At 39.1% G+C, this 72089-nt stretch overlaps 1 protein-coding gene and 1 long non-coding RNA gene across 2 annotated transcripts; one reads left to right on the top strand and one right to left on the bottom strand.

The window, feature by feature from the left end:
- Nucleotides 1–40346: 40346 nt before the first annotated feature.
- LOC306819762 (homeobox protein OTX1 B-like) lies at nt 40347–47771 on the bottom strand. The gene is made up of 4 exons (XM_079337308.1): nt 47384–47771; nt 44656–44847; nt 43968–44119; nt 40347–41755 (listed from the first exon to the last, which is right to left on the bottom strand). Exons 2-4 carry the CDS (start codon nt 44750–44752, stop codon nt 40970–40972), a joined length of 1035 nt encoding a protein of 344 aa, XP_079193434.1. The 5' UTR covers nt 44753–44847; nt 47384–47771; the 3' UTR covers nt 40347–40969.
- Nucleotides 47772–47884: 113 nt separating this feature from the next.
- LOC306819763 lies at nt 47885–67730 on the top strand. Its single transcript, XR_013778606.1, has 4 exons — nt 47885–47952; nt 48592–48649; nt 48728–49262; nt 67029–67730. It is a non-coding gene; the product is annotated as an uncharacterized lncRNA (long non-coding RNA).
- The last annotated feature ends 4359 nt before the right edge of the window (nt 67731–72089 follow it).

Genomic DNA, 72089 nt, shown 5'->3' with positions numbered 1-72089 from the left:
CTAAACCAGATACTACAAAATAAAACAGGAAACACTAAAGACTAGACTAAGAAACATTAAACACCAAACTAAGAACCTTAAAACACAAGTAACACAGGAAACAAGCTTACAGACAACATAGGTTTCAACAACAACACAAGGATACAGGGAAACACAGGACTAAAGTAAACCACACTAGGAATCATACATACACAGAACACGAGGGAAAGAATGAAAACTAAAACAAGATGAAATACAGAAACAAAAACAAACCATGACAGTATAGTGCTTTTCTCTTCTGAATACTTGCATTATTTTTACACCGCAGGTCTGCATATTCATACAAATGACATACATGCCGCCGCCGAAGCAGCGGCAGCAACTTCGAGCACAGTGTCTTGCCCAAGGATACATCAGACATGTAGCTGGAGGATCAAGGGATCAAGCCCCCCATCTCTGCAGCTGATCCAGAACGCTGCAGCCAGAGTCCTCACCAACACATAGAGGGTGGAGCACATTACACCTGTGCTTCAATCACTGCACTGACTGCCTGTGTGTCAAAGGATCAACTTCAAGATCTTACTTCTGGTCTATAAAGCATTGAATGGTCTTGGCCCTATATACATGTCAGATCTACTTGTAGAATATAAAACATCCAGACCGCTCAGGTCTTCAGGAAGAGGTTTACTCAGCGGTCCCAGAGTCAGAAGCAAACAAGGTGAAGCAGCTTATAGTTACTACGCTCCTCACCTGTGGAACAAATCCCCGCCTACCTGACGACTGCTGGCTCACTCAGCTCCTTTAAATCAGGCCTTAAAACTATATTATATATATTCACTCAGGGTTTCCATTAGAAATATACTTTCTGCCTTACTGCAACAAATTCTTCTTAAAAGTTTTTAGTTACTACTTTATCGAGTACTTTTACATTATTTTCTGTCGTTTAATGATGTACAATCTTTCTTTTGCTCTGTTTTATTAATTTCTGTTGCATTCTTTCCTTAAGCTTTGTTTTAATGTATTTCTGTTTTTATGTCTGTAAAGAACTGTTTGTATGGATGAGTTTGACCAGAAGGGCGTTGAAACTTTTGATAAAGCTTTTCCCAGCCTGCATAATCGAGATATAAGCCAACCTCTATGCTCTCTGTTCCTGGTGTATTGCCCAGATGGATATGATCAAAATTCACTTTGTGCCATGCATTTTAGACAAAATGCTATACACGTCAACATAGGGCTCAAAGTCACAAGGTAATGCATAAGTCACAGAGTAAATTATCACTTCTGCAATTTCAAATATAATTCATGGTGTATATGCCAGCTATGTATGTGCATATTTGCTGTACACATATTGCTGACTGAGACATATTTCTGAGTTTGTTTTGTCATTACCAGCCAGCATGATTTTTAATCGAGTCCTGGAAGATTTAAAAATACAGGCAGGATACTGGTCGATGTGACCCGCTGCTCTGAGGACCAGTCTGTGAAGTCTACATGGATGAGTGAGTCATGGCGCCATGTGTCTGTTGGGACGAGTCCATGCAGGCCCCAAGGTCAGTCCAGTACAAAGCAGAACAGAGTTCAAGTCAGGAAAGTTTTGTGTACTTCTTTGAGTTATTAGTCTGAAATAATTCAAGATTGATAAGAAAGCTTTGTTTACTTCAACGAGCATTTACTCAGCGTTCAAATTTGCTCTTTTCATGTTTTCTAATGTTTGTCATGAGATTTTAACTTCATGTGTGAAGCACTTTGCATGGCGTGTTCTTGTGTTTATCAGTTTAAAATTCCTCCCAGTTTTACATTGTATTTTTCCCTCTTTTTATTTTTTACCCCTGTGTAATCTCTGATATACATTATAGTGTATAGTTTTATTTTATCATTTTTATCCTTGTGTTTCTATTTTCTATCTGTGTATTTTCCTATTTTAGTCTTAAATGTTTCCTGTTTTTTTTTTTTTTTTTTAAATTTCTTACCCATGTGTTCCTTTACGTCCTGTGTGTATTGTTACTGGTAAATTCTTGAGTTCTCTGTCTTTAGTGTTTACTGTTTTATTTTATTGTTCATTTTGATAGCCTGATTGTTTCACCTATCCTGTTTAGTTGAGCTCCCCTGGACACTAACACAGTCCATGGCGACAGACGATGTGACCAAGAGGAATCATGTACATGATGAACAGAAGGGGTCTGAGAACTGATCCTTGGGGAACACCTTGGCAGAGAGGAGTGATTTAAAGTTGTTTATGCTGATGAACTGGTGTCTGTCGGAAAGGTGCGATTCGATCCAGGAGAGAGCAGTGCCGGTGATGTTAAAGGTGGTTTGATGGAGTGGTTGATGGTGTCAAATGTTGCGTTTAGGTGCTGTAGGATGAGGATGTTGGGGTTTCCAGCATCAGAGAAGAGGAGACGGTCATTAGCACCTTCCAGTATTTTTGAGAAAATATTACGTTTTTTCAAAATGGGGGCGACAGCAATAAGTTTGAGGGATAGTGGGATGGTGTCGGTGGAGAGGGAGGAGTAGACTATTGAGGTAATGAGTGGGGATAGTGCAGGAAGGCAGAACCTGAAAGACTAGTGGGGATGGGGTCCATAAGGCAGGTGGAGGTTTTCATTCCCGTCATGAGGACTGAGAGCTCTGCAGACGGAGGAGAACTGAGACAGGGGTTGACAGGTTAAGGGGGGACAGGTGAAAGATGGGGGTCAGACAAAGGAGGGGCCAGATGTTGTAGATGGTGTCTATTTTTGTTTGGAGTAATGACAGGAAGGAGGTGCATTTGTTTGCTGTGAAGGTTTGTGAGCTGTTGTCCAGAGGGTTTAGGAGTTTGTTGATTGTGGAGAATAATGACTTGAGGCTTCTGTTGAGGGTTGGGGGTGGTTTTTGTATGCTTGGGCGTGTACGGTGAGTTCAGTTTTTGAGTCTTTTCAATTGACGTTGCCACATGAAACTCTCAATTGAGTTTTCATGTGGCGGAGGGTGAACCAAGGAGCAGAGTAGATGAAGGAGACTCTTTTGGTTTTCATTGGTGTGAACTGGTCGAGGCAGGAGGTGAGGGGGCGGTTGTAGTATTCAGTAAGGTCAGTGGGAGCAATGAGGTCAGTGGGAGCAATGAGGTCAGGGGAAGCGGAGACAGACATTTTGTTTATGAGGGCAGATGACAGGGCTCAAGGAGAGACAGTGTTGAGCTCGTGGTAATGAATGAAGTGCTTTCGTTCATGTTAAACGTTAAGTGGTCGGAGGTGGTGACATCCAAACCTGAGAGGTGATTTATGGAGAGACCAGTGAAACAGACCGGATCCAGACGTGACCGTAGTTGTGGGTGGGGAAGATGACGTATTGGGTGAAGTTGAAGCAGTTCAGTATTTCAATGAATATTTCAGTATTTCATGGTGGTTATTGTTGGATTGGTGGAATCCAAGTGTGTGTTAAAATCACCAAGGAGGAGAATGGAGGGAGAGAGAGAGAGAGAGAGAGCTGGGTCAGGAAATGAGAAGGAACGTTGGGTTAGGCTTGGGGGGGCCTGTTGACAACAGCTGTGACTAGCTGTGTGGTGGCAGAGTGTTTAAAAGCCAGTGATTCAAATGACGGAGCAGGAGGAAGGGAGATGGGGCTGGTGTTGATGTCGCCACCTCGGCCCTAAGTGCGTGATCTGTCTATGTATGTGTAACCATATGGTGAGGTCAGGTTGAGAGAGAGATAGTCCAAGCTGCTGCCAAGTTTCAGTGAGATATGTCACTTTTGTTATTTAGAAACCGGGTGTTAAACAAAGTGAATTTCTGGTTTTTATTTTGTTTTAATTGTCTTAGAGCTCGAGACAGGGCTCGTAAGCAGGGAGAGCTCCTCTGCTCATTGTTGTGATGATGACATAGTGGAGGTGTGTCAGTCCACTCAGGTGACCAGAGTGATGGGATGGAGAGGCCATGCTGACTCGACCAGGTGTAAACAAAGTTGCGCCGGGAGCTTCTGTAAGTTGTATGATTTTATATCTTGTAGACTGTTTACTTTAAAAAGTATGTCTTACAATATTAGCAAACGGATGCTACTTCCATATGGTTCATGTTACACAATGTCAAACTAGATTCAATCATTTACTTGTTTTCTCCCTCTTTTTGGATTAACCAATCACATACTATGTCCACCATGCCTCCTCACTAAGATCAACGTTTATGTCTCTTCCTTGCTTAGTTGTCCTGAGAATGTTCCTAAATCACTTCTAGGATAAAAAATACTTGTTAGGATTTTTTAAAGCTAAGTTAGGAGGTCTCAAAAAGGATTCTCATAGTGTTTAATACTAGTCCCTTGTGGCAGCTGCCAGCAGAGGGTGTCACATGCATGAAGAATAGATTTTAGAATCAAGGCTGCTCTACTGCTATTTAAAGGTTTGTGTTTACAGCAAAGGTTTTTCAAGGGACATAGTACTTCCTTCTTATGTTGATTCCCATAATTGAATGCCCTTTTTTAATTTTGTATGATATAGTTTTGGGCTTGTATGCCTGAATCTGATCTGTGCAGTGGATAAAATAGGTACAGAGCAAGAGAGAATTGCTAATGGACATGTGGGAATGGAGCCACAGGTCAGATTGGAGCCAGCTGCTCACTTGGGGGACTACAGCCTTTGTACATGGGCTTCGCCCTGCTGAATAACTTTTTTTTCTAATTGAAGAACTGGTTTCAGACACACACGACACACGACCATCCTGTAATTAACATCAGACAAATAGAGCGACACCTCTGCTAAACCAAATTATTTGACTATGTTAATAATTTTAATGTGGTGAATTATAATCCTGAGTAAAATATTAACCACAAAAATGCCAAGGTGCCCTATCAGTGTTTCATCTCAAAGGCTTTTCTTTATATTTGTTATGTGTTTCTGTAACTTTCTCCACCCTTTGTAGATCAAACAGAAACAATTCAAGAACAGTCATGACTTCGAACAAAGTCTTCGCTGGACTCATATGCAGGAAGTCAAGGTGATATGATAGCCATATGATGCAGGAAATACTCCAACATGGGTGGTCCAAAGGAGAGTCAAACCCTGCCATGTAAAAGTGCCTTGCAGCACCACTTTAACTCATTGGTGCATTGATGATTTATTCAAGCATCATGTAAACAGACCTGTGAGGAAGAAATGCAGGTGATGACAGAGACGAGGTAAAGGAAGTGCGACTCATGCAGGCCTGACCCTGACCATGCAGCCTGTCCCTGCTTGAATCCACCAGGCCTTGCGGTGACTCCCCTGACCGTGAGGTGAAGTTTTGCATTCCTTCACGCAGCCATCACTGGCACACACACAATGCATGATTAGGCAGCCTTGAGTGATTTGCACAGCAGGTCCTAACCTGCCAAATAACAACCACTCAGTCAGTCGGTCAATTAGTGTACGCATCCTGAATACACACTCGCCTCACACTCTGAAACTGCAGACTTCATAGCTAAAGCTGGTGCATTTTAAACTGTAGCAACCTGTTTTTCATGTTACTGTTAGGTTTTCATGTGCTGTTACAGCTGTTAGCTGTAATGACTGAAATCACATCAGGGAAAAAAAAACTCCTCCAGCTGCAAAAGAATAAAATCCTTTCTGAGCAAAACTACTAATGACATTTAAGTAAGTACATTTGAATCAATACATTTTGATTAGAAGTACAACATTGCAACTACCATCAAACAGTGTATGTATTTACCCATTTGTTGTCATAGCTACAGTATCTTAGAATACTGTTTTCCCACTTCCTAAAAAAAGACCCCCCTTGCAGGAGAAACATTTTTGTTGAAACCATACCCACATATAATAGATAACAAATAGCATTTTTTGTTCTGGGGAGAAATTACATAAATTATTGATGGAAATCACTTTAGAAATGATCTGGTTTGATAGAAACAAATTATCATTACATATAAACTAAACTAAAATGATGTTATTTGGTAACTGTAAAACTAATGTTGAAATACAAATAGATGGGGTTAACATTGATAGAGTTTATGATAATACATTGCTTGGCGTTTTAATAGATGAAAAAATTGATTGGAAATCACAGATACAACATATACAAGCCAAACTGTCGCATTTCAGTATTATTCAAAGCAAAGCAGGTTCTGGGTCATCACTCACTCTACATCCTGTTCACTGGTTTTCCCATATCTAAGTTACTGTGCAGAAGTTTGGGGGCCTCACATACAAGAGTACACAACATCCACTTTTCACGCTTCAAAAAAGAGCTATAAGGATAATTCACAATGTTGGATATAAGGATCACACACACTTATTATTCATACAGTCAAAGCTATTAAAGTTAGCAGATTTTAAAGAACTCAAAAGAGCACAAATAATGTACCAAGCAAAAAACATTATGCTACCTCGAAACATTCAGAAATTGTTCTATGACCGAGAAGGGGTATACAATTTAAGGGTTAAACTTAACTTCAAAACACTCAGTGTATGGACAACCACAAAAAGCTTTTGTATGTCAATAAGTGGAGTGAAGCTGTTGAACAGTTTGAGGATGAAACTTAAGCAATGTCCAGACATGAAACGGTTTAAAAATAGGGTTATGAAAATATGATTTACACGAAGTATAGGAATGAAGAAGGGCTTTGAAAATCACCAGGCATTTACAAGGAGTTATTGTTTACATATATCTTTATTTGAAAACATGTTTTGTTTTGGGGGTTTTTCTTTCCCTTTTGTCTTCTTTTTTTCTTCTCTAAATAACAATGTGTTCACATTAATATTTTTGTATAGTTTTTTAAGGATAAGTGGGTTTTTTCTCACACGTGTGCATAATATGTATGTTTCTTGTATATACTGTATGTATATAGGAATACGATACAACCCTATTGTAAAATGTATATTTAATATTAAAAGATACATTCGTTAAATACTGAGATTCATTTAAAAAAAATGTATGAATTAATGGAGAAGAAGTGGGATTAAATACATTTATACATCTTCCCACTCCATTTCGGACATGTACATTACATTTATATAGAAAGTGTTCGAGAGCTTGTTTGTATGATCTCTTTCAATGTTTGTCCATATTACTATTTTTTTACATTTTGCTTTCTTCTCTTTTTTCTTTTATTTTTACATCTTTGAAATAAACTAAACTAAATATGTAACGAGAAGAGTTGAATCTGGTGCTGTGGTCATTTTATGCATCTGTTCAAAAAGGCAACTGAGAGACAAACTCAGTGTAATTAGTGGGATAAGTGACATTTGTCTGTGTTAGATAGGATTAATTTACCAACATTCAAACACAGCAGACTATTTCAATCTGTGATTTAAAAAAAACAATCAGCAAAACTAAAAAGAGGTTAGCCAGCACCACCGTGCATTACAGATGCAGATTCGTGGCCCCTCAAGTCTTCAGAGGAATTGACACTGAACCCAGCGACAAGACTGGCCCGAAAAGTGGTCTGACTGCTTCTGGCAATGTGAGAGTGTCTTTTTTTAACATTAGAGTAGAGGCTGACTCAGAAGTGGTCGGGATCAACCAATCACAGCTTCTGAAAAAAATATTGCCATACACAGCAATGGGGTCAACCACGCCTCCTCACTAAAATAAATGTTTCACTCCCTTTACTATCCCAATCCCAGGCCAGAAACAAAGTCCCAATAGTGTCACTTCATGTTGTCCTGTCCACAGCCAGTCTTTGTTCCTTGTGTGCGTGTCCGATGATCGCTCTGACACAGAAAGCAGTGGAGTGATTGCAGTGATAACAACAAACATGCTACAGCAAATGTTTACACAGATAAATTGATGACTTTGGACCTTATAATTGATATGACTTTCATAATTTCTTTGAAAATTTAACATGCTTTTTCATTAATTGTATCATTGTATCTACAACAACATGTTGCAGCATTACATTAACAAACAACTATTTTAAGTTAAATTGAAACTCGCTTACCTTAGCAAGTTTAGACAAGTCCCCACACATGCAACATCAGCTAATTCACTTGACAGTCTGGCTTTCCGAAGAATAATACCCATTCATCTCTCTCCATTAACGTCATTTATGTTAACTCTTGCTGATATTGTCGAGTTTTGCTTTATTTTAGTGCATATTAGTGGTATTAGTACTAGTACTAATGGTTTGTAACTTGCACATTTAAGCTAGCCATCCACTCTATGAAATTCCGTACACAAAGACCCAACATTCAGGTGGAGTGAACATCCTAAAACACTACTTATTGAAATCGAAAATTGGTCAGTCATTGTGAGCAACCATGTGTGCAACTTACCCCAGTCTTTCGATGACAAGAAAGTGGCGACGTGAACCTCCTGGTCGGTTTGAAACACAAGTAGGGAGTGGCGTGTTCTCTCCGAGTACTTCATAGCTTTTAGAGTAACTTTCTTTTGACACCATGGCCGACTGGAGTTCTATTTTGCTCTGACACAATTGTTCACCAACACTGGGATGCATGTTACTCAAGGTATTGTGAGAATAACTCGGACAGAGTATCAGAACTTTATGACTACATATTTGACACTGCTGATTTTCTGTGTGGGAAAAGTCATTGTTTTACAAAATTAAGTGCACAATTTGAATTTGATGCCAACTAGAGGTTGTGAAGGAGTTGGGACAGGATCATGTTTTACCATTATTACTTCATGTAGGATTAGTTCAGGGACTCGTTTGCTGTATTTAACCTTTCCTAACGCTCAAATATTTTAAATGAACAACAAGTCAGAAGTGCTTGAAGGCCACTTAAGCATTGGCAATCTTCTACAAAGGAGCATGGCTGTTGCAATGTGCCTAGAATATTGTTTTGCATTGTCTTGATGAAATAAGCAAGGCCTTCTCTGAAAAAGATGTGTTGTAAATATTACCTTCATAAATAAGCATGTTACCCAAGCAATGTGCACTATTGAACCCCCACCGTGGCTGCAAGCTGAACTGAGTCTGAAAAAGCCGAATGATCCCTCTCTTCTTTAGCCCAGAGAACCAGTCATCCAGGATTTCTAAACAGAGTCAAATTTTACTTTTAAGACTTCAAGACAGTTTTTCCCTTCCCCTCAGTCCCTCTTACATGAGCCCTGACCCAGTGCAGACGGCAGCATGTCCAGATCTTTATGGGTTAAAGGACTTCCTCTTTGCATGGTAAAGTTGTGAATGCAGGGATCAACTTTGGTGAATTCCCTCATCCCGTCTTTATTCTAGAAATGCATTGCCTCTCTGGGATGCTCTTTTTATTCCAGATGAAATTATTAACATTTTGTTAGTTGACCATGTTAACCTGCAGGTGTTTTGTCAGGTTTACAAACACATAGTTTCAAGTTTTGTGTTGACACTGTCCCAACTGTTGTGTCCAAAATGTGTTGCTGGAATCAAATTCAAATAGGGCACGCACATTTCCAAAAACAATAAAGTTTCTCACTGTCAACATTTGATTGGTTGTCTTTTTCCAATTATGGGTTTTGCAAATCAATTCTGTTTTGATCTTAATTTTATAACAATACCCCAACTATTTATCAAAATGGATTGCAATAAGTTGCAGTTTAAATGGTTGCAATTAAGTCAAATAACATGAGTGGGCAGAGTCTAAATTACAGATGTACTGACACTGTTATTTTAGCTTCAGTCTGTGTTTTGGTACACGAAGGCTTGTGACAGTAAATATTAATCATCAGCTGTTATTAATGGGCACCTCTTTCCACTTCAGCCCCCTCTCCAGGTTTGACAAGCGATGCATAAACAAGTTAACATGTCACGTTTGTCACCAAGGCATGGAGAGATATGGCTGAGCCTGTTTACCACATCTCTCATTACGCTGCTTTGTCGTTCCTCCCTGCCCTTCACTTTAGCTGTCACTCACTGACAAACACCTGAGGAAGGGAATGAATGTGCTCACCTGCCCACGCTGCAAAATAACTCTGACACACACACCTGACCTGACACATACAAATACTCGACATTTACTGTTTTTTTTAGTTTCGCCACATCATGAGTGCATTTTCTTTCTTTCTTTTTTTTTAACTAAGAAGACAATTAACCAACAAACCACAAACAATAATAATATGATGATATGATAATACAACTCCTCAGGTAATTTATATATCTTGAACATTTGTCTCCCAACTTGACAAGTACAGCAGCTTGCATTTGCTTTTCATCTTTTTTGAATATGCAACACATCTTTCCTAATGTAAGTTGTTTTGGCCTTTACCAAAGTGTTTGCACTTGTGGGCAACCATAGTAATGATATCTAATGTATGAATGTTACTTAAACAATTTTCATACCTTAAAAAGATGATGACCTCCTAAAACAACCAATATTGTCTTTTAAACATTGAAATTACCCCAGGTCTTGTGGACTAACAGCCTGTTCTAACAGCATGCAAAGCGAGCAAGCTTCAGCAACAAAATCACTCAAATACTGTAACTGCCTGCGAGCGACGCACCGTTTTTACTCAGACGCCCCCATTTTTACTTTCTGTCACTCATGTCAACGGACAGGGAACTGGATGGAGGGGGCTCTACATGGCACTGACACTCGCTTTTCTCACTCAACAAATATTGGTAGCTCCTTTTACAAAGGGGAGATAATGGTGCACTGATATAGTCCACATCTATGATTCAAAAGTTTGTGTCAACACTGAAAAATACACTTTTCTTTCGACTGACGGTGAGCCGTTTACAGACATTGTAAGGGGGATACTGAAAATTACAGAGCATACAATTTAGTATTTAACTCATGCAATGTGGACAGCGAGCGTCTGTTTCTGAGTGACAGAACGTAACAAATAACGCTTGCGTGCTGTTAGAACATGGTGGTTCTTTCTTGTTTGATTAAACCATCTCCTCTGATTGCCATCCCAATCAAACTTTTCAGAAAAACTTCAGGACAAGTCGAGAATGTACACTTAGTGACTAACAGATCATTATTTTGAAGCATTTGACCCTTGAAGCTGTTGTATTTAGCAAATTGTGACCGAGAGCAGTTTGGTATCGCCTCTTTTCTAAGGATTTAGGGCCCTTTTTACATAGCGTAAAGTGTGTTGTCGAAAACGTTAGGCTCAAAGTAATAAAGGGACATAACCAGTTTCACTACAATTTGTTAGTTTAGCAGCACACAACATGGGCACTATATCAATTAGGGGGTCTGATTAAATCACTTGATTAGCATGGCTGTTTTGGGAGTAACGTGAATCAAACCTGGGTGTCAGCTCTTGTTCCCTTTAAGAGCCAGGTGTGCCTGCAAGAATGTGCATTGTTTCTTACACAACATATTTCAATTCATCTTTAAGGGGAACCAACTTTGACTGGCTCATTTATCGCATCTCCTGTCATTGTCCATAATTCATTGTCCATTACAATAATCCAAACTATTTCCATTTTAGTGAACAAAAGCACAATTTTTCAGACAAGCCGTAAGACAAGAAAAAATTGATAATAACTCATGTTCTGCGTGGCGTAATCAAATAAAGGTATTGTCATGGTTTGGTTTTGTTTATGTTTTATGTTAGCGTTTTGAGTTCTGTTTTATTTATTCCTGAGTGTTGCCTGTTTTCTCGTGTGTGTTTCTTAGTTTCAGTCTTTTTTTTTGTAGTTTTGGTCCTTAGTGTTGTCTTGTTTCCTGCCCCTCTGTGTTTTCCTGAGTCTTGATTACCCTGATTAGTCTCACCTGTCTCAATAGTGTCACCTGTGTCTGATTACACCATGACTATTTAGTCTCAGTGTTTCTTACCCTCTGTGTCAGTTGATTCTGTCAGGCGTGGGTGTTGAAAAACACGGAGGAGGACCCAAGTGTAGAAAAGCAGAAAAGCAAAATGGAGAACTATGTTTCATTCTTTTCTGACACCACCAGATGTTGCCCTATGTGCCATTAAAAATGTAAATCAGCAATGGTGGTTAGAACATGAGCCTTGTGTACACAGGCTGTTTTCCTCCAGGCGGGGGGACCTGGGATCGAGCCTGACTCCTGTCCTGTGTGTTATTCCAAAATCTCTCTCTCCCTGATTTCATGCCACTTATGCATCTGACAACACCTCGTTTGCTGACCCTTGGTGCTAATGGGGGTGCAAGTTCACTTGCTACTTTCAGAAGGTGGGTGTTGGCAATAAAAATGCGAACTGCGTCAGGTTGAAAATGGAAAAGACAACTGGGTCCTTGATAACACACATTCCACAACCAGATAGTGATATTGCACTTAAATCAATCATTTAAATCGGAATGGAAATTACTCCTGGTTTGAGGAGTTTGAAAGATTTCTTTGCATGTGAGTAAGATAAAAGAGAGAAGTTTTCCATGCACGATTTGCATTCAGATTAATTCTTAAAGCATTTATATGCAGTATAATTTGGAAAGATTTAAATTGCTTTGAAATAGATCTTCACTGATAAATAATACTCTAATAGCTGAGAGGAAACAGGTTACAGGTTTAGAGTCTTTAAAACCTGTCATCATGCTGCAAAAGAAAGAGTATTGGTAAATAGTAGCTCGAGTTCACTTTTACATGACAGTGGCCAGGTAAATTTCTGATTTAGTTCTTTGTCATTTCCCATGTGAGTGACCAGCGATCAGTGAGACCATCTGTCAGCAACTCAGGTTGTCAGAATGGAGGAGGTATGTGAGGAATGTAACTCAATGACCATTGAGCTGCTGCTCTCATCACTCCTCTGCTAACCTTATAAGGACAAACACGTTCATTCCCTCATCTGAACCAACTGTGACCATCCTGAAGCTTGTCTGGCGGTGGCGCCGCAGCTTGTCGCCTTTATTGTTATGGCTGGTGCAGCAACAATGTGGGGATTATGAATTTTTTCATTACCTTGAAGCGCCAAAACAACAACACAGACAGCAGAGAGGAAAAGCGATTGCATCGAAGTGACGGTTTTCTTGGTCATTGTTTCATTGTCGATGATGGTGGAAACGAGATGCATTTTGGGAGAATCTCCTGACCTCAGGTTGAACCAGACTTTGGTGATCTCACCTGAGATGGCCAGTATCGCCTCCTCTTTCGCGTGACTCAGATATCAGAGGCAAAGAAGGCACAGTGGTCTGGTGTCTCCATGTCATCGTTGTCTTCTTCGCCCCTATCAACCCAACGCCCATCCTCCATTTTTTTCCCTCTCTAGTCACTTACACTTCACCTGTGGTTTCTGGACTCTTAGGCGGTTAGCTTTGTTCTTCTTCTCCTCGAGGTCGCTCTGCAGGCCACATCAGTCGATTCGTATCTCAGTGAAGAAGACATGAGACCGGTCACATTCCAGTGAGGATTTGCAGAGTGGATCGGGTACACTCATCTAAAATAAGGATTAAAACTCTGAGTCTGTTCAGATCCCCTGATAGCAAACGCTGGTTACTCCCCATTACAGTGTCTTTATAGAAATAACTATCAGAACATATGATAGTTCTACGTCTCACCAGTTATTGCAAAATTGTTTTTTAATGGTCTTCCTGCACCCTTAATTGGATGTCATTATTGTTTTTGCCATGATTACAGTGATACAATGATTTGAATGATTTTTATTCACATACATGAACAAATACACATACAATATGACATGCTTTGTAAGCAATGTGAGTGCAGCAGGCTTCAGGGATTAATGTGTCTTTTGGTTGATACTTAAGAGCCTTTACATGTATGTAATGTGTTTGAGTTACTTCTGTGTGAAAATGATATGATTTGTACAAATCTGTAGAAAGGCAAAACTCAAATAAAAAAAAAATGTTGGTGTTAATTTTCTTTAATGTATCTTCTTTTAAGATATTTTCTTTGTTTGTTGTTTCAGTGTTTTTAGTCATTTTTGGATATATTTTTGTTCATTAATTTGTTTATTTATATGCTTATGTACATATATTCTCAGCCATTTATGGCTTGAAAATGTAAAATACTTTACTTTTTAAAATTGTGTTTCTTTTTGTGTATTTAATTTAGTTTTATATTTAATCATTTTTGATATTTGCTTCACACATTTTCCAAAATATTTTTCTTGAAGTCATTTGAAATGTTATTATTATACATATTATATATTTTTTAATTATTTTATTTCAATTAATAAACACATTTTTCATTTCAAAAATTCATTACATTTATCTTTTAGTTTGTCTTCCTGCTTACTTGACCAGGACTTTTTGGCAAAATAGTTATTTCCTTTAATCCTAACTTAATATACACTAATAGTGACCTTTCCCCTCAAAACAAAAAACTCATCTTCAAGCTTCTCGTTATAGCCAAAATCCCATCACTCGGCTCTGACAACTTGTCAGAGTGCCAGCACTTGGCAACCCTTTGAGATAATTAAGACTGGTCACGCCCCAAAACTCCCGGTTCACTGTACCCTGTTACCCCACCCTTCCCTAGTTCCCTGGCAACAGTATCCACTCCGTCGCTGCTTCCTCCTCTTCTCCTGCCAATCACACTCACTGCACCATCTGCCTGGAATGGCACTGATAGAAAACACCCTAAAGTGCTGGTGCAAGGCCAGAGCCGGCTGTCTGTCTGTACGCTGATTAACGGTTAATGATGAAGACAGAGTGAGAAAGTGTTGAGTCCTCTGTCTTTTCTGTCTGTCTGTCTATGTTTGATCCAGATGAATGTGGATCACTGTACGCTTGCATACAGTTCCTGTTGATGATCAAATCGGGGGGCAGCTGTATAGTCACAGCACGTTATCCAATAAATTATTTTATCTTTCAATTCGTAGCACTACTAAAATAATCTCCAGGATCAAAAAAATTGGATACAAAAACTCTGAAATTTCAAAAGATTTATCAAATTTTCTTGAAATTATAATGAATTTTATGATTCATCTTAAATTTTCTGTCCAACAGTACTACACTACTAATAGACCCCAGCATCTAAAACGATTTAAAGCTATTCCTTTAAGTTTCAGTGTGAGATTTCTCCTGGTCTTTGTAACCCAGAATTATGAATTCTAAATAAACTGATTGAACTATTGAAATTCCTGTATTGTCCTTAAGAGTGTAGCAGCTGAAAACGATTATTCAACCCAAAACCTTCTCAGTTTACATTGTAAAACTCACTTTGTACTACCTGTTATTTGTCCTCTGTCACCTTAGCCTGGACTAATCCTGCCCCCACCCCCTGTCCCGTCTTCATGTCAGATTTTTGCATGAATGCCTCGCCCACCTTTCTTTTCCCTCTGGATGAACTTTTCAACTCTTCAACTCGAACGTCGTCCTTGTGGCCAGGAGGCTGAGTCCTCAGGGGCTTCATGTCGTTTCAGTGTGACGTGACCTCATTCAAAGTCTGCTGTCTCACATATGCACTGACACGCCCACGCCTTCATGCCACCTCTTGCCCAGCCGCAAGTCCTGCAGCCATGTTGTATGTTTCCAGTCGTGAAGAGTCGGCATGACGAGGCGACAGACAGATGTAATTTCTTCCTCCGTCACTGACATGTCTGCACAAAGAGAGTAGGCAGAAAGTTCAACCATCTGGTGATTAAAAATACTTATTCTAGACGTATGCAGCAGTAAAACATCTGTACTGTAGTACTATACTGAAATGTCTATTTGAGTAAACATGTTCAGAAGTAACTGTATACTTCAAAACTTCCTCCTCTTCTTATAAACACAAAATAGTTTTGCTCAAACAGAAATATAAATTACATACACTGTCATCAAGTCATTCAAAATACGAGACATTTTAAATTAATTAATTTTAAATTCATGCAAAATAAACAAGTATTAAGCTATAGTTGCAGGGGAAGAAATGTGTAATATATGGAAGTCTTTTCCATCTTTTTATGCTTCTCGACTATAATGCTCAGAGATGGCATGAGAAGAAAAGATCCAGTACTTCATAAAAGTGTTGATTATCTGCATGCTGTTAAGCTTACAATCTATTTAAGATCAAAGTAAGTCTGTAGTAGTAACTATTAATGAACTTTCTCAAAGTTGAAGACTGAACATGAGTGAGAAATCTGTTTCACTCTGTCATGAGAAGTAATGATTGTTTAGAATTTCCAATATCCTGGAATCCATCAGAAATCATCGACCAAACTCCATTCAACCATTAAACATTTCTGCGTTCTCACCTCTGTTCACTTGGACTTGCAGAGAAAACATGAAGGGTCTGGCAGGAGAAACTCCAGCTTAAGTTGGACTGAATAATTCAGCTGTATGCATTCACACATACAGTTCCTTCTGGAAATATCTGTTTTTCAGGAGTTTTCTGCCGATGTGAAGTACTATTAAAGAAAGTTATTTATTCTCCTCTTGAGGACAGACCAGACAAAAGAAGCGTTTTTGCTGAACTGAATTCAAAGACTAGTTAATGCTACTTCATTTCCCAAGAATATGTTTCTTTTCATGGTTCATACACAACTTAGTATTTACAGTTAAACTGTGACATTAACACATGAACAGGAACTCCTGTGGGGAATGTAATGAACAAATAATAGTTGTTTATTTTGCAGAAACATCTTTGGGAAGAATTATTACCCCTAATGTTAGTAATTGAACTGTAAACAGTTTAGTGCAAAGAAACTGAAACGCTGGTAGCATCAGATTTCCTTAATACTTGACCTTCATTCTCAGATCCATATTATCTCAGCTGTTGGATCCAAGGTTCAAGTCAAACAACAATATGAAAATAATAAGCACTAACTTAGCTTCAACGTATGAATCAGTTGGATGGTGAATGTGAATCTGCTGCTTGTCCTCAGTCATGTTGGCTGCTTCACTTTTATCCATGTGGCTCGATGTTCCTCTGTCACTCACAGACAGGAGCCAACAGGACTACATTATCTATATATTATATCGACCATGGAGTTTGAGAACATGGTCTACTCTTACTGAACTCCAGAAAAGTGAAGAGTCCAGCCCCACTCGAGGACCTGGGTTTCAGAGCCCAAGCCGTGCATTGAGGCGAGCCCGACTATTTCTATTCGGTACCTCTCGACCTCCCGCACAAGCTCAGGCTCCTTCCCCCCCATTGAGGTGACATTCCACGTCCCAACAGCCAGAAGCCATGTCTGGGGATTGTGTTGCTGAGGCCACCACCATTGACTGCCGCCCAATCCACACTGTACTCGACCCCTACAGTTACCTCTGTGGGTGGTGAGTCCACAGGAGGACGGGCCTGCGTCGTCCGTTCGGGCTGAGCCCGGCCAACCACCAGGCGCTCTCCTACGGGCTCCAACCCCAGACCTGGTTCCAGGGTAGGGCCTTGGCTGCGCCATACCGACCGACGTCACAGTCCTTGTTGTTTTCGTTGAATGAATATGTAAATAGTTCCTCCACAAAAACTACAAAAATATGTCTAAAATAAATACCTGTACTGTTTTTAAACAAGGCTTTTAAAGCTGACTTCCATATTCGCTGATCCAAAAGCTTGTGTTCATAGCTTTCAATTTGAAACAATATGAACCAAAATAAAAGAAACACAGAGAAATTATTTTGTCTTTGCATTGTTTTCCGAGATTTGAAGTGGGCTTTTCAAGAAATAAATAAGCTATCATCCACCTTTTAGTTTAACTTGCTTGTTGGGACAAGGATCCCAGGGACTAAAATGTGAAATCTGACAAATACATAAAGTACCGTAAATTCCGTACTATTGAGCGCACCTGGATATAAGCCGCACCGGCTAAAAATAAGTAAATAAATGTATTTGTACATATATAAGCCGCACTTGATTATAAGCCGCAGGTGTCCACGCTATAACAAGAGCTATTTACACAGACGTAGGCTACCGGTAACATCCGCAAATACTGTAGCGTCCGTACGGACGTTAAAGGACGACAAGAGCGTTCAAATAATAACTTTTAATAACCCGATCAATGTCGGCCGTGACCACGCCGTTTACAGCAGAGAGCAACACATAACCTGCCGTAACAATCCAACTCTCTCCCCCAGCGTTCTCTCATACAGCCACTCAACACCTTCTCGCTGGTGCATTCACTGACTCTCCACACAATCGGAATTATGACCACATTATCAACTACTGACTTTACAACATGAACCGTTACAATACGAAGCCTAGCCGACGGTGTCTGTAACACGGCTGATGAAAAAGATGACCGTAATATATTTCACAAGAAAAAGTCCATCCATTCACTGCCTCAGAATGACTTCATTACTCACTTCCTCAGTCTCTGTTGTCGCTGTCAGTGTCATCTTAACGTGCAGCAGCTCTGTTAGCTTCTTTGACAGCCAGGTCGATCGCCTTTAACTTGAAAGCTGCATCATATGTATTTCTCCGTGTGTTTTCCATCATGAGGGTGCGTGCATGAAGCGCAAAATGACTGATATTAAGATCCGACGTGACGAAGTCAAATGTTTTTGCGGCAGAAGCTCATTGTCCCCCATAAAAAATCCATGCATTAGCCGCACCGGAGTAGAAGCCGCAGTGCTCGAAGTGTGAGAAAAAAGTAGCGGCTTATAGTCCGGAATTTACGGTATTTAAAAGACTCCATTTAAACTTATTGAACAATAAATTTTGTTGCTGAGTTGAATTCAATAATAATATTAATAATAATAATTATTATTATTATACTCTTCATATCAGCTGTTAACTGTGTCAGTCATGAAACTGATACTATTGGAGTCAAACTGCGGTTACTTGTAACCATCACCTGCCTTACTCTGCTCACAGGGAATCTGAGAAAGTATGCTGAGCTGTGTGTGTGCGGTTGTGTAGTTCAGAGACGTAGTGTATGTGTGTCAAAAGTAGGACATGGCGCCACTCTGTCCAATAAACGCCATTTCACCTCCTATTGCTTTTCTGGGGTAGGTGAAGAGATGAGCCAGTGCCTCAAGGGTTCAAAAACATAGAGAGAGAGAGAGAGAGAGAGACAGAAAGAGAGAGATAAGGAAAGAAAAGGTACTGAATGCAGGATGGAGGAGAGAAAGGCTGCATTTGTACTTCAAGCATTATGGCTCACTTCAGATTATTTTTGCTCAGATCAGATTGGGTTTTTTTTGGCAGTTCAATTTAAACTTAAATTTGGCCTGTATCTGTCTCCCTTGGGAATCCACATATGAAAGCCTTGTTCACATTGCACCTCCAAATCTGACATTTAGCATATCCAGATTTTATGTAGTTTTTTTTTTTTTTTGCTAGCCTCTGTTGCTTCATGGTGTCTTCTGCGACACCATCAATGATAACAGCAAACTGATCTTAGCGTTGGTTGGAGGAAGAAAACAGCAGGAATAATAATAAACATGGAACAAAACAACAGCTCATGGACAGGCAAGGTGGTTCAATATCTAATCACAATCTGGGGGGATTAATCAATTCAAAGAAAGTTTGAAAGTACCTACAAGAAAAAAAGCAACATTTGAAGACAGCGGGCAGGGGGTTTCACTGAACTGGGCTTCAATGCCAAGTGAAGAACCTCAAAATCATAATAAAGAAATAAAGAATTGAAATAATAAAAATGGGGCTTGGCGCAAAACTGAGTCCGGCTACAATCACCCGAAAGAGATTCTTGGGGACATTTGCAACAGACAAGGACAGCATCCACCAAGAGGAAAACAGTAATCCTGAGACGAGCAACGGTAAGGTCCTGATATTAACATTGGGGTTGTCGTGTTAAAATAACAGTGTGTAATCTATGAATACTGAAAACTCAAAATGGGACTGTGAGATGCATCGAATGTTAAAAAAAGATATTCAAAACATTATGATGGTGGTCCAAAGTTTATAACAATACCAGTAGTAAATGGTTCATTGTTGGTTGACCAGTGAAGCCACAGACTGTCGAATAAGGATGATGCAATGTAAATGCTAATGTATATAAAAATAAGCATTTTTAACAATGCCACGTCATGATCTATAGATGTCTATAATGATGACAGGGTGAATTTTTGGGTAGTCTTCTGTTGGGGTGCCGAGTACAGTGTATCGATCCGACTCTAAAAGGTGGAGCTTAACACTAAAGTCTATTGATTGTTCGAAAGAATTGTGACTTCCTGTGTGACAGTGGCAACTCAACCACTCCATGTTTCAATACACAGTCGATTGTTTTTTCGTCTGTCCTCGCGGCACACAGCCCTCTCCGAAACAAAGCTTGACTGCGTTTTGTAACAACATGCCAATGCACAGTTTCTCACTCAGAGGTGCGTTCATTGTCCTAAAATGAAGCGTCTGTCACAAAATATAATGTTAGTTTCTAAAGAAAGTACTCTGTCCACTGCCTGTGGTAACTGTGTCTTGACCGGCAATGTAAGGTCCCAGCATTTCGCACATCTGATGTGGAACGTCTGATTTCACACTCTAAAGTTGGCCGGCTACATTGAATAGTCAAATGTGCCAATGATTTGATTCCACCACATAATGCTGGCCTGCTGGCACCACACACTATCCACTATAATTCCAGCAGCGATAGCAATGCTTAACGCAGCACAACTCACCAATCTCCTTCATTTCGAATGCTTTCTTGCCATTAAAGAAAAGTTTGTGCTCCACAAGATTGCTTGCATCAGAAATAGACACACTCATCCATTTTGCAGTTGTATTTCCTGGGCGTAAACTGTTACCATAGAAATCAATATTGATCAGACCATTCCAATACGTGCAGGCAGAGCAGTGAATTATCTGGTTTGTGGGTGTGTTTTGTGATCTACTGCGAGCAGACTTGGTTAAACAGTCTGCCTGCAGCAGAAAGGAAGGACCTGCGGTATCTCTCCTTCAGACTCCGCAGGTGGCGATGCCTGTCACTGAAGGAGCTGCCCGGTGCTGTAACAGTACCAGGCAGGGGGTGGGAGACGTTCTCCATCAGGGATGGTAGCTTCTTCTTCATCCTCCTCCTGTCCCCCACAACCTCAACAGGGTCCAGGGGACAGCCCAGGACAGAGCTGGCCTTGTTCAGTCTGTTGCTGACCAGTGCAGGGAGCACTCCTGACCTGAATCTCCTCAGCAGGTGAAGTCTGCTCTGGCTTTTCTTGTAGAGAGCCTGTGTGTTATCAGTCCAGTCCAGCTCATTGTTCATGTGACACCCAGGTACTTGTATCCACTATTTCAATGTCCTTTCCCTGAATGTTCACCAGTGTGGGGGAGGTGGATCTTTGCCTGCGAAACTCAACCACCAGCTCTTTAGTTTTACCCGCGTTGATCTGGAAGCAGTTCTGCTGGCACTAGTCCATGATGAGTTCTCTGTTCTCTTCCCCATTGGTGATGAGGCCGATAATGGCAGAGTCATCAGAGAACTTCTGCAGGTGACTGCAGTTGGTTGTGTTGTTGTCGGAGAAGTCTGCAGTGTACAAGGTGAAAAGGTGAAAAAGAGATCACTGCATGAGGTAGATGACAGCATCATCTACCACGATGCCTGGCTAATAGGTGAGCTGCAGCGGGTCCATTGATGAGGTCTCTAAAGCCTCGTTTCCACCGAGCGGTCCGGCTCGGTTTGTCTCGGTACGGCGCGCAATTTGCAGCATTTCCATAGACTAATCCTGGGAAAGATTCCCAAATAACCAATCCGTACCATCCCACTTTTTGGGACCCTTCCGTTGGGGTGCCAAGAATGTGGAGCCGACCCGAAAAGGTGGAGCTAAACACTGCAGTCCGTTGATAAGTTGAAAGAATCGTCACTTCCTGTGTTACGTCAGCAAACAAAACTCCGCCGTCTTTAAACCATTGACTGTAATACACAGCTGATTGTTTACGTCTGTATTTCTCCTCACAGCACACATCCTTCTCTGAAACAAAGCTTGATTGAGTTCTTGTAGTAAAGAGTCACATGCCAATGACAAAGTGGATGAACTGCTGGATGTCTTTCAGTGTTGGTTTTGTTTGTGTAGTGTTTTTCTCCTTTTTTGAATTTATTAGTTAGCTGTTAGCTACTATGTTATGACGCTATTTACATAGCGGCTATCGGCAACCGGCTTACACGCCACCTAACAAATAGGGCATGGGTGGCTGTGGAAACGCAAACGGGATGGGGCTTAATTGAACCAAACTGTACCGATCCGTACCGGACTGCTGTGTGGAAACGGGGCTTAAGAAGCACCAACATCAACAATCAAACCAGTATTAAAGCTTCTTCCACTCACCACACATTGCCAGATTGTTTTTCACCCTCATCCTGGACATTCTAGGAATTCTCTTAGGCTGACCTGGTTTGGATTTTGTCAGCCTCTGACCTGTCTTCCATCTTAGCTGTTGGCTCCTTGTTTACATCCTCAGACTACAGCCACATGGTACTGTTGCCTTGAATGTTTGTGTTTGTTGGATTGTCAATAGCAATTGGTACCAATTCGATTGAGTTGAAACCTTTTACTTAAACAAACACATTTACCAAACCCCTTACCCTAACCCATGAATTAATGAGCAACTTAATGTCAGACCAATTTCCTCTTCCTTTAAAAAGGAAAAATCCATGAAGGGAATACTCTTATGAAAATTACAACCAGATAGATTGCTCTCTGTATTTTGCAGAAATTGACGGATGTTTCAAGAAGATCAATTACATTGATCCATGTAATGAGTTGCTTGTAAATATATTTGATTTGGTTAAAAAAAAAAAAACATTTGTATTTCTGAAGACCGATTAAGGCTCTTACAGGTGTGGCGGACAAACGCAGCCTGTTTTTCACAGTCAACAAAAAAACAGTTAGGGCATCCTTCTTGGCCAACATAAACCAGAGATTTATCGGCTTTTTTGTAAACCTTTATCTTTAATCAAAGTCTGACATTACAATTAATTAATTGGCTAATTAAGCGCACAATTCAGAAACAAGCATGAATTACTAAAACAAACAAAGCACAACAGAACAATAATAATACAAATTCTAAAAAAAGAGAACAAAAAAGGAGTCAGAAGTCCAACAAGGAAAAAAAGATGGGTTTGTAGAGAAGGTTTGTAAATCACAAATATGTGCTTACACATTTCAGCGTCTGCTTGAAGATTGTAACTTATTGATATAGATTTGTAAAGGTTATTGTTCTAATTAACTGTTTTGGCTAAGAGACCATGTTTTAGTTAACACACAGTGTATTTTGTGGCCAGCCTAACTGGTTGCAGAAAGCTAGCTCGTGCTGACTGAACTGGTGATACTCTAGAAGAAGCAGCCTTGTTTAAAAACAAGACATCCTACTATGCCGCTTGCTTCCTGTTTATAAAAATGTATAAATGCTTTCACAGATGTTAACATTACTGGCAAACAGTTTTGAAGTTACAAATAACGTTTTTTTTACATTACATTATATATATTATCTTGTATTTTTTTAACCAGTAGATTTGTTTTGAATCTGATGGATTTGGGAAAGCTTTTACTTTTGCACACAGTCTTTTGTAGACACTCAGTGTTTGGGTGCGTGCCATACTTTGGTCTGTCAACACATTTGATTTCAATGTGCATCACACAGCAGCATCGCCGGACAGCTCGAGCTACGAGGCCAAAGAGATCCCATGTTATTTAAAGAGTCATGTGTGACAGACAGAGTTGGGGGACTCGAGTCACATGACTTCACTCGAGTTGCAAATTTGGGGACTTGGGACTTCCTTGATTGACAGCGATAAAAGACTTGAGACTTAAGAAATGAACTGGATGATTTGTTGTTGTTTCTCTGTGTGACTTCCTGTCCAGCTCGATCTGATCAGTCGTAAACTGATGCACCATGCTCAGTAAAAATACGTAGAAAGAAAAAATAGGAACAAGATTTAAAAATTAAAAGGTCTAAAATGAGTAACTTTTACAATGATTTTGATCTATCTATGCCAATCTTATCAGCCTCTTAATAAGTATTTTTGAAAGCAAACATTATTTACAATAATGGCATCTAAACAATCATGGCATGATGGGTAAATAGTGAGAACATCTCTATGTTGGTTCTGCTGCCTTTAAATGTTATTGTCAATCATCTTTTTGTTTGAGTTTTGTTCAACCCTTGTCAAAGATGGTCTCTTGAGGGTGCAGACAGCAAGTCAATGCATTAGCATTCATAAATAGATTCAACACACACAACCACGCATATACACATACAAGCTAATGGATCTGGTTTCCTGCTCTTTAACAATCAGAGAGAGAACAGGTTGCAAGAAGAAATTAACCCCTTTTAATGGAGGCCAGATGGATGGAATAAAAGAAGAGAATAAGAAAGGAGGGAGGCGGGGGCATTTATGATCTCACTGCTCATCCTAATGAATATATGAAGGCGTATTTTAGACCCTCGCTGTCCCACAAGAACAGGGGCATTATGGCAGCGGCAGAGGGCCTTTGTTCCTCCCTGCAGACGGACGACAGTGAAAGCAATCCAGCATCCAGCAGCCCGGCCCTGATAAGGAGACCCCCTGGCCTCATTGCTAGTGTCTGGGCCAGCGGGCTAAGCTTCGCCTTTCTAATCTCCTCTGAGGAGAAAAAAAGTGCTTTGATTATTTGCTGACCAATAAAGCCTAAAGCGAGCGTTGAGGTAGCTTTAGGTTTCGGGGTGGTGAAGACAGGTGGAAGCCTTGATTGGCACATTTATTGGACACCGTTTATCAGTTTGTGATCTGTTCAGTCGCTTAATTACGTCTGCAGGATCAAGTGTGAGTTGTCTTTGTGCAGCTTTTTTTCATTCTCTTTTCTTTTATCAGCTAAAAACAACTACTTAGAGGATGGAGGCACTCTGAAAGGAGCTAATCTTGCCGCGTGGAGAGGCTTGGTTCAAAGGGCTGGAGAGTGCCACTCAGGCTGTAGCGACATGCCGCGATGGCAGGTACATGGTCCAGTCCGAAATCTAAACCACAAAGACCTTATAAACCCCCCCCACCACCACCACCACCACCACCATAACCTTCCGTTTATACATTTCACAATGCAAATGAAGCACGTAGTTTTGGGAAAGATAGCAGCCGCAATTTAAGCTATGCAAAAATATTCACTACTCCAAGAGAAAAATAATAAGATATGAAAAGTAGGAGAACAAATTATTATATTTTGCTTTGCTAGCTTTATATTTAGGCCAGATGGAGTATGCAGGGGATTTGTTACCGTCTATCACCTCCCCCCCTCCCTCACCGGCATCATCTTCCTCTAATTAAAGTGTTTGTTGTCACGCTCAGATCCGGGGTGTGAAATCAAGTTAGCAGTTTATGTAAGAGTCGTGGTGAAAATCAAACACTTTGTTATTCAGAAAGACAGCAACTTCAATCACTTCGAGCTGGGATATATGTTCCCATTGTTGACTCTGCTATCTGCATGCTAAGCCAATTTTCTACTTAAGTCTCCTAGCTTTTGAAAAATGTTATTTGGTTCCCAATGTGGTCTTAATTCTTACCCCTTGCTGATAAGCAGCGACATGGCAGGCCGGGAAAATATAGGCACAATTATAGAGGACTTTAAATTCCACATCATTCTGAGGAGAATAGGAAAAATAATTTTAATGAAAAAGTCAAGCAGATATATTTTGACATCTGATGGTCTGTTTCACAAGCAGACCACCCCCAACCCAAGACCCTTATCCCCCCTTTTTACTGAAGCAGTCGTCCAGTCGTTTTTTTAGCACTCAAGAGCCAAGAGACGCAGACAGAGGAAAATGAAAAATTCTAATCTATGATATGAGAATAAACTAACTTTTGTCTTCATTTATACAGCTCAGGACTTCTTGGTGTGTAATGGGACACACACTGATGGCCATACAGAATAAAATCAGACTAAGAGTTGTTGTAAATAGATTTATCAATAAACTTCAACATAAATACAAAAAACTATTAATTTAAACAATGAACAAATCTTCCCATTACTTGTCCTTTTGATCCACATGTCATTGATTGGTGTGATATGGTTCTACAAATATCATATATCATCTACTGCAGATGAAAAAGAAAGCATTTATTTCACAGGTTTACCTGGTTTGGAGTTTCAGTTTTAAAGTTCTGTCCTTTCATTAAAAATTACCTGACAACACAAACTGTAAGCAATTCAAATCATTAGGTGATATCATTTGGATATCCAGCATGGCACCAGAAATTAAGTTAAAAAAAAAAGTGTCCAACTTAAACTGGACTATTAAAAGCATGAGAGCAGCGGAGGATTTGGGTGCTGGGCTACCTGCAATTGACAAGACGCCTCCGAGGCTGCCTAAAAAAAAAACATGTGCAGTATTTGGTTGAACACAGACACACTCTGAATACTTTTATAGACAGAAGAACCCTTTTCTTATTTAAATTATTATGACTATATTTTTTTTTAACCATTATCACAATTTGCATCATATTGTTAACAACACACAAATCATGATTTACAGATATGTATTGTCAGAAAAGCTGGCACTATCATATGCTAACAACTTTAACTAAACACCACTACAAGACCATTTCTGAATGAACGATTCGAGCTGTGCACAGTTCATATCTTTTGGCTCCAAAAAATAAAATGATGGCTGCAAAATGCAAAACTCTATACTAATGGGTAATGTCTTGGGTGAATCATTGAAGCTGAATTCAACGTTTGCAAAAAAGCTAACGTGAACAGCCTTGATGAGCAAGTAGAAGGTATCCTATAGAGCGGAATTGGGCATCTTGGTTATGCCCAACAACTCCTGCCCAACATAACAGTCATACAGCAGCATCTATGCTGTCTTTACCCAGAATGCACTTCACAATGTTATTATTATTTCCACACAGCTACCTCCTCTGTGATGGCACCAGCTGTGGTTGCTGTGTGACTTGTGATGAAACTCTAAAGACTCCATTGATATCAGTGAGCAATGTGATTTTCCAGTAGGGTGGAGGCTCAGACAGGTGTTATTTACTGTGAGGAGGAATAATCCAGCCTGGCATGGAGGAGACCCAGGCCAGTCCGGAGCGTCAGATCCCCACTGCGGGTTTGGGGGGAAAAGGTGAAGCTGATGTAGACCCTCTGAGATGGTTGGACCTGAGTTCTAACCTGGCTGCACCTGCACAAGCTACCCCCCCCCCCCCCCCCCAACACACACACACACACACACACACACACACACATAAAGCACACAGCCCAGAAGGGGTAACAGGATCTGGTCCAGAGGGATAACAGCGGAGGAAAGAATCCAGTTCCTTATCCAGCCTGGCAATAGCCTTAATTCCACTTTTGGCAGTGTGAGAGAAGACGACTGCTACTGCTGCACAGCCTGCAGCCTCAAACAGCTCAGGAAGGAATGAAGGAAAGAAGGAAGGAAAGGATGCAAGGACGGTTGTTTAAATCAAAATGAAAATGAACAGCAACAAAAGATGGAAGAAAGTGGAAATAGCAAAAAAACAAGATATTTCATTTCATTTTTTATTTGTTCTGCACATGTCAAAACACAGCGTTCACAAAAACACAATTCACCGTGATATCCCAATCCTTTTTTGGAAAGGAGCAGGGAGAACAATGAATTGTATTTTTCCTGCCCCTCACTCAACAAGCACTATTGTCTGTCCTGTTTTGTGAGTTTTACAATCACTTGGCAAACAATACCACAGCAACATAAAACAAAATCTGACAATTCAGTCTTTGATATCACTTTCACAATTTGATATAGTCTAATAATTCTCTCCTTGTTCATTTTCTTTAACTTAAATATATTCACACAGCTCTTCAAGTTGTTATTTAAAGAATTCCACAATTTGGTTCTACAACAGAAATACACGATTCTTAACACTCTTTTCTGCGAGACAAATAGTTGATTAATGTTTGTACTAACGTGTTATCCCGCACTTTAACACAATAAGGCCAAGTAAGTCAAAATCCTCAGTACCTTATATTCCAACAGGAAAGTTGTTTTGTATAAAACAAAGATATTCTTTGGCACTTTTGTTTTACGTCAGCTATATGTGCTTTCCAAGTTAATTTATCACCCATGATAACAACTATAAATAACAAAATCCCGACACTCTTTCAAAATGAACTCAATCTATAGATGTAGATCTAACACTTGTCCATTTCCTCATGAACTCCTTGTCATGACGTGTCAAAACACCAAATATTTACTCATCGCTATCCATACATGTGTACACACTCCCATCCCTTAAACCCACATTGTATGACATACATACATGCTTGCATAAAACCACACATATGGCATTCTTCCCATCATTTTTCATTCCTTTAACCTTGAATGAATAGTCACTTCTGCAAACACATCCGTGTTTTGCTATACAAAAGACAAGTGCATGTAAAATAAAAGAAATTAAATTAAAAAATAAATAAATATAAAAAGGTGACTGACTATCAATAACAAAATTCTAAGCAAGGAGATCATGTCTCTGTCTATGCCGATCAAGAACTATAAAATAAAGAGCGAAGGATCCACGATTACATTGATGCCCAGAATCTGACATATCTTTTTGTATATTTCTCCAAAAGTCTAAAACTTTTGGGCAGTCCCAAAACATGTGTGTAAAATCCCCCACCAGTCCACAACCTCTCCAGCACAACTCAGAAGTCCTGCTGTGTTTTGAAGCGATGGATGGTGTTTTAAAGTTTCGCATTTTGACTTTCCAGTCAAACTCCTTCCACGTTGGACTGTTAGTTAATTTATGTCCCTGTTTAAATGATTGCTTCCATTGTCCATCTCTTATTGAGATGCTTCTAGTTATTGTTGTCTCCATCTACATGTTGTAATGCTTTATACACTTTTGAAATGACACCCTTCTTTGTTTCTTTTTCTGTAAATGACTCTTGCTCTATATCAGAGGGAGCTCTGCATAATTGAGCCCATTCCTTATGGTTCTCAAGATAACTCCTTAATTGTAGAAATTTGTAAAAATCCTGTGCAGGTAGATTAAACTCCTTTCTAAATTGTTCAAAAGACTTCATGCTTTGTTCCTTAAATATATGTGCTATAAAAAACAATCCTTTGTTTGCCCATGTGTTGAGTCCTGAATCCATAGTAGAAGGTACAAAATCCGGATTTAACACTGTTTTAGTCGCTTTGCAGGTGGAGCTCGACAATCTTAACCTTTTCCATATTATTGACCATACTTTCGAGGTTTCCCCAGTGTACTCATTAGTAATCTTAAAATCCCTCTGAGACTTAACATCCTTTTTTTTATTGACAATAAATATAAAGTTTTATTTAAATTTAAGAATAACTTATTTTCGTGAAACCATGAACCAAAGAATTATGAAACTAGGGCTGTCCACGTTAACATGTTAATCCATGTAATTCATCTACAGACCATGATGTGTAAATAGTCTTACACATATTAATCATATGACTTCCCCGCTCCATATGCATATTGACATGGAGTCTCTCACATCTCCAGATCAAGCCATTCACTGCATCTGGCAACAAAGTTTATTCATTATATTAGATCAGATTGCAAAACGGACATTTGAAAAGATAATGAACATCTAAACCCAAAAGCACTTTGCACTAGGTTAGCTATTGATAGAACAAACTCAAGTTTTGTGTGTGTGGATACGGTGGAAATAGCACGTGCAATATGCTTTAAAATACCTCTCCAGAAACCAATGGCTACATTGGGACTACAATGGTATATCAGAATATCATCCGTCTAGACAATTGTACAATTGTCTTACAATCCCTTTCAGCAGGTAAAAAATCTAGATGTGATATTTAATTCAAACCTCAACTTCAAGTGTATATTGATATGTGTGTTTAGTTTTTGTTTTTTTGTGCTGTGCTGCTATGCCCTTATCAGCCATATTAAGGAAGGCCTTTTATAATTTAAAGACAATCTGTGCTATAGTTTCTCTCTAAAGCCAATGCAAAGACACTAATAAATACTATCATCAGTTGCAAAAGCAAATATTGCAATGCTCTACTTTCTGGCCTTCCTAAAAGGAATATTTCCCAGTCGCTGCGAATTCACAACTCAACTACATAAATGGTAAAAATACCACATTGAGAGCACACATACACTGATTTTAAAGCCTCTGCATTGGCTAAAGCTTTTTTTAATAGAAATTATTTTAAGATTATTTTATTGGTTTATATAGCTCTTAAACGTACAGTAGGTAAAGTTTTGTCACTAGGGGGCTCTTGATAAAAACAATAACAAAAGATGACGTCGAGGTTCGTGGGGTATCATGGGAGAGAGTCTCTCAGCATATTTTTCCTATGTTAGCATTAAAATACCAAGGCCAACACCTTGAGAGCTAAAAATGAACGTGGTTCTGGTTAAATGGCTTTAATAAAACAAAGTGCAATGAAAGGTGCAGCAGGAGAGACATGAAGGATGGTTGGAAGAACCATAAAGAATCCTTTAAAACAGAAGCTCAGAGGAGAAAAAGAGGGAAGGAAGTCCCTCCTTCTAATACATCAGAGGGAGCAGCAACAGTTCCACTCCACTCGTCCTGTGAGAGAGAGCGCTGAGGCGAGCAGATTGAAAAGGAGGAGCTGAGGCTGCAGAGCATGAAAGAGGATAGAGGAAGAAGAAGAAGACAAGAGAAGAAGAAGAAAGGGGAGAAGAGGTGGAAGGAGGGGAGGGGAGACAAAAACAAGTGGGGAGGGTCAGGCTTCAAACGATGGCCCCCTCCCCATCACTTAAGAGACATTTTGAGTGTGTGTGTGTGTGTGTGTGGGGGGGGGGGGGGGGGGGGGGGGGGGGGGTCAAATTATTAACACTCCTACGGCCACTTTAAAGACGACAAAAGAGAGAGGGGGCACTGATGTTTCACCCCGTCGCTCACCCTCCACTTTAATTAGTAAGTAAATTAACCCCCCCCACACACACATAGACACGCAAAACGACAGCTGATATTTTTACCTATCTATCTACTGATGACTATTATTTCTTAATGACTTTAATAAATGAACCAAGACAGACTGAGAAGTTGACTATTTTTTGGACAGTTTTGCTGATGTTATTGTGATTCACCTATTGGAGATCACACAAGCGATAACAGGGTACAACATTTATAAAAAACTGCAAAACACACAGCAGAATTGTAATTCAAGTATAGATGCACCCTGACACCTACAAAAAAGTCAGCAAAAAGCAATATGTGACTTTAAAGTTTGTCACACCAACCTTACTTTTACTTAGGAATTACCCACCTCTATTTCACTCCTTGATAGATTTATTTCCTAACTTGTTGACATGCACTTGTGAATGTGTTATCAAGGTGAACCTTCATAAAACACAGTGAAAGAGATAGCCTCAGAGCTTGCCCTTAAGCGAATATACTAATGCCACGCTATAAAAATACTCTATACACTCGTCTATGGGAGGTTTGTGAGTTTTAGAAGGGCGTAAAATGTAACATATTTGAAATAAAAATGTACTCAAGCACTGTACTAAAGTTTGATAAGATACTTTACTTTCCAAAAAGACTCCTGCTATTTAATTCTCCTTCTTTTGTGTGTGCTTTGATTCTGAAGCATTTGTCTTTTCTTGAGTTACTTTTTTCTAATGCCTTTCAGTGGTTAATAATGCACAACAACCACACAGATTTAACCTGTAACTTTGCAGGTTTAGATAAATAATTCAAAACATAATCCATAACCAGAAATACAAATATTATTAAAGGTTAATATCTGATAATATTTCACTGAAATTCACAGGACCCCAAGCAATTTGTATATGTTATAAACACATGAATGCATCAATTGCAGAATTTTAACAGAATATTGAAATGTACACTATATGTACATTTTGATGCTCATGTACATTTGCTTGTATACAATCTTGACAGTAGGCCTTTATCTGAAAATTAAGTTTCATTAAAGTTTAGTATCGTTCCTCTTACTTAAATAAGAGATCTGAGTACTTTTCCAGTTTTCTGGAGTCATATCATTTCCTGGTTGTGAGGTCCAGATGTCGTCGCTCTTTTACCAATTGATCCAGTTTACAGAGATCTCATCTAGATTGGCTCTCAGCACTTAATTCTTTGTTTTATAATTTGCTCATAATCGCCTTCTCTCCCTGCTAATGATAAGACTCAGCTCTAAAGCCCCTCACTGTGAGCCCCTAAAGCTCTTAAATAAATAAGATTAGAGAATATCCCGTGTTACATTTGTGAATAGACGAGCGCTATCAGATCTGCCACAGAGCCACATTATTCTGCTGAACACCCTGTCACGTCCTCCTTTATTTTCACACATCAGCATTAACTTGAACAATAAAATTCTGATTCATCAACAACTTAACATAATTAAAGAAATACAAAGGTTAACGTTTTCAAAGCTTGCAGGCATACCAACCTAAAATAAATCACCTTCAGCTGATGATGCTGAAAAGTTGTTTGTCACCCAAAAGAATAAAGAAAAAAAGTTACTTGAAAGACTCAAATACCCACAAATCCTCTAAATCGAGAGTTAATAAAAGTTTATTCTAAAAGTCCATCCTCTTGTCCTCTTGAAGTTTGTTCTGCTGGAAACATCTTACCGTCTTACCTCCTTACCTTTAAAGTTGCCAGTCAAGGTAAGATATCTGAAGTGGAGAACCTGCCATCATTTCAAACAGGGAACAATGTGAAACAGGAAGCATGAACAAGATGGCTTTTTGGTTGGTACTAGCAGCTTTATTGGTGGATGTGTCTTTGTTTCGGCCACAGCTTGTCGGGAAAAAGGGACGTAACTAAGTTATTAAAAAAAAGTAAAAGAATTGTTAATGTGACGGTGCACTGAACTGCTGAAGAGTGCTGTTCAAATTAATGGCCGAGGAAAACAGAAGGAAGACTCTAAATTAAAATAGTTTAAAAAACAACTTTCTTGTTTGGAAATTTAAGTAAAAATTAAAAGCAATTAAAAAGCCAGTGTTTGTTCACTCTCGGCTAACTTTAATCCCGGTTTCTTGTGTTGCACAGCGCTGTCAGTCAGAGCAGTGACAGCAGCACCGAAGGGCACCTAAAACTGCCGGGAACCAAACACATGCAGCGACTTGTTACTGCAGAAATAAAGTCAACCACAAACAAACATGTGAACCCTCTGAGAAAAGATCTACTTACAAAACACCTTCAGAGTGACTGCATCATGAAAAAAAAAAGCATTGATGACAGAGGAAAGCAAGCATAACAACAAAGATATAACCCCTGGGATGGGTCTAATTCAGTGACGTTTTTTACTCAGAAACTTTATCTATAGTCAAAGTCCATAGTGTGTTGTATGAGCAGAAACATTAGTACAAAAATACAATTGTATTGGTACAAAGAATAAGTACGATTAATAGAAAGTAATCTGAAGAGGATATAGACTCTCTTATGCTGGCTGATGCAATTTATGGGTCAAATGAGCATATTTGACACAGGTTTTTTAAAATCTCTCTTTATATCAAAACGTCAGTTAACTGTAATTACTGTGCAACATGACTTATTTTGTAAACATTATTTGCCTTTATATCTTAGACTGTTTAAAAATATGAAGGACAGCTCCTCTAAAGTGAAGCCAAACGTTTTGTAGCGCCCCCTACTGGCTGGCTGCAGTAAAGGGTCATAAGCTAATATTTTCTTTAAATTTTTTACTGTCATTACATCTTATCATGATTTATCTAAGTGTTCATTATTAAGTGAGATTTAATTATTTGATGCAAAAAGGAACGGATTCAACATCATGATTGACAGCACCGTTCACAAATGAGGCCTACAAATCCTACAGCATTTTTCACCGGATTAACAGGTTAGAGGAGGAACAGTGAGAGGAAACATAAACACTAACACAAGAGTCAATGAACTTTCTATAACCATGAGTGTCTGCTTCAAACCGACACAAGAATCTGTTCATCTGTGGACTGTACCTGAGGGATCTTTGACATTTTCATTGGTAAGTAAAATGTGTGTTTTGGTTCAAGTAAAGGGTGGAGGGCACAGGACCCTCGTCTCCACCAGCCGATCCACAAACTGTGTCATGGCCCATTGTGGGGGTATTTTGGCTTCACTTCAATACAGAAGGATATGGAGACATGTAATCCACCTTCCATCCAAACTCAATCTTTCTTCTAAATTTAAGCAAACTGTGATCTTTTCGCATCACTATGTGATTATCTGAGCACTGTAGACTTAGGGTTCACATTTTTTATGTTGCAGGACACAGGAGTTTCTAATGCTGCTTCAAATGGTAAGGTGTTTAGTGTTATTGTGCAACTTTGTTATTTAAATGACAAGATTTAATCCATGAAATACACATGAAGCATTACAAAAGTTGTGTGCATAACATTTCACTTGCATCAGATCATTTAAAATATTGCCTGGAAAAGTGTCAATTCTGTAAATACTGATAGTAGACCTAGCACAAGCGGACGTTGGACAAATAGTAAAAGACGTCTACAGTCAGTCTGATTCAACCACAGAGAAATTTAAATCACAAGGCCATGTTTCTGTTGTTTCGTAAGAAGTCAGAGATCAAACGTTTGGTCTTTTTTTCCCAATTGGAGCTGAAACAGAGCTGGCTCACACATTCCTCTCTGGCACTCACAGACCCGACTTAATGGGGATACCCTGGAAGGCACCGGCTCCCTTTTTTCTTCTTTTCTCTTCCTCTGCTGCCTCTTTAAGTGTTAATCCTCGGGAAACTTCCACCAGTAGCGGCTCGTTTGAAGCAAGCCAGTGGCTATCCTACTGAGTACGTCCCCCAGTCATCTGAATCATTAGATTAGGCTTAGGCACGGCTCCGACAAAAGAGATTCCCGATCGCTGTTTGTTTCAAGGAGAGGCCTCAGCTTCAGCCCGCGCGGCCTAACAAGTGAGAGGCACTTTGTCATTGTGGCGGTCATAAGCTAAAATTCACAAAAAGGCTTGATAAACTAAAGAAGCAAGCACAAATATGAGAAAATACACATTTAAAAAAAATGACTCTCACCCTGAAACATCTCACGCGTCGATCACATTTTGCAAACGGAAAGTGTGAAAGCCTCGTAAAAGTTTCAAAAAGAAAGAAAAACTTTTTCTCTTGAACAGCCTTAAAAGTTGCAGGAAGTGTCTCATTTTGTCTCGTGCAGCATCTAATCTGCTCTCTTTGAAGATGAACATCATTGTCTTTGGGATCGCTGTCAGCCCTGATAGGAATATTTATGTTGTTGGAGGAGGAGGTGGGTGTGTGTCTTTAGATTGGCGTCTTAAACAGCCGAGGAGCCATTTTGTGCAAAAGGAGTCCCGGACATGTCAGGGCTGTTGACAGTCTGTGCTCAGGATTAGCGGGCCAGCGGCGAGGCGGTCCCTAATCCCTCACTGTATCGTAATCTATTTACCCGCCGTGCTAAAAGGGATTTCCACACAAAACTAAGCACACAGAGATGCTGGAAGTGTTCAAAATCAGAAATCATCATTTGGCTTATTACCCACTTTTCAAGCGTTTTTTTCTACTTCATTTCAACCTTTTCTGAAGCTGCTATGCTGGTTTGAATCACAATAGTGAGGAAAGATGAAGATTTATCCAATCAAACCAAAACTAACAAATACACTGATGGCTAAAAAAGGAAATAAACAACACTGAAAATGTGTATTTTGCAGCCTTATGTGTCTGACACTCATATTGGGTGGAAAAATTAAGTGAAAAGGGGAATTTTAACAATTTCATACTTAAATTGATTGTTGGAGTTTAACACCATGAGCCATTTTGTCAGAGCTGCAGATTTTTCTGAGACTCCTATCCACTTGCCTATCGGCTGTCGACATGTTGAACAAATCTGTGAAAAGGGTTTTGATGATCATACAGTGTTATTTCACATATTTTAACCATCTAATGATGATGGCCTTGTGACTATTAAAGGGAACTGAGCTGATCAGCTGTGTCTCAATTCAGGGGTAGCATCCTTTAAAGGAGCTTGACTATGAAGAACCCAGCCTGCATAGACTGCTCAGGCTCTACTGAGAGATGGTCAGGTCTACAGAGGATTTCATCTTGTGCCACCAGCTGTCCTCTTCCTTACCCTTTCATTATTAAGCGCTACTTCTGTAGCCTAGCAACCTCAACAGCTGCACCAGAACTTACATAACTACTGTCATGTTACTAGCCCTACCATTTTAAATATAATTACGTTTCAAGGCCCCTTTCTTTTGGTTAAAGACCTCGGAACCTCGGAATATATATAGGCCACAAATAACGAGTCCTCTGTTTGCCAGGGAAAGGAGGAAACATTTGTCGGCCATGTTTTTTGTTTTGTTTTTTTTCCCCCAGGCTTTTATGCCTTTATTTGGAGAGAGGGAGAAAAAGAGAGAGATAGTGTCAGGAGTTGAGGGCAGACATGCGGAAGATGTACCACAGGCCGGAGTCGAACCCGGTTACCAATAAACTAAAAAAAAATGTTTACATTGTACAGAGAGAGCACAGTCTACCAAAGTTACTTTGTCTCTGAAACAGGCCACACCCCTAGTTATGCATAACTTCAAGCTTTGATATAATTGAAAGAGGTGACCTTTAAAGAATGTATCCCTGGACAGCTGTCAGGAATAGAGCAATGAGCAATAGAGACCAAAAATCGTTTTGGTCATTTTACCAGGTACAGTAAGTTCATATATCTGTATTTTGACATTTTAATATATAGGTCTATGAGGATTGACTGTGGCCACAAGTGGACACACAAGGAATTGCTATTTTTGACATACATCTGTTAAGTGGCAGGGTTTTAACATGAAGACATTTATGAAAATTGGAACTAAGGATTCCTTTTTGAAAAAAGTTTTCTAAGTCCGGTAGTGTTTATAAATGTGTCCTCATCTAACCACATTTTAAAAAAACGTCTTTTTCCAACTGTTTCAAAGTAATATGTTGGCATTGTTGGCTTTTGTTTTGGTTGTAGATAACATACTTCAGGGGGATTTAGAACAATTTAAGTTGATAAAGTTTAAGTTTATAGGAGCTAATTTCCTTCCCACATTGAATCTTTTCAGAGTTTGTTTTCTGTTTTTTAGTCACTTTTTCAGAAGTTTTTATGAAGGACGACACAAAATTGATACAGTTCCACCTTTAAACTTCTGGACTCCGGTCAGTGTTCTCCTCAATCAGCAGGTCCACATGAAGTCCTGGAAGCAGCTTTGTTCACTGCTGCCACCTCGTCTGTGAATCATATCTTCTGAGGCTGCGGCACTGCTTCGCCCAGAGTGGACACTTTGATGTCACCTGAAGTGCAGCGTCCTCAGGAGAAGCAAGTTGATCCCCTGAAACCACAAAGTGTTTCCTGTCAGCCACCTTCTGGAAGAGTGAGAGGCCAAAGAGCAGAGTCACTTTGTCACTACAAAGAGAAGGACTAAAAGCAATCACCCCGGGGGAGGGGGGGACATCCACAACAGCTGTTCAGAGAGGGCGATCTTTCACTAAAATAATCATTAAAACATCCCCAAACATGGTTTAAGACGACTTTGTCCTAAAGTACCAAACCCCAGTTTGTGTTTGCATGAAGCAGAGACACCAGTAAAGACTCAGCAGGAAGCAGAGCCTGCAAACACGCCACTGACGCCATGTTTACTAAAAACTGTTTGTCCAGCTGCTGAGGGACGTCGTGAGGAAGCGGGACTGCTGTTAATTAAAATCGTGATTTGTCCCTTTTTTGCAAGGATCAAATGAATCGAACATGACTGTGGATAGGCAAACAAACAGCAGGGATGCCAGAGTACATGTTTGCTAACCTGCACGGCTATGAGTCCACCTCTGCAGGGACCCAGAGGAGAAGTGGGGGATTATTGAAACCATGTTTTTGATATTTCTCAAGGGGCCCTATATAACATTTATGCTGCATCTATGAATGTTTTCTACAGATAATCATTTTACTATTCAAAATAAATGCTTTGTTTGACAGGTATAACTCCAAGCAGTGATTTCTTTTATTGGTTGTTTAAGATATTATCAACTTGAAGGACCATGAAACCATAAGGGCTTTTTTGTATGGAAGGAAAGAAAAAACAAGCCATACACATGATTTTCTTTTGATAAAGGTGATGGATCAGAAAACCTTTATATGAAACAAAATAAAACAATGATCCGTGTGCATGACTCTGGTCTCACTCAAGGTATTGTCAAAATGCTTTACACTGTTTTCAAATGTTTGCTGTTAATGGATTTATGTGGCGTAGATCTTTAATCGAAATGTCATTGTTATTTGGCACTGTAAGTATAGAGATAGATTAAATCACAAGTGTGTGTTTACAATGATTGACAAACACATTCATTACTAAACCTATCACAGTGCAGTTTGTGCATTTTAATATTTTAAGGTACGTTTTCAGTAGCTTGCCTATAGATTGACCGACTGTTAAAAAAATTAAAAAAATAAAATCCAATGAAAGCATTAAGCAATAAATGCACTTCCCACTATTTACATTTTTAGCCCATTACACAAGTATAAAGTAGTAAAGTTTTTTTGAAAATTGATGTGACTTTTCACTAACATAGCTTACTCTGTAGCACAATAAGTTGTGTAAAATATTAATGTTTTTTTCTTGGACCTTGATGTGAATTTAAGACTATTGATAAGCATTGGCTTATTGTAATTTCGCACATGTACAAACAGCTAACCTTTGCTATTTGACGTAAATAGCTCTTTATACTTTCATTTTGTCATCGCTCTCAGATGAAGAAAGGTTGCAGACCCCTGGGATAGACAATGTAGATGTCTAAAGTTCAGAAAAAAACCAATGTTTGTTCTCGTTGATGTAAATAGTTCTTCAGTTTTGTGTTCTGCCTTTGGTGTGTTGGTGTACATGTTAAAGGAAAAAGTTCATTTGTTGGAAAAATATTTTTCAATGTAAAAAAAGGTTATTGTGCCATTTTGCAATCTGTGAAGACACAGGAAGCCGAAAGTAAAGAGTCTTTAACCAGAGGAAGAGCATGGTGGCATCTGTATGGGTTTCCATGTTTAATCAGAAGTCATACTTCATATTGAATCCCTGTAAGTGTTGTTTACATACTTGACAGTTTACATTTTTTCTGTTTTTCAGAATGTTTTCACTTTAAATGTTCGAGCTCCAAAGATGACTGTGCTGTCAGATATTTACCAACAAGTTATTGTTTATGCCACTGACGATAATCACATGTATTTGTTTCATTTTTATTTATTTATTTTAACCTTTATTTGACCAGGTAATTGACCCATTGAGATTAATATCTCTATCACAAGCGTGACCTGGCCTAGAGGGCAGCAGCACACATCATGATAAATAGTACATGATTAAAACAGTTCACAACAATTGCAATGTCCATATCATTGCAATTGTTTCAAGACTTAATTGTTGTAAATGTCATAAGAATTTAGCAGTGTAAACCATGTTTAATGTTAGGCTGCTCACAGTATTTCTATATTCTGTTTTACTTTCACTCCCATTCATTTTTATCATCTTGACTTGTCTACTGCTTTTGAAAAGGAGTTTAGGCTGACTTTTTATCTTTTTTAAAACTTGTGAAGTAAAACAAATACAACAGTACATTTAGTCATCAACAACCTCTCAGTTAGGTTCAAGGAAGATTGATTGTGATTATGTCTTTTAAATACCGTAAATTCCGTACTATTGAGCGCACCTGGATATAAGCCGCACCGGCTAAAAATAAGTAAATAAATGTATTTGTACATATATAAGCCGCACTTGATTATAAGCCGCAGGTGTCCACGCTATAACAAGAGCTATTTACACAGACGTAGGCTACCGGTAACATCCGCAAATACTGTAGCGTCCGTACGGACGTTAAAGGAGCGTTCAAATAATAATTTAATAACCCGATCACTGTCGGCCGTGACCACGCCGTTTACAGCAGAGAGCAACACATAACTTGCCGTAACAATCCAACTCTCTCCCCCAGCGTTCTCTCATACAGCCACTCAACACGTTCTCGCTGGTGCATTCACTGACTCTCCACATAATCGGAATTATGAACACATTATCAACTACAGACTTTACAACATGAACCGTTACAATACGAAGCCTAGCCGACGGTGTCTGTAACACGGCTGATGAAAAAGATGACCGTAATATATTTCACAAGAAAAAGTCCATCCATTCACTGCCTCAGAATGACTTCATTACTCACTTCCTCAGTCTCTGTTGTCGCTGTCAGTGTCATCTTAACGTGCAGCAGCTCTGTTAGCTTCTTTGACAGCCAGGTCGATCGCCTTTAACTTGAAAGCTGCATCATATGTATTTCTCCGTGTGTTTTCCATGATGAGGGTGCGTGCATGAAGCGCAAAATGACTGATATTAAGATCCGACGTGACGAAGTCAAATGTTTTTGCGGCAGAAGCTCATTGTCCCCCATAAAAAATCCATGCATTAGCCGCACCGGAGTAGAAGCCGCAGTGCTCGAAGTGTGAGAAAAAAGTAGCGGCTTATAGTCCGGAATTTACGGTAAATTGATTTGCTGTGCATGTGTGCGGGGTTGCATGCTTGTGTGTCTGTCAACTGTATGAACACTGTAAGAAATTTCTCTTAAAAGTTCCCTGAATAAAAAAGCTTTATTTATAAATCAGTGTTTCTATTCACTTCTATTTGCTACCCTTCATGGTCCACAACATATCTGCACCTCAGAGCTTTTGTTATAATCAATATTGATCAAACACTTGTAGCTCAGCTTACCCTTTGAAACCAGTTAAACCAGTTCTGTACAATACGTACTGCATGAGCTCCGCTGAAGGCAACAACACAGCCAAATTAACAGTTTAGTTCAACAGTTTTGTAGAAATGAACGTTTCTTTGGACTGCTTGTGTTTTAGCAAGACTTTATTATAAAGACACGAATGTACATCTTTCAAAGTTCACTTGAATACTGACAATTCCTGTCTCATTCACATTTTTATTTAGTTTCCCCCTCAAAGAAAAACAATCTTTCACTTTATAAACAAGTGCTGCAATTCAATCTCCAACATACAACACCCAGCAAGCCAGACGACCAGTTTCTGAACAAGATTGAAGTTGGAAATCAGATAAAAATTAACATCAGAAACCTGAAAATCATAGCAGCATCATGTTTAGGAAAAAAAGGTAATTGATCAGTCAAAGAATCCCCAAATGCACAATCCTGTAGGTTCCTCTAAAAATGTACTAAAGGTTTTTCAAAAGGTGGAAATGGGTCAGTTTCTGGAAAGTTCTGGAGTAGAAAAATAATCCTGGACAAGTCGAGCTCTGTGTGCCGTTTCAGTTTGTTCACAAATAAAAAACGCTCTTAAAAGTCTCTACAATTACTTTTAAGGATCTTCAAAAATAAACCACCAACAAAAAGAGAACACTTCTCCAAACAGAGAAGAAGAGAAAAAGGAAGTCACAACACTTGGAAGCGCCATGAGGCTTGGTCTTTGTAGTCCAAACAGTCGGAGGTATTAAAGTTGAGTTTCCATGCCGAAGCCGCCGTCTGCTCTTTGTAATCCAGACAGTCTGAGGAGTTGAAGGCGAGGCCGGGTGCACTGTACGCTTGGTGGTGGTGCGTCGGGTGGTGGTGGTGATGGTGGTGCCCTGACGTTTGTGCGATGTGGTGGTGCGGATGTCCGGACATGGAGCTACCAGTCATGGGGCTGAGTTGATGCGGGTGGTGGTGGGAGTGCATAGGTGCCAGGTACGAGCCGCACTCCATCCCACCAAAGTAAGAGCCAGACGCTGAAGTGGGGTAACCCTGGCTGTAAGCTGCCGCCGTCTGGCTATAGGACACCGGGTACGAGGGCGTCCCCCCAGTAGCAGAGGAAGACATGGAGCGCTGCATGCACGAGGCACTGGTAGGGGCAGCGGGGTCAGGGAGTGTGGATTGAGCAGGAGTCGGGGAGATGGGTGCCGGGCTCCAGATGGATGAAACAGGGGCGGTTACGGAGGTGGAGGTGCTCATCAGACCAGGACCACTAAGGCCCGAGGAGATAGCGGAGGAAGATGAGGAGGATGAAGAGGAGGTGGTGGAGGAGGAGCTGGACACAGCGGGCGGGGTGAACTGACCGCTACTCTCCGACCCGGTGCTCTCCCTGGTAGGAGACGACTTCTTCTTCATGGGTTTCACCTTGGCACTACTATTGCTCTGCTGCTGCTGCTGCCGACACTTCGCTCGTCTGTTCTTAAACCAGACCTGTGGAGGGCAACATCGCACACAGGTCAGAAAAACCCAGAGAAAGCTGAAACTAAAGATGTTTCCGCTGATCATTTCTTCACACATTTTCTCTTACATGATAACACTGAATGCTGTGGCTCAGACGTCAACATTCACTTCTGCTAAGACTTTACTAAGAAGTACATACTTTGATACCAAATACTTAAAAACTATAAAGTCTCCATTATTATAACGATCTAGTATTGAGAATTACATGAGCTTTTAAAAACTACAGATCTTCAGTTATGGTTTTTTTGTTTGTTTTGTTTGTTTTTGTAATACCAAGGGCTGCTGTGAGCTATGTCTAACTGCTCAGTCAAAGTGGCAACATTTCATTACCTTATTTACTCAATATTTGCTCCCAATTAAATCTATTTCTGTTGCCCAGGTATCAAGATCATTTGATTTTAAGTTTTAAAATCTGTTATCTTGGCATCTCTATGGTTTGTTCGATGACCACTCGAGAAAGATGAGCAGAATCTGTTAATTTGTGTTTCTTTTGGGACAATTCAAATGACTTCCAATTTTCAGCCACATGATTGAAGGATACATTTTCCCAAATACTTAACAAATGTCGATACAGACATTTAACCATGAAGATAATTTTTTATCGAAGAGCTACTGTTGACATTTTTTTCACTAGTTTCACGACTTAATCTCTATTAAAAAGTTCGAGGAATTCACTTCAAAATGTTAAAAAAATGTGTTCAAAACCTATCAGCACTTATAAATGCAGCCATCAGAAAAAGCAGCACAAACAGATAACTTTATGGACAATATCCTCTAAGTCTAAAACAAAGGTTTTCACCATGCCTGACCATTTATTTGTGACCCAGTTGGTGTCTCTAACATGTAATGTTATTAAGGTGTAACATGAAGGGATTGCACAGTCAATAAATAATATTCAATGAAAATAGTACATTTGGATTGTTTTTTAGAAATAAAATTAAAATAAATTGGGCCGAAGTTTCAACAAAAATGTAACAATAAATGATATTGTGTTTTTAAAAACGATTACTTTGTCTGCTCTTAAAAAAAGATGAGCTGTCTTCTTTAAATGTTACATTTTAGTATTTCTATTTATTATATTAAGTATTTGATCAGACAGTTAGCTATATTTATACTTTGGGGGATGTTAAAACATGGACAGAACATGTTGACGTTAAACTTAACGACGTGTTTATTTAATAAACCAGAAACTAAAACTTATAACTGAGTTCAAAAAGGTGACCTGAAGACAGTTGCCAGGATGTGTTCAGTGTAACATCTTTAGGAACTGTCAATCATGTCTATAATTAAGAGTTTTCACTTTTACAGCCTCCAAAGAAGTAGGTCGTAATACTCAGTAATGTCAAGACAAAGCTCATATCTGGGCCTGTAAAAGAAGGGTGGCGTTAAAGCAGCCTGTCAACAGAAAGCAGAGAGGCAGAGGCCATAATTGCAGCTTTAAGCCGAGCAGAAGCTCACAAAGCCGGGCTGGAAAACCTCTCTGAGCCTTTTCTAAAGAAATTCATCACATCAAACACTGCTGCTGCACTTTGCCACAGCCCAGCCAAATCTCCCTCTGATTAAAGACCTGTCTCGACTCGATCAATGATAATGGCTCAACTTTTCCTCTAACACAGGGCCTAATCGAGCAGAGGCCCAAGGTGATAAACTGAAAGTCCAAGAGAAAATCTTTAGCAGTAATTAGAAACTATTAGCTTTGAGGAAAGTGAATCTCTTTGTTCTCTCTGGATTTCTGGACTTTACTGCACTTCTTTTGGTCATTTTTATTTGTTTCAACTCCACTTGTTGCAAAAGAGTACAAACTCATTGCAAGTACAACAATATGTAAACAATGCAGGTCAAACTTTGGAGAAATACAACTAAATTCTTTAATATTATATTTACACTTGCACAATGTTTAAGTTAGATGGGGACACATTTAGCTGCAGTAGAGGTTCAATGGTCTGTTATCAATGATATGAAGATACCAATGCATAGTGGCTGAATATACACAAAAAGTTTATGTAAATTAATTCATGTTCTTCAGTGTATGGCAAGAAAACGTCTGCGTCAACTGTGAGTGAATAAAACGGTTCTATTTGGGATATTTTTGTACTAAACAATTAATTAATATTTCTATCTCTCTAAAAACTAAAAAACTGTTCTCCTAATGTATTAGGCTACAGCCTTGATGATTGCTGACCTGCACTCGGGACTCGGGCAGGTTGATCTTCAGCGCCACCTCCTCCCTCATGAAGATGTCCGGATAGCGCGTTTTGGCGAACAGAGACTCGAGAATGTCCAGCTGAGTGCGCGTGAAAGTGGTGCGCTCGCGACGCTGCTTACGGGGGTTACCTGAAGAAAAAGAAGAGAAAATAAGTTTAATATTATTGTTTAAGGTTACTTTTGCATGATTTTAAAATCTATCAAACAGTTTCTTAATCTTACTGGTCATGCAATCGCATATGTGTTGAGCATAAGGGATTTCGTTATTTGGCAGTTTTTATGTTTTACTCAAGGTATTATTCGTTTTTCACACGCATAAGTTTTCCAAAATCTTCACTTTGGCTACCTCCAGCTAAATAAAATCAATCGCTAAGCTTTTTATTTTCGTATTAATTTAATTTAATTTGTTTAAGCATGATCAGCTTTAAGAAAGCGTTAAAGTATCTGAATTAAGATCAACCTATAATTATCTCCGTTTGGCTCATATGACTGTAGCGCCAGAGACATGTAAGTAAAACGGTTTTAAGATTTTCTCGTAACAAAGTAGATAAATAACATAGAAGGAGAAATAGATGTTTTTGATACCATAAAAGAGAAGTGTTATCTAAAATGAAGCAACACCACGGTGGCTAAAGATGAAGCCAATAATTAAACAGTCTCTGTACCGGGGTATCCCACAGACGGGTGCAGAAGATCCATGGTGGCTCCGCTAAGGCCCAGTCCGTTCATCCCGTACGGGCCCTGTTTCAGATAAGACATCATGCTGAGCTCGGACACGGAGACCGGAGTCTGGACGGACAGAAACGAGCAGCTCTCCCGTTGTAAAGTGCTCAGGTCCCCAGTGTTCAGATTAGCACCTACGGAAGAGAGAATACGGTCATTTGGGATGATGTATTTTTTAATCTACTGGAAACTCTTTGAAACGTGGTCAGCCCTTTGACAATGAGGATAGACGAATGCTACATAATATTTTAAGCATCAATAGCAACGAATTCCCACTTTTTAATGGTATTTTCTTTATTCCCAGTGGACCAACAGAAGTTACCCTTTCATGCTTAGTGACACGAAAATAAAAATAAAAGAAATAGCCTACGTGTCCACGAGCGTTTGCACTTCCGTGACTTTTCAGGAACTGTCCCTTCAAGCTTACAACTCCTTTAAGGCTTTTTTCAAATGAAGTCCTTTCAGACAAATTACACACAATTTAATTTTCCAAGCGCTTACACCTCAAGACTGGCGAACATTTGCCTCAGTGTGCTGTCAAGATAAAGTGTATTTATTGATTTAGTCGATCTAGTCTAGTTTTTTTGTTTTTGTTTATTTACATACATAGCCTACTAGTCTGTTTTATTGTTTTGGTAATTGTTAAGTAAGTGTACCACATTAATAAAGTAAAGCCAATGTTTTTAGCCAAATAGGGCCGTCGAAAGTAAAGTCAGTCGAAAGTAAAGTTAGAGAGTGCGGCCTTTTGATTAAATCCGCTGCATCCAGTTGAAGAAAAAGTGAGAATTTTATATTGTGATCGATTACAGTTAGGCTATTTAGGCTCAGATTTAACGCCACGGAAACGCGCACAGCATGGTCACGTTCCTGTAAATTATTTTAGAGTTTCAAAAAAAGTTCAGTTTGATGAACGTGAAACAAAGACAGACGGCAGTTCCTCACGTCCTTCCGCTGTCAGTGAAGACAGCACAGAATTAGGCTACAGTAAAGACTTCATTAAAGGGGAAAACGTCAAAGGGTCTGATCTCTGGAGAAAAATCGAACTGGCTATGGACAATTAAATAACGATCTTCAACCAGGTAGACTATTAATAGGACCTCAGCAGAGAGTTTTACCTCATATCCTTCAGGATGTTTCCTTTAACAGCCTGTTATCCCTTACATATTCAGTATGTTTTCATTTCATGAGCTCACACTTAAATCGACCAGTGAAACGCTGCACGTTTAACTCTCAAAATGCTCAGACTGCGGTCTCACCTCTATAACAGCCTATCTCACAGCAATTTCAGACTTAAGTAACATGTATTTATTTATTCATACATACAGTGATGTCTGTTAGAGAACTAATGAAATATAACAGATAACTATTTAATATTATGTTTGTGGCATCTCGGTTTAGTTTCTTATTTTCTTTCTTTTGTAAAGTGTGACTTTTTGGTGTAAGGCTAAACCTCAACTCTCAGTATTTGTGAACGTATATTTTTCTAATGCTTTTAAGAATAAATACATATGTCAAAACACAAATATGCGGACTTGTTTTTTTGTTGGAAATTACCTAAGCCTATATGTGTTTCGTTTCTTACTTGTTTAGATGTGTTTCAGCTTCTGAGGACTAATGTGAAATAATTTGATTTTGACTCAAAGAAAACTTGGCAATCACATGTATAACTTGTGTTAAGCTCAAGTCAGTGGCCTGTGTGCAACAAGGATGAAAGCAACGTCAAACACTAAAAGTTACATAAGTAAAATACCATGTAAAAAATAAAGAAATTATTAATCTCGGATGATATGAACACCTTGTAATTTTGCTGCAACTGTTTTCACCGCAGAACTCCAGCACTGGAAGCAGCAATAATCACCGGCTGTAATTGTTAACTGTTAGTATTAGTGTAACACAATGTGTTTAGTGTAAGACAATGTATTTAGATAAGAATTTCCATAATCGACTGGGTCCTTTTAGAAGGTAAATTCTCACATTTGGAACTAACAGCAGCTTGTTGTTGGCTGAAAAGGTCCGCGGGCCTCCTGCTGGATCTGCAGCCCAGGCATTAACCCTTTCAATAAAGATCTTCTTATTTCCATAACCGCAGGAAGGAGCCCAATCACGCAATGTAAATGCTTCCAAACAGTGTGCAAATCAACTCCATTACAATTTAGATTAGATCTACAGGTCGACAATTAGCAGAGGGACTGTTATCAGCAGCACAGAGGGAGAGGAGGCTGCGGGCCGAGCGGAGCCAAACACAGGTAGAGATAAAGTCCGGGTAGCCTAATTAAAGATAATAATTTAAAAAAAGGCTACATTTTGTAGCCTCTACTTGGGGAAAAATGTATCTGTTTTTAAGTAAATGAAACAAGCCTGGGTCCACTTGGTTTGATCATCTAACAAAGGAATAGGCTACATGATTAAGTTGGAAATACTATTTGAACATCCGGTATGATAACATAATGAGATCACAGTTTCCTTTTTATGGAATTTCATACAGTCTGAGAACTAAACCGCAGGCAACCAAGTTGAAGATAATCCCAAATTAAAAGCAATGGAGCTCTTCGCATAGCCTCTCATTTCAGTGATGTAAATACAGCTGAAAACACCAGTTTATACAGACATTGAAGTTGAATAAAGCTGAAAAATAGCCTACAACTGAATGCACACAGGTGACCGTCTCACCTTCTTCAGGCTCCTTTTCCAAATGCAATCCTTTTAACTGTCAAACCAGTGAGATCCAGCGTTTAGAAATATCCACATGGAGAAAAGTTGTAAGTTTTCAGTCAAAAGGGAAAATCAGGTTCATCAGCTCCGCGTGCAGATCAGTCCTCTGACAGGACAGAAATCTGACATTTCAATACAATCGTTCAAAATTAACCGTGTTTTCTGTCTTCCACGCTCGTGCTCTCACGCCGGTGTTGACGGATGGAGATTGATGCAAGTCTCCGGGGCCAGAGCCTCTATGAGTCAAGGAGGTATGCGGTTCTGCGTCCTTAGAGCCAATCAAAACGGTCTGTGGTCTCGTCTGCGATACAAAGGGCCAATCAGGCAGCGTGCTTGGCGCCGAAACATCCGCCCCTTCTAATGGAACGCGCACCACGTGACGAGATTGGAACGTCCGTGTCGGAAAAGTTTAACAGAATCAGGCTGCAAGAAATGTGATTTAAGTCAGGAAGCGAACATGGAAGATGGTTAATTATTTGTTTGTTTAAATTCGTGGTATGAACTCAGAATATGGATAACGAATTCATGTTTGTGTTGACTTTAGGTCTCATGGAAAAGTTGTGTCTGCTTCTTCGGTAACCTTAGCAAAAATGTAGGGGGAAAAAGTTTGTATGCCTATCATGTAGATTTTTTTTTTTTTCAAACAAACTGTTATTAGCTTACAATTTTATTTGTTTTCGATTATGGCTATAACATGAGCCCCGCAATATCTGGTTAAAATGGGCAAAGGCAAGTTTTTACAACATGCCATAAAATGTCTTTTCACTCAAAATAGTTGACAGATATTTTGGTGGATATTCTTCACCTCATAGCTGTTTCAGGTCAGACGAAAATAAAATAAAAATGTTGATAAAAGGAAACCTGGCAGCAAAAATATGTAACAGAAAAAAGAGAAGCTGCTGAATTAAAATAAAGTTTGAATTTGCCCTCCTAAAAAATATCCATAAAGTGGCTCTTAATCAAAAATATGAAAGTTAATTTTCAAAAGATAATTTATTATAAAATTAAACTTAAAAAATAAAACCTATACCTTAAGAAATACTTTTAGGACATTTAAAATGTAAAAATGTAGCCTAAATAGTAGGCTAATTGTGAAATCGTAAGTAAAATAGGAAAATAGCTACTGAAGAATTAAATGAATAAAGATTGATTGTATTCATCTGCAGGAGATCTGCAGAGAAATGTAAACCAGGGCCTTTGAAGAAGAAAACAAGCCAAAACATGGTAATAAAAGCAAAAATGGCAATGAAATGAATATCAGTCTGTTGGAATGTATTTGTTGTGTCTTTTTTCTGTCCACAGAAATTTGCTGTGGCTGCCAGCAACAAAGCCAGCAATTGATCACAAGTATCAAGATATCAAATGGTCACAGTCATTGTTGTTGTGAGGGTGTCTGCCTCTAATCCCAAATTTCAGGAGAATTTTCTTAATGCTAAGCCTGCAAATCCAGGGATCAGGCCGCCTTAAGAGCTGTGTGTGTGTGTGTGTGTGTGTGTGTGTGTGTGTGGGGGGGGGGGGGGGGGGGGGGGGGTGAGAGGCTTCCTTCTCCTCTGTCGGGAGTTATTAAAAGCATGATGCATAAAATCTCAGGTTGTCAGGAGCATGAAGGGGGCTCTGGTCAGTCTGCTGCACACTTGATAAAAAACAACATAGAACCGAGCCTGCAGACAGAAAGCAGGGCAGCAAAGCCTTTTAAATCAGCTGAGTTTTTGGATACAGGCTGGAGGGAAAGTACAGCTCAGCAGGTGAAGAGAAAAAGAGAGCAGGAGAAACTAAACACACTTCTGTTGTCTGATCTGGATACATCAGGAGATTTGGCTCTTCTTTAGACCTTCAGGTAAGAAAAACTCAAACCTACCTCCTTGCTATTATGACGTCTTGCGGTTGAAAACATTTGTCTTTGTAAAAGTGAAAGTTGTCACACATGGTGAAGAATAAGTTGACGTTGTGGCTGAGGTTCAGTTTTCAGTTTCTTCCAGCAGGTAGTGTTATGATAATCCTCAGAAAAATGTTACTTGAAACACCTTTGATTATCTAAAAAAGTAAAGAGCTTGAAGTAAAGTAAATGTTAAGGAAGAAAATAAAGCTGAACAAAATGTTAAATGTTCTTAAAAAAGCAAAAATAAATGTGTGTGTAAGGCCTCACTCTCTCCACAGCTTTTAAAGTGCTTAACATATGAAATGATGAATGGTTGTTGTTTCCGGCTCAAGTATTGTTGCTGTGTGTCAGTATGACATTAGAGATGACAGGATGATGACGTAAATATAGAAATAAAGCTGCCTTATGTAACATCTCCATTACTATAAAGAAGTCATCTAAAAAAAGTAAGAAAACATAATGTTTTTCACATATCTCTATAATCTCTAGATTCAGTATTAAAATAGAACAACACAAGGGACTAAAGCTTGTGGGGAATCTGAGTTATTTCCTTTTAAATAACTCTAAGCAATGAAATAAATATGTGAAGAGAAAAAAAATCTGTATGGTCAAAAAACTTATATAAAAGATACAAATGCTGCATTAAACATTCAACACATTTGATTTGTGAGTTACTCAACATACTTTTTTTTTATTATCAATACACACAGCACAGCCTGGTTTGAATATGCAGATTGTCTAAATGATTTTATGGCTGATTCTTGACACAAAACTAATAAAAAATACACAGAAACAGTTTGTTCAGGGTTTTTGTTAAGTGTAAAAGATATTTTGTATGACTTTGTTTTTATGTAGAAAAGCAGAAGCTGAATGTATTGTTGCCAACAGCATGTGTGAAAGGTATTTTCAAAATAAGAGTGAATCTACCATGTTGAAAAATGTCCTAATTGACATGTGAAGCTACTGTCTGTTACTTTTTCAGTACATCTGAATATGAATATTGCCTCATTATTTTTTCACCTAAAGTCAGAGACATTTAGGATGATTAAAAACATTGTTCATCTTGTGAAAATCCCAGACATGTGTTTGTTTTCAAAAAAACAATATCCACTCATTAGATATTAGCAACAGATTTATAATGTAAATTTGCCAGAATGGGCAAGTTTCATAATAATTTTACACTGGAAGGTTGACAACATTAAAAGAAAACGTAGTTAAAGTGTTTATTTAAAAAAAAAAACCTGAACACACAAATACAAACGCTGAAGCACAAAAAAAGGAAACACACTGAGCCTTTTCCTCTTCTGTTGCAGTATAACTGACCGCACATCCAAACTGTATCACAATCTAAACAAAACAAGAGCAAAACAGTTCAAAAGAATCAATAATAGAAAAAGCATGCTTCAAAAGGAAAGAAGAAGAGCTTCATTCTGAGCAGCAAACATACTACATATCGAACACACAGACAGTATGCACTGTGTGCCAGCAGTATAAATACTTAAACTCATGTTTTGAAGCAGCTGCAGACCTGCATGAAGAAAGTTCTCACAGGCTGACAGAGAAGTCTCTTTCTTTCTCCTTTACTCTGCACAGTGCCGACATTTCACCCACGCTACACTCTTCCTCCGATACAAGTGTACGTGATGATGAAATCATTTAAAGAAGACAGATAACAGCAGCTCACTCACCTGACAACTGCAACAAACACACAACATACACACCCCTGTAGCGTCACTGGTGGCTGAAAATTCACCCAGTGAGTCAAAAGAGAGAGTGTGAAGAGAGGAGGAACATGATATAAAAGTAATAAAAGACAGAAAGCAAGAGAAGGTCGGACCATAAAACTATGAAGATTTTCAGCAGGATGGTTTTATTTAGCTGATGATTTGCAATTTCTTTAAAAAGAAAAAAGGACGTTTAGATTTTGTCAAAACTGCATCTGTATTTTTATCTTTCATGCACTCCAGATTCAAACCACTAATCCTGACTATCTAAAACTTGAAAGTTGGATTAAAACACAGTTTTTTATTTTAATGTTAACATGTGGTTTGGATAGAAGTTTGAGTGTAACACCAACAATAAATCTGTAGTTATAAAGTTTACCTCTCTAGCATATGGTGTGAACAATCAGCTCTTTATCAGAGAAATTATAATCTACTACTATTTCAAAGCTGAGATGCATCAAAATCAACAGCAGCAAAGTTATACAGTTTAGGTTGTTGTGTCTTTTTTTTAAATGTAAAAAATATTGTTTATTAATTGAGATATAAACCTAAAACATTAGGATTTGATACAAGTCTAAAATAGCTGCATCACTTAAATTGGTTTGATTTTTTCTGTAGATGGATTTAAAGATTAGCAAGCAGTAAGAAAAGCTGTTATTGGAGAATGATCTGTCTGTCTTTTCACAGTGTTGTTTTGAGAAACTGATCAGCTGTAACAGTCGCCCTGACTGACGACACCTAAGGAGCTTCAGCAGAGACAGGAAATGAGAAACAACTTGTCATTCAGTGTCAAGTACAGTACACATAGCAGAGTCTTGACACAGAGCAGTATGTAGCTGTCAATCACAGCCTGAAGCCCCGCCCCCCTAATTAAGAAGGCAAACAATGAAGGAAAGAGAGAAGGGAGAAATCAGACACCAAACCAACTGACCTCATCCAATACCCATCAGCCCTGAAACAGAGGTGTGTGCGTGTTCATGTGTGTGTGTGTGTGGGGGGGGGGGGTAACTTCCAATCCTTTTAGGATTATGCCCCCCCCCTTCCCCCTCCTCCCCTCTTCTCTGGCTCTGCTTCTCGCTCTTTCACTCTGCTGCCCCTCGGGCAATCACGTTAAAACTTGCACGGCCAGTGCTCATTCAGATTTCTCTAACAATGCGAGCAACGGTAACCATGTGAGTGCTGGCAGGGCACGCAGGAATGTGCACATTCTGGCCCCCCAACACCCCCTACGCTGACAGAAAAAAAAAAGAAAATATTGAATACGATATAGCATTTCCCAGATGTCTCACAGCAAAATGGAAGTTAATAAAAAAGACAATTAGCAAAGAAGTCCTCTGGTTACAGAACCTTCAACTGATTTCAACCACATCATGGTCGATCTATGAAACATTAATTGCCGCCACCTGTCCCTCACTCCCAACAGCACCACTACCCTCGTCAACACCCTGGTTACTCCCCGCATTGCCTAATGCAACTCCCTTCTCTTTGGTCTCCCTCTTAAGTCCAACCATAGACTTCAACAGCTTCAGAACTTTGCAGCTCACGTCATCTCCAGAACCCCTTCTGTTAATCACATGACTCCTGTCCTTCAGCAACGGCAAAATTCTGCTCCTTACCTTAAAGGCCAGCTATAACCCCGCTCCGCTGTACCTCTCTGAACTCCTGCACATCAAGACACCGACCCACGCTCTCAGGTTTTTTTCTTCCCTTTAACTCTCTGCACCACCTGTCCACCATGGGGCCCAGAGCTTTCAGCCACTTGTCCTGCACCTCTAGAACTCCCTCCCATCACACATTAGGCATACTATATATCTCAAATAAACCTTTTGAAACCGACGTATTCAATCTGAGCATTCCCTTTCGTTGTCATAAATCTACTATACATCCTGTAAATGTGTCTTTTTAATGCTCATTTTATTAATGTTGTTGTTACTTTGTTGTTTTTATCTCTGCTTTGTAAGGTGACCTTGAGTGTTTTGAAATGCGTCTTAAAATAAATAAAATGTATAAGCTATGTCAAATTTGTCCTGTGAAAGTCTTAAAAATACCCTCAGGTTTGCATGAGCGTACACACCATTTGAACTGACCTCTATACAGTAAAACAAAATAGGACTTTCAAGGTTGTTTTGCGCATGTTTCAGCCCCTGCAAACAAAACTTGTCTTTGTCTGAACTCAGGTGTGTCAGACTGAGGACTGGAAAGGGGACCAATTAGAATCAAAATCAGTTTTATTGAACAGGTATGTTTGACACGAGGAATTTAACTTCGGAAGACTGTGCTCTCAAACATAGACATTAAATATTAACAATTAACTAAAAATATAAACAAGTAATTAGAGGCTAATATTAAAGATTAAAAATTAAAATGAGCCGTTGTAATACGGGATACAAAGATAGAGGGTATCCCATTACCCTTTACTTTTTGTACAGGGCACAGAATTGGGTGCTACATGACTATTTGAACCTGTCTGTTGAAACAGGATTGGCCGAAAACATTCTGTAGCTTTAGTCACTCTAACCTGAACCTCCACTGTTTCTGCCTTGAATTCATGTGATTATAACCCAATTTTCCCTTACAGTACATCTACAGATGCATTTGAAGGGATTGGGAGAGGTAAAAACATTTGCTTCATCTTAAGAGTATGGATGCCTATTTGGGACACTGCAATCTCTGAACCCATCTGCTTTTGTCTGGCAATAGTATATCCTCTCGGATCACACTTTTTGGGGTACCTGGTGTAGAATGTATTGGCCAAGGACTTCAAGCCAATAATTCTTTTGTAGCTTGTGAGGGTTGAATCTAGTGTTGACAAACAATGTGCAGCAAACAGTGGATTGTTATCTTGCATGCAGATGACATTAATTAAACCTAAATTACCACAGGGTGAGCGCTATGTTCTACACACAGTGTTTTAGAAAGTGGACAATTTGACTCACACATACAGGAATTATAACATTTCCAAAGCCTGGTGTATGTTATGTTCAACATTATTATTATTATGACTATACTGATCAAGAGAGCAAATGTTTACCCAGCAGCAGATGTAGTGGAATAGCTTTCTCTGCTTCAGCGTACACTTTGAATCACTTTGAGTTAAGTCTTAAACTTCCTGAATGTGAACACCTTCCAAACAGATCCTGATTCTGTTCGGAGGAGCAGAGAGAAGAAATGAGCGATCCCTTCTGCCCCTGTGTGTATAGGACGGAGGGGTATTTCCATCGTTTCTTATCTCCACGTCCAGTCAACACAAGGCTCTGAGAGAGTTTGCTCCATCATCAGAGCCGTCTATTTGATAGGATTCTGGCACTGCAGCTAATCAATCTGCTGCACGGAGCTGCCAGAAGACCTGTGACAAAGCTCAAAGAGCCCCACAAATGGCCCGGTCCCGGGGATAAGCCCCTGCACAGGATTACATATTGATTTTGAACGTCTAAAAAAGCTTATCATATAAAACCACCGCACACTACAAAAGTAGCCGAGTCTATGCATGAATCTGTCTTTCAGAGAGCAGCATCAGCTTTCAAATATAGAGACCCCGTGCATGAACCAAAACAGGAATAAATGGTGAAGGAATCGATGTCAGGATGAGGTGTGGTGGCACATTGTTAACTCAGGAATCACAAGTCGACCTTGTTTCTTTGTGGAGGGGGGAAGGGTTTGGATGCATGTTGGCTTCTTGGTATTGTGTTGATTTGTTTATCTTTCTCATAGATTTCGTTTTCATGGAAATATTTAATTTATTTTTAAATGACTTCTTTCCCTCACAATTGTTTTCTGAGTTGTTTAGATTTCTTTGCCACATTGGATGGGGCTATCTAGGAAGGGGGATGCAGATTTTAGACTGTTCTAGTTTAACAAAAACAGACAAAACAATGAAAATGTTTTTGTTTTAAGCAAGGTCTATGGTTTGTTGGTATAAGATTTTGCAATGTTTGTCGTCAAACTACTGTATGAAAAAGTTGGCAGTCATCTTTTTTGGTCAATTAAAAGTTTGCCAGTCAAATCTTGTTTGACTCACTTTCTGTCTTTTGATCAGCAAAAAAAAAATAAGAAAAAATCAACAGTTCTCAGTTTTTTGTGCCTAGAAAAGTCAGCCTCAAGTTTTTCATTAGGTGTTTGCTTGTCCTTTGGACATTGTTCTGGGCCCAGTGCTTTTATCTTTTTATCTCTGTTACTCTCAGTGAACAAGAAGAGATATTGAAAGTGCTGAACAAGAACAGTGTGAAAAAGGTTGTACCAGTTCTATTTGTTTCCCCTTTTTCAGCACAAACAGACTATCAATAACTGTTATTATGAGAAGTTTCATACTCAAATACAGGAGCAGATTGTATGCAGGCTGTCTGCTGTACTTATCTTTTTCGGTGAAATCTTTTGAACAGATCAGATGTCAGTAAACTAGACGAGACATAAAGGCCGGTCCTGGGTTGGCCCTATTTTTATTAATGTTGATGGAATGTATCCAAGGCTTGATGGTGTGCTTCATTTGATCTTGGAAGTCTGCGTTGCCAGTCTGATTCGTCATCAGGAATGTCCCCAGAAGTACGAACTCATCCTTGGAAACTTGGAGGAACTGCAAGCAAAAATCCAACATGGCTGCTTATACTTTACTGTGCATCAACAGTAAAGTATAAGCTGTAGCCTAGTTTATTGGCACATTGGTCTCGTTTTAGTGTACTTGAATCAATCTCACCAGAATTGTCAGAGTCATTTCAGCAGAATGAAATGAATGAAATAGCCCATGTGTAGACCAATGCAATCCATCAGCTGTCATCACAATACAGTGAAAGCTAAATTATTGTCTTCGAACGGATATCTACATCTGTGTACAGCTAACAACCCGCTCCTAAGTATTTTCTGTTTATCTCTACTCATTTGTAGCTTCACTAGTCGCAAGTTGAACATGAACGTAAATGACAATCCCGTAACCTTGCACACTCAGCTGTCAGGTAACCTTTTCTCTGGAGAAGTTTGAGGACATGTTTGAGCCACTAAAACACAAATTCACACACACACACACACACACACACACACACACACACACACACACACACACACACACACACACACACACTTCATCATAAAACAAACAGTGGAGGAAACAAAAGCTGCTTGTCCTTGATTCAAGAGGCAGTGCTTCTCTCCATCAATAACCCACACGTAATAATCAGGAGATTAGCTGATATCAGGTGTGCAGATGACTGAAGGCTGAAAACAACATGATGAGAGGAGGGAAGGAGGACGGCACACAGTCCCCTAAGCAAAGAACACACCCTCGTCCTCTCCCTCCAAACATAAAACTAATTAGAATTGATTTATTATGGATCAGGTACCTTATCAGGTGGGAGGAAGAATTACCATGCTGAGCCAAAGGGCTGCAGCAGGTCGCTGTTGAATGGTAAAATCAATCGGGGCTGACTCTGTCGCATCCCAACAAGAACACCTCAAAGAAAAAAAGATTATTCTAAAACACTGGAAAGTCTCACACACAATAGTCTTCTTTGTATAACATCAGTAAAAGACAATCAATTAGGATATGATATATACCCCAGATATTTAAAAAAAAGTTATAGCTCAGGACACTTTACATGAGTAATCCACAGACTTCGTTGTATTATTTACAGACACAGAACATTAAAAAGAGGTTTTTGTTTTTTTTAAGTTGGGTTGTATTTAATACTTGTTCAGAGTATGTGTATTAGCAAATGGAGATTTTGGTCAGCTTAGTCCATTTTTTGAGAAACTGGTCGGAGTGTGAGCATATGATGAAGCCATTTCTACAAGACCTAAAAACTAAAAACCATTGAAGATGAAAGTGCACACTATATTTATGTATTTTTTTTAAGTGCTTTACTTTGCTGTCAGAGAGCTGCTTTGTTTAAGTTGTAGTCCATGTAGCGTGGAGAGCAAAGGAGCTTTAATGAAATTGCCATATTGTAATTTATTTGCTTATAAAAAATCTCCTTAAAGAGATATGCAGCTAATAATTTAATCTTGAGCACCAGTTCAACTCAAATTCTATGTGTGCCTCTTATTGGACTTTCAACAACCACATGCACATAAGAAAGCCTGGCTAAGATATCTGTTTATACAGAGTGGCTACAACCAATGCCAAAGACAATGGCCATTGTTCATACAACGCTGTTAGATGTTAATGAATAGATCATCAACTTTGCTGTAAGTTTAATTTTTATGATTTGAATCCAAATTTGTCTGAAATCATTTGAAAAAACAGTGCATGCAGCACCTGATGCTTCCCTCTCAGAAAATCTACACAGATCTTCTTCTTCGTCTTCTTCTTCTTCACTCTCTTGTTTTCTGGCAGCTGGCATCAGTTCAACAGCTCGCCGAAGCCTCTCCAGCTCTGGCTCCTTTTCTCTCCCTGGGCAACTTCAGAAACTTCATCAATATGTTAATGACTTAATCTTTAAACACTTAAAGAAACCATTAATAAACATTGATTTGAACACTTGCCACTAGTGACTCACATTAATCCAGTGCAAATAGCTGATACACAAACTGCAGCAGTGGGCAATTTGTGGAGGATTACTGATAGAAAATGAACGAAGGAGACATTGATCATGCTTTCAGTGTCTGGAACGAAACAAGGCTGATTCAGGTTGCTGAGGATGAATCAACCTCTCATCTGTTCTTCAAGTCAACAAGCTTTAAGAAGGCAAACTACTCCCTGCAATAGAACTTATAGGGCCTGATTTGACAAGATCTCAATTAAAGAGTACTAAATTGCGTGTTCACTCCAAAAGATTGCATGTTTGGTTTGTGGCCGTTTTGCGGGGGATCTACTTTTGCGTGAATGATAACAGGTGCAAACCTTGTGGGGGTGGTAGTACTTCAGTCAGGCTTTTGTGTGTTCTACTGGTTTACGTCACAGAGAGTTTGGACGGAAAGCAGGACGACTGCAAGCGCAAAATTGGCTTATCAGAAAACCAATGCATTAAAAAGGGCCTCTCTTTTCTTCTCTTCATTTTTTGAATAATAAAGTGTATAAAGTGTCATACATCGCACAGGAGTTACGAGCTGTGGCACCACTCGGATCATTGCGCACCAGACAGCCGGTCAGCACTGTGTCTGATCGGACATGAGTGGCTTTGCAAAAGGAACGCTCTGAAGAGACATACAACCAGAGAAAAAGTAAATGCCGAGTTTAAATGGCAAAAAGAGGGAAATAGCAAGACATAAATGTCAATGCTGAATTTCTTTAGAATGCAGAGGCTGTGAATGTTCAGTTATATTAAATTAATCATGGTATTTCTCTTGCTTACTATTATTGAAGCAAAAAAACTAAGTAACTTAAAACATGTTATATATCTCTTATTGAATATCTAGAATCTAGTGCCAGACTTTAAAAAACGTATCTTCTCTGCGATGGTTCAGATGATATGGAGCAGGTAGGCATCAGCAAAAGCTGCCTAACATTTAACATTTTTCAATACTATTTAAATGACATTATTATGTATAAATGCAGTCTGAAGATGGACTGAAATAGTAAGGACATGCAGTTTATTATGTCTGGTTCTACTGTCTATAGATATAAAGACATTGAAGTTCAGATGTACTGTGTAGCACAAATACATATATAGGCATTGCTCAAATTATGCAAAACTCAACAAATTTAAAAAGCTGAGTCGCATTCCAAAGCAAGGATGAACGCAAAGCAAGGGGTAGTTTGCAGTGTAGGTACAAGCAATAAAAAATACCCACTAAGTCCTGCAGTGAGTGAGTGTCTGGAGGCGATGAGCCCAAGAGTTGGGGCAAAGTTTAAATGTTGTGTTTATGAGCTGCAACAGATATTGTCACTGACTCTACCTTCAAATATAAATAAGAATCTGAATGAGGAGAGAACACTTACCCAATTAGCCTTTATTGCACATTGAGGATAATAGTATTAAGAAACCAAGACTGAAAAAAAAGAAATGAAAAAAAAAAACCAAATAGGTAGCAGCTACCAAGCTAGCAAGAACACCCTCCAAATCCACTGCCAAAGACTCCCATTTGATGTATGTAGTAAGCAGTGGTCAATCTACCAAAATCCCTGAACAGCTCACCTCTTAGAGAGATACTAACACTTTAAACGGGGTAACTCATGATAGGATCCCTCTGTCTTCTGCATCTTTTATCCAGCTGTCAAATTCTTCTTTGGCCAACTGACATTCTGTTCACTTTACCCCCATATATGTAATATATGCTTGTGATGGGAATAATAGTTATTATTTATTTAGTGAGCCAGATCATTCGACTCAGCTCACCAAGAAGAGTCGGCTCTTTTGACCCTTCATTAGACCACTTATTCATTTTAAAATTCAGCCAGATGTTGCACTATTATGACTTGTATGTGTACACATGTATTGCTTCAATTATTCAATAAATCCAATGTACTGAGGAATTGAAAAGTTAAAAATTACAATTTCTAATATCAACAAATTGCTGTAGCCAATCACTTTCTTTGCATTTACAGATCCTTGTAACTCTGAAACCACTTAATGACAGTCAGGAATAAGCACACTAGCTGACTTTTTTTTCTTTCAACTGAACTGCTGGACGCACAGGTTTCATGCGTAGCCGGCTCCAAATTGTTAACTAGAAGGAGTCTCTTTGAATCGGCTTGTTTGCGACCGTCACATCACCAATCAATTCCATTATGAAGAGTTATGAGTTAAAGGGATTTTTCAACCGTTGAAAAATGAATCTGTATTAATATTTGGTCAAATTTTGATCCAACCTTGGGTGTCTTTTTGGCTCATTTCGATGAAAGACAACATCTCCCAGAATGCACAGCACCACAGGCCACTCCTGCTGAAGAAGAGAATTTTATGGCGCATTGTTCATGGTGTTGGACACATCTGAAAAATGAGTTTCCAAGTTATAAAATACACATGAAACACCTGATCGAGTCGGTTTTGTGAAAGCATGCAATGCACATCAACTTTTTGCTCAAGTATCACTTTTGACAGTAACTGTCGAACTGATTTCTCTGATCTTCATCGTAACATCCACTTTTTTTGTGCTGTTATTACAACACTGAAGTCGGAAGTCATGAACATACTGAAGTCGGAAGAACCACTTCCTTGGAAAACCTGGATCACCGAGCAGCACCTGAATCCAACATTATTTACAGACATTTATAACACATACAGTTTTTTTCTTCAACTGATTCTGAGATTTCTTCCAGAAGGAAATGGCATCTTGGAAATTCCTTGCAGAAAACAGACTCTATGTCTGTGTCCATGGGCAAACAGTGACAACAAAGACACCACCAGCCTCGAGTCGGGGCCGGAACATCCGATTCGAGCACTAAACCTTCAAAATTCTCTTCATCCATATCAGTTTATAGTTAAAACATACTTATTTTCAGCTTTCTCCATATAGCCTGTTAGCATAGCTTCCAAAAAATGGTGGACATTAAGTTTTGATTCTGTGAATGAGGTCATATCCACTAATCTGTAAAAGGTCTGTAGCTTCAGTGGTCAAAAATATGAGGAACTAACGATGTAGTTTCACCCCAGCTAAGCAAAACAGCCTCCGATGATGCAAAATGATGATTTATCCCTTTAATGAGAAATGTTAACAGAGAAATTTCAACAAAAAAAAAAATTGAAAAATCCTTCTTCTTTTGATTCAATAACTGAATCACAAGAAGATACCATAGATATTTTGTCCCACCTCCAATAAAAAAACTCATTTAATTTAATCAATATGAATATGTGTTAAATAGCTCTTCATATAAAGCCTTTAGCTTTAAGGCTTACTAAAACTGAAGTCTAGGGATAGGTGTGATTAAAGTCCAAGGATGAGCAAATTAAGAGACAGCAAACATTAAGAAAAAAGATTCAAGAAGTGAAGATTCAAGAAAGGATATCTTGGATTGAGGGAAACTCTTCAATGTTTGCAGGATCTTTTTCCTGAGCTTTCAAGTCGTCTTCAATAAATTACTCACAGTACATGAAAAAGCATCTCCTCTGTTAACTGCAAGTTTGATGATTTATAATATGGATTATAGAGTTATTATTTTATTTTTACCTGTTATTTCAAGTAAATTTGTGGTCCAGCTAAGACTTTGAAAGATGCAACTGTGCTGGTTACATATTTTCAAAGAAATAAAGAATGAAACAAAGACAATAATTTGGAACAAAATAAAAGATTTAGGCAACTCAGCTCTGTGAACCTGGACTACAAGAAACATATCCAACAGCGTTGCAAAAAACAAGGCACTCATTTTTTTTCCCCTTTCCAGAGCCTTTGGATTTGTTCCCCAAAGGTCTTTGTGCATGTTGGAGTGAACAAAGCCTCCATAACCAAATAAGATTAAGATCACAATCTGAGGCAGTGCAACATTAAAAAGATAAGGCTAATGAGAGTGCCCTGCTCTCCTGTTACCTCTCATCGTGTGCTGATTAAAAAACTAGAGGTTTTCTAATGAAATATACTTTCACACTCCATGTTTGATGTATATATCCAAAATGAAAGATTTCAAATGATCTTGGACACTCTTTACATAATTTACTGGGGTTTTTTTGCTTTTAGTTAAAAATAGCTCAACAATTGTAAAGAATTTGTACACATATTAAATAAGTCAACATCCGGATGTCCTCAAAGGGTTTTATTTCCCACTGCAAATAAATATGTCAGGGATAACACCATCCATACAAAGCTAAATCTCCCAAAAGCCCGACAGACATGGATTTAAAGCCCTTGTTGTGTTTTAGTAGTACATTTTTTCCTGTTTGCTTTAGATAACAAATCTTTGGTTGACCCCGAGGGTTACGGGAGCATTACAAATTAATCCTAGTTTTAATAAGTCTGTCTTAAGCCTGGGATCTTTACCCAAAAAGAAAGAAAGAAAAGGGGGGAGGGAAAGAAGAAAGGGATCAGAGAGGAAAAGAAATATATTAAACCCTGTGATCACAGGCAGCTTTTCTTGTTTGTTATCCCTCCGTTTTACCTTTAATCCAATACTTGCTAATCCAATTTGTCTTTCAGGCTCCAGCCCTAACTTCTCCTTGTCTTCAATACGCCTTCAGAGTTGGTGACCACAGCAGAACTATAAATTCTGGGATGTATTTTTAACCAGAAGTTAAGGATATTGGTGCATGTTTTTCTGCCTGTGAAGTATAAGAAATAAGAGGTTGTTAAGACAAGTTGTAGCTCCGGCCTGAATATGCATGAAGAGCCATAATCAGATCTTGGGCAGTCACCCGCTGAAGGGGAATATTGGGGGACACAAAGGGATTGATTTAATTATTTGGAGTGGCCTGTGCTCTGGAGCCGCCTTGTTAGGAGCGAGTGAAAAGGCGGCCAGTATCCTTGTGCTATTTTTTGTGAGGAGGGGGGTAAAGGAGAGCCGACAGAGGGGGGTGCAGTTGCAGATGGTGGGTGGGTGGGGGGGGTTTGGAGGTAGGCTAGCTTCTTAAGTCACCAAAACTAATCCTGAGAATAAAGCTCTCCTGATTGAAAGGACCTGCATTGATTGCAAAAAAAAAGGACATTCTCTTTTTAACTTTAATCTGGCCAACATTCATCCCGTTCAATCACTTTTATCTGCATCACAAACTGTGGCAATCGAAAATCGTGCAATCTTTCTTTTATCAAAAAACATAAGACGGTTAATTTATTGCCCTGTCATTGATGTTTTTTGGCCTCAGGATCAGTTTAAACTCGTCTGACACTTTAGACTGAACAAGAATCCTTGGATTTCTGAGGCTTGGCTTTACTTGAGCTAAAATATTTATCTTATCAGTTCATTTAGTCTCATGAGAATGTCTTTGAAGGAAGAAAAAATGAACCTGTTATGTATTTCCACTTATTCCCTTTAAGTAAGTGTCAGGTTGATGCCTTGTTCAGAGGAAAAATGGTAAAGAGGTTAATTTATTGAGGAACAAGGAGGGTTTTCAGATTCAATAAAAGGGCATTGAGCATTGAACATTTTTGCATAATGTTTGGTTGCAGGCACAAGAGAGGAATGCATCTTTCATTTTAAATCACTTACACAGTTAATACAACACGCTGAATTAATTACAGACACACATATTTTCTTTATTCAAGCACCATTATCAGCTGCTTATCATGTTGCTGCTGCTCATCTTTGGCATTTGACTTTGTCCGAACACGATGACACATTCAAGGGCCTTTAGAGGAAAACAAAGCACTTGAGATATATTTAAGGGGGCGTCGATGTGAGACTCCAAAGCAGAGCTCACCTGATAGATCCCTGAGAGGTGTTTTCATCAAAAGAGCCCCTCTTACACCACATCGACGCAGACAATAAGCTGGGCAGAGTGGATTCTAGTGCTTTGTGCTCAACAGGCAGCGGTGACAACGAAGCCCTTAATCATCTCATGACAAAAGCCAAAAGGCATCATCCTATTAAGCTGTGTGCTTCGCTGCTAATATGAGCTACTGCCCAGGAACCTTTCATAGGGCGCTGCGCTATTAAAGTGCTTCTGAACCAGTCAGCAGGAACCCGGGCCCATTCGCCTTTCATCTAGGAGCCTGTTGTTTGGCCGCTATAGTGGAGGCCGGCTCAAGATGTTAGTGATCTCATTACAGCGGTTGTGAGAAACAGCTTCCAAATTTGAGCATCTCCTTTTCCTTTTCTCTTCCTTTCTTTTTGATTGTCCCTCCCTCAAAGGTTGTGCCCTTGTGTGGCCATAAATGATTATTACTTTGAGTTCACAAAAAATGCCATTTCCCTGAAAATTTTGCTCATCTACGCCCCCTGTTTGAGTCTTTTTCTTATCTTCTCTTTTTTCAGGAAGATGTGCTGAATGGGTAGCCAGGTTGAAAAGCGAAGAGGCCCCCAGGCATTACAAAAAACGTTCAGATTTCTCATTTAGTTGTCTTTATGCTGCAAGCACCATGTGGTCCTTGAAGGTGTTGAAAACATGAGAAGCACCAGAGGGATCAGAGCAATCTCATTAGCATTTGCTCAGAATTGGAGTGGCCCGGCTGTATGGTGAGGCAGAGTCCTCTGGCGGTTCCGAGACGGCCACCTCAGCCACTGCAACCTCCGCCTCTTTGTGCCTTTGTGTTCTTTCAAGTTTTTTTTGTTGTGTCGGGCTGCTTTCCTTGGCAGGATGTTGCCAAGAGGATCATGGGAAAAGACAATATCATCGCTGTGCGGTTCTTAGACAGAAGCTGGAAAACCTCTGGTCAAAATTGTGAACTTGCAGAAACTTGATGAAGTCGTGTTATAATTTATTGTAAATAAATAAGAAACACCAAAACAAGAACTGAGCTTGGTGAGGACAAAAATGGTGTAAAAAAAACCCTGAACATTAAAAGCCAAAACAAGGTTTTGGATTTGGGCTTGAATCAGGATTGTAACTAAATTCAAATCTCTTCCTTTCGTTTGCAGGTGATATTCATTATAGATGCAGTGTCACAGAGTAGAAAGTAGCTGGTTCTTTAGCCTGATGCTAATGGATGATTGGTAGAATAGAGTTAAAATGTTCACAAGTTTAAATAAAGGGCCAACTCAGAATTTTCAAAAAGCAAGAAGTAAAATGAGCAAAGAATGCAATCAATGGCTAAAACAGGAATTCAGGAGGCCTGTCGAGTTAGCTCCTTAAAAGTTACAAAGTTAGGTGTGCAGTTCACATGGGCAAATCTTGGCTCAATAAAGGAAGTTCAAATTTGAGATTACTTATTACTTAAATAAGGTTAGGTACCAGTCTGTGTGGGGATTAATCATGATTCCTGAATGGCAGCTAGGAAAGCCAGCTGTCACTGAGGTCCTAGTTGTATTATTTTCTAGCCATGAACAAACTAAATGCTAACCTAGCTAACATTAACTTCCAATGACAAGAGATCTTGCGTAAAGGATTTCACAGACTGCTTGGATCATAAAAGTAGCTTTATGGTTTCTTAAGCATTGTATTTTTGTTTTCAAGTAAACATTTGAATTCTTCCAAAACATTGTAATCACTTTAACTTTTGATGACCAGGGAACCTTACAGTTCATTGCAAAGTGTTGGTAATCCAATAAATAGCTTCCTAGTCTGTTAAGTATTCTGTATTTTATGAAAAGAACTTTTGCGTTTACAATTTTCCAATACTGTACCTTTAACTTCATTGATTTTTAAATGGCTACACACAACCATGCTAACATAGCTAACTTGAATCTGAAATTATTAGACACCTTGCTTACAGTTCAGCACAGAGTGTTGTGCTTCCAAATAGTAGCTTTATAGTATCTTGCTCTGTAATACGCATTTTGTCAAATCAACATTTTTATTTCTTTTATTTCTCCAGTTAAACTTGAAATGAACAGACTGTAAAAAGAATGGATGGGACAAGGTCCCTGTTAGAGTGAAGCTTTTGTTTTTAGAGCTCCCTGACTGGCTGCAGTATAGGTCATAAACTCCACCTCCTCAGTAATAACAGATGGGATGTGGGTCAAACTGTAAAGTTAAAATACTTGTCACATAAATATCTCTTAATTGATTAGTAACATTAGTAACTGGCATTAAATGTTGAACACTCAAGTGTTGAAGTGTCAATTGCCCTAAAATAACAAGAATTATTTTTTCTACAGCTTAAAACAAGGAGAGAAAAGGTTCAAATCAATGAATACTTTATTTTATTAATAACACATTGGCTGAATGGGTCAATAGTAAGCGAGGAGGTTCCTGGTTTGAATCCCTGTGTGACAGGGGTCTCTTTTAGGAGTTTGTATGTTCTCTCCGGCTTCCTTCCACAGTCCAAAGTTGTTCACCGTGACGACAAAGTAAGGGAGCCCATCAGGTGGAATGGCAGGGGTACAGCCGACTATAAATTACAATGAGATACACAACATCTCCAAATTGGTAGACTGAGGTCATGAACCACAGAAAAGTTCCATACAAACAGAAACCTTAATGAAACAGATTCATTTACCAACTCCACAGTAGGAATGCAGAGAAACACACATTCTCTCTCACACATAATTATTTTTTCCATCAATATTTATGGAAATGTACATAGACTTCAAGAAGCTAGTTATAACAATGTGATTTTTGTATGATGTGCATTTTTTACCACTACTTTCGACCTTTCTATCATATAACATTTTTGCCAGCATTTTAAGATCTGTATGATCTGTACACAGCTTGTGTTCCAAACTTAACTTAAAAATGGTTTGTTTAAATAGTTTTTGCCAAAGATAAACAGTTTATTAACCCACAGAATTAAAGAAAACATGATCAAATTCAATAATTAACATAAAAAGCATGATTTTCTTCATTTTTATATTGAGTACGTTTAGATATTTGACTTGAAATATATCGTGGTTTTGTACTAACCTCTATGATCTCTGAACAAGCAGATGAATTTCCAACGGGAAAGATACTATTGTTCTTGGCGTAGCTGTGTAAGTCATCAGAGCAGTACGCTAAGTGGGCGGGGTGTGTTACCAGGGTTCCTCCCACCTGACCCCGCTGCACAGACTGGCTCCAAATGACGTCAAAATTGCAAGATGGAAGCACCCCATGGCTGTATATTTTGGCTTCAAGAACATTGAGTGGGAACAGTTCTAGCGCTCCCACTATAACAGACTTTCTTAACCTCCTCAGTACTGATTTTTGTTGCATTGTATCAAATTAACGCATTTCAATGACTTGTGTACCCAATGGCATAATAAGATTGTAGTTGTTGTTGCTGCACAGGCTTTAAGATAACAAATATCACTATGACTTGCAATGACAGCTAACTGGTTGCAGACTTCTCCACCTGCTGCAAGCTTCTTTTTAGTACTCCAATTGTGCAATTTATGAAACAAACCTTTGTTAAAATTTAACTTGTCACTTAAAGTATGACTTCAGTACACAAAATTAAATCCTTTGTAGCTATATGATATAAATAAATAAAAAACCCTGTTAACATTAAGATATATTCAGATTTAGTTTTAAAATACATTAGCTTTCTGCATTTTAATTTGCAACAAGGCATATTCTGGTTTTGATTCAACTCTAGGACCTGATAATATATAAAAAAAAAATTATTCCTCTAGGGAAAGGCTGCCTAAGCACAGTATGCCTGTTTTCAGCTCCACACTAGTGCAGTAGATCACCCCCTTTGACCGATCCAGAAGAACTACAACCTCCAAGGTCACCTCAACAGGAGCTTCATCAGCCCCAGTCCTCCACCTCTTCATCCAAGATGGTTCTAAGATATTTCCAGATATTCCAGGTTTACAATTCCCCAAAGTAATGATTTCAAAATGTTTTGCAAACAATTCAAACGTGATAACACTTTCTCAGATTTTTGTTATGGATACAAGACTGAATGGGCCATCCAGGATTAACTAATGTAGTGAAATGTGTAACGGATATGGATGTAGGTGGAAGGAATTATCTGCTAAATCCCAGCAGTTACCCTCGCTATCATGGACAGTGACCCTAAATAATGTCAACAGCTCATTTCCACTAGAGATATTGTGTGTGTGTGTGTGTGTGTGTGTGTGTGTGTGTGTGTGTGTGTGTGTGTGTGTGTGTGTGTGTGTGTGTGTGTGTGTAAGCTGCTGATGGTGCAGCTCAGAAGCAGGTTGATGCACTTGATAGAAGGCCATCTCTGCTCTTCTTGCTGGTTTCTGTCAGATAGAAACAGCAGCTTGAGGTTTAATAGGAGGGTCAGGAAGACGCTGACTCATGGATATCCCCTTTTAATTTGATCTCCGCATTAAATGTGTCACCATTTAAAATATAAAATTGTAATTCATATATTACATTAAATCTAACCACTCCACTGAGAACATTTCATTGTGTGCTGATTTTAAAAATCTTTTAAGATGATGGAAATTTGACTTGTGTGACTTTGCCATCATGGTATTTTTTTTTCTTGCAGTAGGGATGCCAAATATACTTAAGTGTTTTTTTTGTGATGCTATTATGGGGATGATGGGAATGCTGAGGTTTACACTAATAATGTAATTCATGCCCCTTATAGAAAGAAATGCAAAAGCTAAACATTTGAGCCTAGCTGTTTATCCATTTGAACAAAGGTTCCCAAACGTCTAATATCATCCCACAATAATGTACCATTTCATTATGCACTTAACCTTCTTTTTAGGAGGTGTTTTGACATCCAACTGTATCTCATAAAGTAGGTGTGTCGGGCAACAAACAACTATTACTTGAGAAGAAAACTTCCTGCAAACTAAATGCTAAGTATGGCCATTTTATTCAAAAAATCGCAACGTCTCACACCCTCTGAACCTTACTTAAGTGTGTAATGCTAATGCATTTACCCAAAATATATAATCAAGGAAGAATCATCTTATTTTCTCCAATAACAATCATGATAATATATTATCAGTAAGACAATGCATTCTTTTTTAGATTGAATTAGCCTCTGCCACTGTTGCCTCAGGATTATCAGAGGACTCCATGTGGATTTTGGACCTTGTTGTAAATTCAACATTCTGCCGAAATTAATGTGAATCATTATATCCATGTTGGACTTCATGTAAAACCCAACATACATTCCTATTCACAATGTTAAAAACATATAACAGTCAACAGCTTTTTAAAATAGCAATTAACAATGTATCAACAGTTTACAGGAATGAAATCAGCTCATGTTAACTAAAATATTCATCAAATTATTTTTCAGGAAGTAAGGACAATCATTACAACATTCCAGCTTCCCCAAAGAGAGAGAGTGTGTTTGAAAATGTCTTGTCTTTTATCATTAAAAACTTAATTTACCCATCACCTTAGACTTTGCAGAAAATCTTTTTCTGACATTTTATTGATCAAATCTTTCATAATTGTCTCGTTATTGATTCAAATTGTGATTGTACTTGAATTCTGTCCTGTGAAGCATCCCTTTATTAAATGTGCGGATTTAATTTGTCTTAACTTCTTTAAATTTGCCAACTGAATGTTGTGTTGTTCAGATCAAGATCATGTTTTCTCAGGTGTCAGATTGTCTGTTTGTTTACCTGTTGAATATTGATGTAATTTTCTTTTCTCCAAACAATTAGAGTCAATCAGTGAATCGTCCAATCAGTAACTTTTGCTAGAACACTTAATTGTGGCTCCTCAGCAGAGCCCAGATTAGAGTCAGAGGCATCAGAGTGAGCAGAGGACAGAGAGTGAGCAAATCCAAAACACTTCAAAATTTGTCATTAGCGAGGCGCTACATTCTTTTATTACCAAGTTTATCGGAGCAACCAGCCATAAGGCAAAGGTTCATGCACCCCTGAGCACAAAGACTCAAGTTGTTTTACATTTACAGAATCATTTAACTTCTTTAATTATTCTTTAAATTACAATTGCAAATAAAGGGGCTGCCCGCCGTGGTTATGCATGGCCTGCAAAAAGAGCAACATTTTTAATGATTACTTTTCACATGGAACCAAACTAATCTCCCATGGACAAGAAATGAATGAAAGAGGGCAGATTTTCTTTGCCATTTTGCTTTAATGGAGGGAGCATCCGTCATCAGGCACAGTGGCTGTTCTGGACCAGATGTTGCAGAACTTACCAACAATTGGGCTGAAAATAGAAAAGGAGCGGGGGTGGGGAGGTTGGAATAAATTAATTGCTAATTTCTGGGTCTTTGATGGAATTAGGCTCACTTCTTTCCCCCGATGTGCTGTGTGAATGTTCATGCGTTAAACGTTTTTTCTCTCGCCTCCCCCTCTCTCCTCTGAGCTCTCCTGACAGTTAAGGGCCACCCAGAGGAGAGCGAGTGATGCAAAACCAAGGAATAATCCCTCTGTTTATCTCGGCTCTGGGACTCGGCCCCAACCTCTGCCTCTATTATCCCCAGGATTTAAGGCAAACTTTCATTTGTTGGCCTGCCTGCGTTCACTATCCCGGCTGCTGAGCTCAGGACGTCCCCTCCCCAAGCCTATGTGGCACCATTTGCATAGAGCAACAATGCGTGTTGCCGGGGCAGTAGCCAGTCAGTGGTGGGACAGTCTGCTGAGAAGCTCCGTTTGCTCAGGCAGCACATGGCTTTAGAAGAATGTGGCCTTCAGGGGTGAGGGAGCAGCACCTGCGTGGTGCGGCGACCGGGCCTCCCCACGCCACCGAAAAACAGCAGATGTACCGCAATCTGGACACTTACCCCTTTTTTCCTCTTTCACACAAATGAGCAAGCAGGGAGGAAACACTCAGCCAAAGAAAAATCACAGATGAGTTTTCAGAGAGGCGTAGAGTCACTGAGGTCAGAGCCCACCTGCTGAACTGGTTTACCTGCTGCTAACCAGCAGCTTAGTGCTCAAATTCAGGCTTGGACACAAAAAAGAGATCCTGCCTTCTGAAATCAGGCCAATATTCTCACAACAAAGGTTTCAGCGACTGCAGCCAACATGTTTTATTGACAATTTAGCGTATGAAGTGAAAGGACTTGAAGCTTCATAAGAAAAACAATGAACAACTTTGACTGGTTGACAGTTATCAAGAATACAGGCAGAGAAAACTCATTAGGATGAACAGAAATATAAAGCAAATATATAAAATATAAATCATGTATGGGACATATATGAACTCTAATTGACCAGGAGACAATGATTTACAAAATAAGTACAAAAATAAAAACTGGCTGAAAAGATGCTAAGCTATTGAAACTCTCTTAATCCACCTACAATGAAGACATTTTAAGGCTGGCTTACAGTACTTCAAAAACTCTCTTAGTGAGCTTGTTCTTAAAGATGAACTCACATAGAACCGTCAAACCAGACACACAGGGTGTTTGAATCAGGAAAGACTGAATCACTTTCCATGTTCCAATCAGCTCTACAACTATTCATTACAATGATATTCCAAGTTAAAATGTAGATTAACGGAACTTTTATACACTCCTCTTGAAACATGATAATTAATATGTATGTTGTTCGTTTTTCTATTTTTATTATTCATGTGTAACTTTGCAAATGGAGCTGCTAATGTAAGAAAGATCTGCATCTGTGTGTGTGTGTGTGTGTGTGTGTGTGTGTGTGTGTGTGTGTGTGTGTGTGTGGTATGCTATACATTGATCATTCATAGATAATTTAAAATGTCAACTAGATGTTTAATGGGATGCTAGAAGTTTTTGCTCAAGTTTCTTACAAAATGTAACATTTTCAAAGACAAAGCTACAACACAGTTTTCTTACAGAGTTTTAAGCTTCAGCAATAAGAATTGATGCTATACAAATAAAGAGTGATTGATTCACAAGCTCATCACTCCATATTTTGACAACTTGTTTGATAGAGCACATACATGTCAACCATATGTTCCTCTAGTGCTCGGGCACAAGGACTGCAGTGCTTTAGGATGAGTGTCTACACAGCAGCAGAAACACACACACACACACACACACACACACACACACACACACACACACACACACACACACACACACACACACACACACACACACACACACACACACACACACACACACACACACACACACACACACATACACACATTGTAACGCCACTGCCTGCAGGGAGCTGAAAGCCTCTTCAGCTAACAGGTAAATAAGACCACCCACCCAACCCCACATCCACAACAAGAGGCCTTATCTCCAGCCGCTTGAGACACTGCTTCCCTCCTCAATGCACACAAACACACCCTCAGATGGAGATAAGGAGTGGGAAAGATTGAGAAATAATGACAAACCTGTGCTTTAACCTCACATAAACCACCTGAACTGACCCTAAAAAAACTTTGATTAAATGTTTACAAAGTATTTCATTTTTTGCACATTTATTATGTGTGTAATGCGTAACATGCAATGGGTAGTGTTTAATATAAGTTGTTTGTGGTAGAGTGGAGTGAGGGGGATTGTAATGAGAAGGAGCAGTGAGTCGTGGTGTTTGAGGAGCTGATAGCACACAGAGCTCATATTGTCCTTGTGTCTGTTGACAGTCGGCTCCTCTCTGCACAATTGGCTCCTCCTCCCCCATTAGCAGCGGCTCTGTTTGGCTCCCCGGGGCATGTGTTAGAACAAATTTGAGGAGTGTCATAATGCACGCATTTCATCAGGGCCAACAGGGTTACACTCACATTAGTGTAATGAATCAATCTGCTCGCTAATGGATCTGCTAACTGCACCAGGAAACGCAGATGCATTC

The sequence above is a fragment of the Symphodus melops genome (genome assembly GCF_947650265.1).
Source record: "Symphodus melops genome assembly, chromosome: 2".
NCBI classification, from domain to species: domain Eukaryota; kingdom Metazoa; phylum Chordata; class Actinopteri; order Labriformes; family Labridae; genus Symphodus; species Symphodus melops.
The sequence above is the reverse complement of the archived record's forward strand: the minus strand, read 5'-3'. Positions and strand labels throughout refer to the sequence as shown.

Coding starts and splice junctions, on each gene's coding strand:
- LOC306819762 (XM_079337308.1), bottom strand. CDS start 44,752: ATGATGTCTTATCTGAAACAGGGCCCGTACGGGATGAACGGACTGGGC. Junction 44,120..44,655: donor CCCGTCTGTGGGATACCCCG/GTACAGAGACTG, acceptor CTTTTTCTTCAG/GTAACCCCCGTAAGCAGCGT. Junction 41,756..43,967: donor TGCCCGAGTCCCGAGTGCAG/GTCAGCAATCAT, acceptor TGCCCTCCACAG/GTCTGGTTTAAGAACAGACG.